The 72,089-nt window shown below is 32.3% G+C and overlaps 2 protein-coding genes and 1 non-coding gene across 3 annotated transcripts; 2 read left to right on the top strand and 1 right to left on the bottom strand.

Moving 5' to 3' along the window:
* Positions 1 to 6,817: 6,817 nt before the first annotated feature.
* LOC131176115 (small nucleolar RNA R71) lies at positions 6,818 to 6,924 on the top strand. Its single transcript, XR_009146243.1, has one exon. It is a non-coding gene; the product is annotated as a small nucleolar RNA R71 (small nucleolar RNA).
* Positions 6,925 to 35,351: 28,427 nt separating this feature from the next.
* LOC110655131 (lon protease homolog 2, peroxisomal) lies at positions 35,352 to 54,734 on the top strand. The gene is made up of 17 exons (XM_021811327.2): positions 35,352 to 35,638; positions 35,841 to 35,959; positions 36,044 to 36,152; positions 36,324 to 36,493; positions 36,944 to 37,035; positions 38,312 to 38,491; positions 38,595 to 38,678; positions 38,796 to 38,923; positions 40,857 to 41,058; positions 41,151 to 41,357; positions 42,153 to 42,283; positions 42,606 to 42,819; positions 43,629 to 43,928; positions 44,469 to 44,663; positions 45,204 to 45,449; positions 46,202 to 46,303; positions 54,170 to 54,734. The coding sequence occupies exons 1-17, from the start codon at positions 35,532 to 35,534 to the stop codon at positions 54,251 to 54,253; spliced, it is 2,670 nt and encodes an 889-aa protein (XP_021667019.2). The 5' UTR covers positions 35,352 to 35,531; the 3' UTR covers positions 54,254 to 54,734.
* Positions 54,735 to 58,593: 3,859 nt separating this feature from the next.
* LOC110655130 (ATP synthase subunit delta', mitochondrial) lies at positions 58,594 to 69,534 on the bottom strand. Its single transcript, XM_021811326.2, has 2 exons — positions 69,027 to 69,534; positions 58,594 to 59,310 (listed from the first exon to the last, which is right to left on the bottom strand). The coding sequence occupies exons 1-2, from the start codon at positions 69,498 to 69,500 to the stop codon at positions 58,966 to 58,968; spliced, it is 819 nt and encodes a 272-aa protein (XP_021667018.2). The 5' UTR covers positions 69,501 to 69,534; the 3' UTR covers positions 58,594 to 58,965.
* Between the last annotated feature and the right edge of the window lie 2,555 nt (positions 69,535 to 72,089).

Genomic DNA, 72,089 nt, shown 5'->3' with positions numbered 1-72,089 from the left:
TCAAACGTTCAAAAATTTTAAGGAAGCATAATATTTATTAAGCATGGTAAATTTTTGAACATAAAGCAAATAAAAGAGACCTATGGTTGCAAGTTAGGACTAGGGCATGTAATATATTATAATAAAGATTCTATCCTATAGTCCTAGCTCTAAAAGGCCGCTAGTGTTGATGATGGTGATGCTGGTGATCCTTGCTCCTCATCCTCCTCATTCAATTTGTCCATTAGTATGTCCAGCTTGTTGTGTGCTTCTTGGAGGCTGTCTTTGATAGCTCCCATCCTGCCGTATATTGTGGTCTCCATGTGTTGTAGGTATGCGAGGATTGGATCTGTTGGTGGTGGTGTGTTGGGGGGCACTTGAACGGGGGATTCTTCAAACATTCGCCCTTGCCCTTCTTCTTGAGGCTGTGAAGTCTCACCAGGTCCCTCCCTTGCCTCGTCTCTCCGAGGGATGGTGTTTCCTTTGGCATCTACCAAGTAGCATTTGTTGCCCACCTTCTTACATATCCCCATGGATATGGAGATAGTTTGATCAATTCTCGATGTTCCAGTAACAAAGCGCAATCTGTGATGTCCTGGAACAAAGCCGAAGTGGAGGGCAATGGTGGTGACAAGGCCTCCAAGCACAATGTGCCCGATAGATTGTTGGCAGAGCCATCGGAGATGGTTGCATAAGAAAAAGCCAGTGCTGCACCGTTGTCCAGTGACCATGCACGATAGGAAAAATAGCTCACTGGCGTTGACAATGCCGAGGCTATCGCCATGGCCCATTATGGTGTGACCGGTGAACCGATGCATGTATCGCAATGCTGGACTAGTGATGCCCATTGATTTGGATTTGTTGGAGTTGTAGGGCTCTGTGTTTGGTGCAATGGAATCCCAAAAGTTGATATTGTTGTACAGCATGCGGTTCCTTGGGATCTCTTGGTGGCCGGCACTATTAAAGCCGAAGATGGCGTTGAACTCATCCATATTCATTATCCGGTCTACACCAAGTAGGCGAAACTCAATTCTGGCCCTGTCCTCCTTATCGGTGGGCCATAGGTTAGCCTTGAAGCTACCCAAAAATTCTAGCGTTGTGTCTTTGTAAGCCGAAAATTAGAGTTGGGCAAAACTTGTCCACCCAATGCTGTCAAGTAGCCCATTGATTTCTTCTTGCAATCCGATTTGCTCTAAAAGAGGAAAATCCATGTATTTGGTGGAGAATATTTTTCGGGCATGAAGTCAGGTGCACATTGCTTTGTGGGCATCATCTCAAAATCCCCAAGGAATAGAGATTTCGGATTGTGGAGCGGGTTATGGCTATGGTTGCGGTGGAGGAGGTACTTGTTGAGATGGTTAGGGAGTGGCTACTCTTGTTCTTGAGCGTTGGGTTAGAGGCTGGGGTGGAAAAGGTCAGGAGCCATGGATGTGTTTTTAGGAAGGAGAAGAGTAGGATTTTGGTGAAGGGAGATGAGATTTGAGAGGTTTTTATAGGCTAGGAAGGGAGTAGATGAAGGGTTTTATATTTATGAAGGGTTTTAATGCTAGGGGTGCATTTAAAAAGCCGTTAGGACTCTTCGTTTCACACATTTGGGGCCCCAAGTGTCACGTCTACGATGAAATACACGGGTCGTGTATCACTACACGGGTCCCGACATGCAGTACCGTGTAAATTTCTGCCTGAAATTTTCAAAATCTGTCGTAATACACAGCCCGTGTAAATCAGCTCTGGGACTCGTGTAACGTTCTGTCTCTCGGGTTACCTTACTGGATATGTTACACGGCCCGTGTAAAATTCAATTAGCCCCGTGTAACCTTCTGTCTCTTAGTTATTCTACTAGAGACATTACACGGTCCGTGTAAAGTGGGATGTGGACTCTTGTAATGTTCTGTCTCCCGAAGGGTCGAGATTGCATGAAATTTATGGACTTCCAGAAAATTACACGGGGCGTGTACTACTAGTACACGACCCGTGTAATTTTCTAATTTTTAAAATCTTTGGCAAATGAAAAATTTTATCACTATAACATACGAAATGGATGCAAAGATTAACAATAGAGTTACTTCCCCGGTTTTGTTCAATTTTCCCTTTTGTGGTTTTGACTTGGTGATTTCCTTCCTCTCTTGATCTCTATTTCCCTTTTCAAAGATCCTACAAAATGAAATGCTAATGAGTACGAAACAAAAATTCAATATTAAAGAAAAAGAAAAGAAGAAAAGTTCAGAAAAATCTTGGGTTGCCTCCCAAAAAACGTTTGTTTATTGTCTTTAGCTGGACTTTGCTTGTTTATGATCTGTCAGTAGGAGGATTGAGAGTGTAATTTACTCCCGTTTCTATGGGTTCTTCCTGAAAGTAAGGCTTCAGCCTCTGCCCATTGACCTTAGGTTTCGCTCCATACCTCTACTGCTCCATGTGGGAAGACTTGGGTGATCTTGAAAGGTTCGGACCATCTTGATTTCAGCTTTCCCAGAAAGAGTTTCAATCGAGAGTTGAATAAGAGGACAAGATCTCCTTCTTTCATCTCTTTCCTTGCTATGCGCCTGTCATGCCATCTTTTAGTTTTATCCTTGAAGATTTTGGCATTTTCGTATGCATCCTGTCAAATTTCTTCCAACTCATTCAGTTGTAAAACCCTTTTCTCACCAGCAGCTTTGAGGTCAAAGTTTAAGATCTGAATTGCCCAGTAAGCTTTATGCTCAAGTTCAACAGGGATATGACATGATTTTTCATAAACCAGATGGAAGGGTATTATGCCAATTGGGGTTTTGTATGCAGTGCGGTATGCCCAAAGTGCATCATCTAACTTTATACACCAGTCCTTCCTGGATCTGCATTACGCTTTTCTCGAATGCCTTGATTCCTGTTTGAGATTTCTACTTGACTGCTAGTTTGAGGATGGTAAGGTGTGGCCACTTTGTGAGTCACTCCTTACTTTTTCAGTAGTGTTTCGAATTGTTGGTTGCAGAAGTGACTTCCTCCATCACTAATTATTGCTTGTGGTGTTTCAAATCTTATGAAAATATTTTTCTTAAGGAACCTTGTGACTACTCTAGCATCATTGGTTGGTGTCACAATTGCTTCTACCCATTTTGATACATAATCAACTCCAACCAAAATATACTTGTTTCCACGGGAAGAGGGAAATGGGCCCATGAAGTCTAGTCCCCATATATCGAACAATTCTATCTCAAGTATACCATGCAGTGGCATTTCATTTCTTCTTGAGCTATTACCTATTCTTTGGCATTGATCACAACCTAGCACAAAGGATCTTACATCCTTAAACAGATGTGGCCACTAAAACCTTGCTTGCAAAATTTTTGTTGTGGTTTTTGAGGTGATGAAATGTCCTCCATATAGTGATAAATGGCAGTGATAAATGACACTTTCCATATCTTCCTCTAGTATGCATCTTCTTATTAGCCCATCATTACATCTCTTATATAGTAGAGGTTCCTCCCATAAGTAATATTTCACATCATGTAGGAATTTCTTCCTTTGCTGATAAGTCATGTTTGGTGGCAGTATCCTGCATACAAGAAAGTTAACAAAATCAGCGTACCATGGATCCTTGGAGAATGCAAGTAATTGTTCATCAGGAAATGAATCATCAATTGGCAAATCTTCGAAGTCCTCCATGTATTCCAATTTTAGCCTAGAAAGATGGTCAGCTACTACATTTTCGAATCCTTTTTTGTCCTTTATTTCAAGGTCAAATTCTTGTAGGAGTAAAATCCATCGAATCAGCCTTGGTTTTACTTCTTTCTTGTTCAAAAGGTATCGGATTGCAGCATGATCTGTAAATACAATGACTTTTGACCCAATGAGGTAAGATCTGAACTTGTCCATTGCAAATACCACTGCTAGGAATTCCTTTTCTGTGGTGGCATAATTGATTTGTGCATCATCTAATATCTTACTAGCATAATAAATAGCATGGAGCTTTTTATCCTTTCTTTGCCCAAGCACTGATCCAACTGCAAAGTCGCTCGCATCATACATAACCTCGAATGGTAGCTCCCAATTCGGTGGCTGCATTATTGGTGCTGATATCAGGGCTTCTTTTATCCTGCTAAAGGAAACAAGGCAATTTTCATCAAAATCAAAGGGAACATCTTGGCTGAACAAGTTAGTAAGTGGCTTAGCTATTTTGAAAAAGTCCTTAATAAATCTTCTGTAGAATCCTGCATGTCCCAAAAAGCTTCGCACTCCCTTGACTGATGTTGGTGGTGGCATGTTTTCAATGATCTTAATTTTTGCCTTATCTACATCAATTCCTCTTTATGATATCAAATATCCCAAAACTATGCCTTCCCTTACCATGAAGTGGAATTTTTCCCAATTTAGGACCAGGTTTGATTCTTCACATCTTTGCAACACTTTAGATAAATTAGCTAGGCAATCATCAAAAGTAGTTCCATAGACAGAAAAATCATCCATAAAAATTTCCATGATATCTTCAATATAATCAGAAAAGATAGCCATCATGTCTTTGAAAGGTAGTAAGGGCATTACAAAGACCAAAAGACATTCTCCTATATGCAAATGTTCCATAGGGACAAGTGAATGTTGTCTTTTCTTGATCTTCTGGGTGAATAGGAATTTGAAACAATCCTGAATACCCATCTAGACAACAGAAATAGGAGTGTTTTGCCAATCTTTCTAACATTTGGTCAATAAAGGGGAGAGGAAAATGGTCTTTTCTGGTGGCACTGTTCAATTTTCTATAGTCTATGCACATTCGCCAACCAGTAACTACTCTAGTAGGGATTAGTTCATTGCTTGCATTTTGGATAACAGTTGTCCCACCTTTCTTAGGAACTACATGTACTGGACTAACCCATTTACTATCAGAGATTGGGTATATGATACCTGTATCTAGAAGTTTTAAAATTTCTTTCTTGACTACCTCTTTCATGTTTGGGTTAAGTCTTCTTTGGCGTTCGATTATGGGTTTACTATTTTCTTCCATATGTATCCTATGCATGCAAATCGAAGGGTTGATTCCCTTCAGGTCTTTTATCTTATACCCTATGGCTTTACTATGGATCCTAAGTTCTCTTAGCAATTTTTCTTCTTCTAATTTAGATAGGCTAGCATTGATTATAACAGGATATTTAGAATTTGAATCCAGAAATGCATAACTTAGTGAGGACAGGAGAGGTTTAAGCTCTACCTGTTTGGCGTTTTCTTGGAGCTTACCTTCGGTTTGTTCCTCCTTCAAATCCTCCATCTCAGAAGCGTTAGCTAATGGTAAGGGTGGATGAGCTACTAACTGTTGTGCACAGGCTGTTATTTCTGTATTTTCATCATCCACAGTGTGGTTGTGCACAATACATGCTTCAAGAGGATCTTTAGGATGTGTCTCATGAAATTCCTTTTCAACATGTTCGTCAATTGTGTCGACTTTGAAGCATTCATTAGGTTCAAATTTGTGTTTCATTGTGTCAAACAGGTTGAACTCCACTTCTTCTTCTCCTAATTTGAGAGTTAGTCGCCCATTTTTGACATCTATAATAGCTCCGGCAGTTGCTAAGAATGGTCTTCCCAAGATGATAGAAATTTTAACGTCTTCTTCTATCTCAAGGACAACAAAATCCATTGGAATGAAGAATTTGCCCACTTTAATCGGAATGTTCTCCAGTATTCCTATAAGATATTTAACGGATCTATCAGCCAATTGCAATGAGATTGTTGTAGGTTTCAGTTCCCTGATCTCAAGCTTTTTGCATATTGATAGAGGCATTAAATTGACGCTTGCCCTAAGATCATAAAGAGCTTTATCTATTTTCTTGTCACTAATGAGGCAAGGTATGGAGAAGCTTCCTGGATCTTTCAATTTTGGAGGCAGTTTATTTTGCAGTATGGCACTGCATTCCTCTGTTAGAGCTATTATTCCATAGTCTTCTAGCTTCCTCTTCTTTGATAGAATTTCCTTAAGAAATTTGGCATAGGATGGCATCTGAGAAAGTGCTTCAGTGAAAGGGATGTCGATGTAGAGCTTTTGTAAAAATTCCAAAAAATTCCCAAACTGCTTATCTAATTTGGCTTTCTAAAATCTCTAAGGAAAAGGTAGGGGAGGCTGGTATGGTTCTGGTAATTTCTTTGTCTTCCTCGCTTCCTCTTATTGTTGTGAGTAGCAAGTTGGTCCACTCTGGAAGTCAGCTGTTTAATTAATTTAGTTTGTTGTTGTTGAGCTACTAGGAGCCCTTCCATCATGGTTTCCATAGCCATTTTCGGTTCAGGTTGTTGGTGCTGGAGAGGTAGTGATAACTGTGCAAAGTTTTGACCTCTGTTTTGAAATCCAGGGGGTGCTGGTGGTTTGTACCCTTGTTGCTTGTTTATTGGTTGGTTCTGCTGATTGGACCATGAGAAATTTGGGTGGTTCCTCCATCCAGGGTTGTAAGTATTTGAATATGGATTGTTAGGCTGCCTCTGGTTGAAATTTCCTCCGTTATTCACATAGTTCATATGTTCTGAGGAGGGTTCATTGAAATTATTGTATTCTGAATTCATGTATCTCCCTCCATAGCTGTCTTCATGTTGACTGTTTGTACTAACTGTGTTGGCTTGCATCTTCTCGAGTTGTCTTGTGAGCTGATCAAATTGAGCATTTATCATGCTTAGGGCGTCTACTTCTAGTACACCTACAGTTTTTCTCGTATTTCCTCTTTCATTCGACCACTCATAGTTATGGTATGCCACCCTTTCTAAAAGTTCAAGTGCTTGTGGCACTGTTTTCTCTATTAGATCACCTTCTGCAGTTGAATCAACTATGCTCCTTGTAGAGGGTAGTAACCCATTATAGAAGTTTTGCACTAATAGCCAATCTTTTATACCATGATGTGGACATTCTCTTTGCAGATCTTTATATCTTTCCCATGCGTCATATAGTGATTCTCCTTCCTTTTGTCTGAAGGTGTTGAGCTTAAGTCTTAGTTTTGCAGTCTTTGCGGGTGGAAAGTACCTTGCTAGAAAAGCTTGAGAGAGATTCTCCCAATTAGTGAACGTTCCTGCTAGTTGAGAGAGTAACCACTTCCTTGCTCTATCTCGAAGGGACAATGGGAATGCTCTGAGTCTTATTGCTTGATCAGACACTCCATTCATCTTGAATGTATCACATAGGGCAAGAAAGCACTAGAGGTGATAGTGTGGGTTTTCTGTAGGCGAACCTGCAAACTGGGTTTGTTGAATCATTTGGAGCCATGCTGGTTTTAGTTCAAAATTGTTGGCTTCCACTGTGGGTTTAGTAACACTGGGCTGAAATCCTTTGACAGATGGAGCTCTGTAATCTCTTAAGAGTCTTGGTCTGTCATTGTTATCGCCCATGGTTGGAAATTCAGGATCTCCTTAACTGTGCTCTTGATGTTTGCTTTCTCTCCTGATGGCTTTCAGAGTTCTGTCTATTTTCGGATCACAGTCCAATATTTCTTCTTCTGGCCTTGTTATGGTTAGATACCAGATCGAGAACCTGAGAGAAAAGAAGAAAAATATAACCAGTAAAATAAAATTATATAATAAATATAATTACCTAAATCAACTAAATTGCCTATCGCTTGATATTACTAAAGCCAAAGAATCCCCGTCAACGGCGCCAAAAACTTGTTTGCCTGGTTTTACAACCCCACAAGTGCCCGGAACGCTAACAAGTAATAAAGTGATAAGTAGAATATCGTTCTCACGAGGACCTTTGTTTAGCAAGTATCAATCTACATAGTAATTTTCACTGTCTAGTCTACCAAATATTTAGGGAATGAAGTTTGTTAACTTTAAACACTAGAATAGTAAACTTAAAATGAAGTAATCTATTTTTTTGGAACAATTCTGGAATTAGGTTTTCACACTTGAATCGTATTAGGGATGTTATCTCGTTTATTTACTAAATTGAGGTTCGTTTTCTTTGATGGAAATTAGCCCTAAGTTATCTTATATCCTCTCTCAAGGCATCTAGGGTGTATTTTAATTAACTCAAACCCTACTTTCGTGGTGATCAAATTAATTAAAATCCTTTAAGACCTTTGACCAATTTTTAGGTTCCACAAAGGTATCAGCCAATATCTAGGTTAGATTTCCTAGGTTCAAGATCTTTATTTTCTAATATTAATCTTCACCTTTCAGTCCTTCAATCAACATCTACAATCATGTCTAAGTGGGTATCATCACATAGCATGCATTAGGATCACAAGAAATCAAATCAAGAAACGAATCTCAAATCCAGTAAATAAAACTTAATGTTCATCCATAATAATAATTACAAGCATTACTCTCCTAAATCCAGAATAAGGAAACTACTCACTCATGGTGAGTTCAACAAACATCATAATAAAAGGTAAAAACAATAAAAAGAAGATCATGTAAAAGAAATAAAGCAATAGAAATCTATCTAGAGAGATGAAATGAAGAAACTGAAGATAGTTGCAGCTTTGATCTTGTGGAACAGTCGCAGCCTTCAGCAACACTCCTGATGACAGTCGTCTTTTTTTCCGAAGAACCTTTCTTTTGACGTTTTCTTTGATATTTATATTGATAGCTCTAGGGTTAGGTTACTCTGAGTCCAAAGGGCCTTAGGAGTCTCGTTTTTATCCGAAAACAAGAGGGAAATTCGAGTTATAAAACTGGCTGCAGCTGTAGCACCCTCCCTGCAGCAACTCCGTACATTCTACTTTTCCGGTGACCAGTGTCAGTCCGGATAGCTAGAACATCCAGAAAAATATTTAAACTAAAGTGAGGAACTATAATTAACTCAAATATTAATAAGAAAAATTTAAGAAAAATTTTAAAAATAAAATACAACCAAGTTAAATAAGCCGGTGCCCTAGCGATGGGTAACCCAATGAAAAGTTACGGTTCTTGCAACTAGGAGCCCTAAACCTAGGGAAAAATTCATAAAATAATTTTTGGGACTTCAGAGAAGGGTCATTGAGGTTCCTAAGGCATTAGAATGCCAAGAAAATACTTAGAAAAATTTTTCAATCGGTACAGACAATTTTGGTCTGTTAAGCCAAACGGAGGGCATTTTGATCATTTCGCCTTCAGAGGTAATTTTTGGCCACTTGTCCAGTTAAGTAAATAATTATTATGACACAAAATATGAATAAATATTGCTAAAAATTAAATTGAAATTAAGTAGACAAGAAAAGGAAAGAAAATGAAAGAAATTGGAATTATGACATCATTATGATGTCATTAAACATCCTCCCACTCAATTAAACTTTGACACATGGCATTAACTTATTTAAAATGACTAAATGGGCAGAAAAAAAGAAAGAAAAAAATCAGTTCTTCTCCTTCCCCATTTCCAGCCATTTCCTCTCCTAGCACAAAACCACCATTAAAGCTTATATAAGCTTTCTAACTCACCAAATCTCACTTGAAACCCTAAGTCCACTTTAACAAAATTTGTCTATACAACTTAGCAAGGTGATTAGCTACCAAGAAAAGCCAAGATACTGAAGTTTGTGAAGGGAGAAAATTCTGCTCCAAGTTGTAAGTGACCATACTCTTGCTATTTTTGGTTTAATTCATGTTTAATGGCATGATATGTGTAGGAAATGTAAGAAAATGAAACAGACAAGTGTGTGTGTGCACCCTACAAGTTTAGGCAGCTAGGGCTTAGGGTTGGTGATTTTGCTTGATAGCAAAGTGTTGATGAGCAGCCCTTAGTGCTAAATGCATGATTGAACTTAGTTGTGTAAGTGAAATGCAAAGATTAGGCATGTATAAATATGGAAAAATATGGACACTTAACAACATTAGGGTTTACTCATGTGATGGTTCATTAACCTTTTAATGGTCAATTAGTGACTATTTGCATGTATATGATGAGGAAATGAAGTGAGTTGAGACTTGGCATTTGTGTATGGGTGAGCTGCCTTGGTTGACCTGCAGGACTGAGCATGAGTCCAGCAGGTTTGGGCAGTTATAAATGGAGTTATAGAGGTTCAATTGGTGTAAGGCTAATTGGACATAAAACTAAACACATAATGGCACAACTTTGATATGGAAACCTTGCCCAAAAAACTAAACCAAGTTGACCTAAAAATTGCCCTAATCCGGGTGACTTGCATTCTGCCTAGGCAAAATGACCAAATGACAATATTTATTCATTTGGTCATAACTCAGTGTAGAAAGGTCCCATTGACCTAAAATTTTACCAGCAGAAAGCTGAGATATAGACCTACAACTTTTATAAAGAAACCTAACCCAAATTTTGACCATAACATGTTCAAAAAGTAACCTGTAGTCACAGCATAAAACACTGTAGATTTGGTCAGTCCATAAAATCCGGAAAGTTTGCAATCCCGCCAGTTATGGTGTTAGGCCATAAATTTTTTTGAATCACTCCAAATGGAGTGATTTAAAAAAAGAAATGTAACTAGACACAATAAGGAACAACTTTCATGTTGACAACTTTGCCAAATTCCTACTGTAAAAATGACCAATGGAACAGTAAACACAAGGCTTAAAATCTAAAAATTTTGAATAACTAACACTAAGCTTAGAAATGGTATTGGCAGCCAATACCAACAACTTTAGAATGCAAAATGTGGTATGTTGGGAGTATTAGAATCAATGTACCTATTGTCTATACAAAAGTCAACATTTTAGTTGACTAATGAAATAAATAGTAACACCTTGTGCCTAATATTTATTACAGGTCATTAACTGTTATGTTATACACCGGGAGATACATATGTGACCGATGGTATGACGGCCCGAGGTACTTAATACCCAGTACCAGTTTACCCGTTTATCTAGTCCAGTCATCCAGTATAGGTTACTTGGGCAACAAAAAATGAAAGAGGATAAATTTAATGAAATAATGAATATAACAAGTACAAAACAAATAAGACTACAAATAATTATTAAAAAATAGTCTGCATAAGACATCTGAACATTTACTGCATTTTTATTTTTTGTTATTTCTTTTATTTTTATTATTGGCACCACTAAGCATTATTGCTTAGTGCGTTGCTTTTTGCCATGCGTAGATTCGAGAGAGACCGATAGAGAGCCCAGTAGACCACAGACTGGGTGAAATCATCTGTAACTCTGCATAGTATCCATGTCACCTCACCGACGTCAGTGTATTGGTAGGACACTAGGTTTCATTTTGGGTATTTTGTAATTAACTTTTACTTTCTCATATGTAATTGAAACTTATGTAATATATTTTGGTATTAATGTAAATAGTAGAAATTGTACTTATGAATAAAAAAGTGAATATTTATTTATGACTTTTACATGAATATCATATGAGATGAATGATTGAGAAATGGAAATGTTGTTGAAAAATATTAAGATTTTGTTGATGAAATGGAGTTTGGGATTGATTGAAAATTTTGGAAGTGTTTTTCACAGGTTCCGAAGAACTATTTCTCCATTTTCAGTCAGTACTCTGCCAGATTTTCTATAAAATTTGCGGAACCTCAAATAAATTTATGATTTCAATTAATGACTTAAATGAATTATACTTTACTTCATAACTATGAAAGAAATAAATTAGAAAGAATAAAAATGATTGAAATAAAATTGGGTGTTCTGGTACACTGTGTAACATATCTTACTCGGCTATACTGTAGACGGGTATGGGGCGTCACAGCAGCATAGTACACGGCCAGTGTGTTACTACACGGGTCCCACAGAGTAGGGTCGTGTAACTTGCTGGAGGAGTTTCGCGTGGTTTCGTTTTGGCACAAAAATTTACATGGGTCTATGCCAACTACACAAGCCTAATTACACGGGCCGTGTACTGTTGTTCCCATAAGTTTCTTCAAGCTTGCGTTCGGCAGAGACTTACACGGTCCCTGCAGATTAAACTGGTCTCATTACACCACCAGTATACTTGTGTTTCTCATCGATTCTCTTGGCTTTCTTCGGGCAGAGATTTACACGGGTCTGGGGCTTGGTTTACACGACCCGTGTACTTTGCATCAGCAACAATTCTCTGTCTCTTGACTCCTCCAAGCTTTTCTTGCACTCCTATACTTCTGTAGCTTCACCCAAACACCTGAAATAATGCAGAAAACATAGAATTAAGGGCTTTACAATAGAAATTATGAAAACTAATGAAATCAACTATTATACATGAAAATACTTGCCTAAATGCTATGAAATAGAATGCAAATGTGCTTAAAAACATCTATACAATTTAGGTGTATCAGTTTTCATAAATTAAGGACTGTTAACAAATCCTTTATGATGAAGTTAGCTTTTGGTCTTTTTACTAGAAAATAATGACCCCTGTGTCACACCTTACTCCTACATAAGGCATAACATGATTCCGTAGTATACCTAATGGATTACTGAACTTCGCCTACTGTTAACCTATTAAATATACTACAAGAGATTTTAAACCCTTTCCCTTTTAATTTAAAATGGTGGGTCATATTTCTTAATTATTAAAATCCTCAAATTGGAATTTATCTCGAAATCAAAATTATTGATTAATTTAAAATCTCCGCAATTTTTATAAAAATTTCAACAGAGTGTCGTCTATACTTTGAAAAAATAATTCTTCCAAAAACCTATAAAAGCACTTCCAATATATTTATCTCAACCCCAAACTCCAATATAGTTCAATTCAACTCAGTTTCAACAACACAATTCAAATTCAATTCAATACCATTCAAGCAATTTATAAAAACAAATCTCAAATAACTGAGTATTTCATAAATTGAAATAAGAGGTTTATATTACAACATTTTTATAGATCAAAATAATTTACAAACCTTATTATACAACTGCTCAAAACCAATTACAGTACATACATACAATTCATATATATTAAAATAAAAAATTCACAAGGGGTATAATTTTTATACTCGGCAAAATCGAAAAGTGCAGTCACTTCTAACCACAAGCAGCCTACTCTGCTGCTTTATCTGTATCTCTACTTGCGATAGCAATGAAAAGCCATCGCTGAGCCATTGTCTCAGTGGTGCACAATATTAAGAGAATGATAATTTAAATAGTAAATATAAATAAGTCACAAGTAAACCACTTGATGTGTTAACACACAAAATTATGCTTAATTTCAAAAGATAGTAAATTTCTTAAAGAAATCAAATTTCATTTCATAATTCACCAAACACTATTTTTTATGAGTCACATAGCTTTATCATGACACAAATATTCAATTCATCCCAATAGCCAAAGGCTAATGAGGAATACCATAGCTAGCTAGCAAAATATATGAGTACTCATCCTATTCGTCCTCAACTGACACACACCTCAACACTTCTGCCAGAGAGGAAATTCAAAACCAATTCGTCCCACTAGACAAGCTAGAGAGGAATTCAATCCAATATTCATGATTGTTGTGGTTTCAAACCATTTTGCAATTTTTACAAGCATTAAGTATCCATCAAATTGCATTCAAACTAATTTCCCAAGATTTAAACCAATAGCATACAAATTATGTCATTCAAAATTATTTTCAATATAAAGAAGGTCATAAATTTATTTCACATTTCAATCCAATCAAAATTTCAAATGAAAATCAAAAGAAAGTAACTGTTGTGCACAAACTTTTATGAGTCGCCTCTTGGCCTTGACTCACTTTCTCTTTGTCCTTCATCATATCTTTTTCTACTGAAACACATAATTTAAAATGTTTCAGTAATCATTTAAATTATTTCTAATAAGAAATTCCAACAATTAAATTTTGTAGACTTATTCTACCCACTACGTTTTATAAATTCGGGTCCTTTACATTTTTGTTTATGGAGGTACTCTTCATTAGACTATTCAAGTCAAAATGTTGACTTTTTTATTTTTAATAGGTATGTTAGTCCTAAATGCACTCACATACCATATTTTGAGTATCAAATTTGTTGGCATTGATTGCCACTCTAAATTCAAAGTTTCCTAGGAGAATTTGTAAATTTTTAGTTTTGGGTCACTCACTTCTACTATTCCATTGGACCTTCTACTGTAGAAATTTGGATAACTTTCATTCATCAAAGTTGTTCCTTAATGTCCTAACTTTAATTCCTTTTTTGAATCACTCCATTTAGAGTTTTTTAGCTCAAGTTATGGCCATTTAACTATAACTGGCCAGATTGACCAATTCCAAAATTCTGGCCAAAATTCTGACAGTTTTGTTAACTCAAGTTTGGATGGCAAATTGATTTGGTTATGGTCAAAATTTGGGATTGTGTTCTTCATGAAAGTTGTTCTACTCTGTCATAGCTTTCCAATGATATAAAAATCAGGTCATTTGGACCTGTCTACACCAAGTTATAACCATTTGAACAAGTACTGTTCATATGATCAGTTTTGTACAGGGGCAGTGTGCCTAATCCGGATTTAACCTAATTTTACACTAGCTTATGGTCATTTTCAGGGTAGGCTTTCTACATAAAAATTGTTGCATTATGTCTTAATTTTCATCTTTAATTGGCCTCACACTAATTGGAGTAAAAGAATTTCAATTTTGGTTCTTTAAGTGGACCATGGTTAGGCTGTCCAGATTGGGCAACACCACATTCACCATTTCAACCCAATTCTAACCATTCAACCACACTCCATTTCATACCAATTGACTATTTTAAACCTCAATTAAGTCATTTGGCAACAATTCTCAAAATCTCTAATTTTTCCCCTAATTTTCAATGGCCAAGAACCCTAATTTTGCAATTAGCTACATTTCATGAAATTAAAGTGTCCTAGACACATTTCCATACTCAATTAAACATGAATATCCCATTAACTCCAACAAATTTCACCAAACCCTAATCCTACATATGCTGGCTGAATTTCTTACATTAAAATTTATGTATAATTTTTGTGATTTCTAAAATTAAATCTTTATCTTCAAGCTTATATCTATGCATACAAAGCCTAATTAGCTTAAAAGAGAGCTTACCTCTTATGGAGCTCTTCTAAATTCTTATTTCTTCAAATTTTCTTCAAGTTTTCTCCTCCCACTCTTTTCCTTGAAGTTCAATTTAAAGTTTTCTATAATTTTTCTAATGGATTGAGGGTGAAATTTTGGGTTTAAGAAGTTTTCAAATAAGCTTCAATGGAGGAAAATTGAAGAAATGAGAGAGAGAGTGATGAGAGAAGTGGACCGATTAAGGTGATAATGAAGAAGAAAATATCTTTTTTATTTTAATTCTTATTTATACATAATTATCTCTAAAATTAATTAATGAGAAATTAAAATGATTTATTAAGTCATGATTACCTCACATTGATGATGTCATTAAAACTTTATTTAATTTCTTTTCTTTTCTTCTTTTCCATTACCTCTTCACTTTAAGTCAAATTTTCATAAACTTAATTTCATCCACTTTAATAGACATTTATGCCATGAGTCACCTCTAAGGGTGAATTGTCCAAATTGCCCCTCACCGATCTGATCTGATTTTCCAATAACACTGTATTTCTTCCTGAACACTGACCTAATTATTTGACCTCGTTGTCAATTCCTTTCTATGATTCTCTCATTTTTCCTAGCTTCGTAATTATCCCAAAGCCGGCGGTGTCACAATATCCCATACAAATTTAGGGTTTTAACTGACCTCGCAGTCACTTCCCGATTAGGTCATCCATTGCTGTGACATTGGCTCATTTAACCCTTTATCCTTTGTTTTTCTCATTTTAATTTTACCTTCATGTAATTGTTGTTAATTTTCATTCATAGCTTTTCTAGATGACTTAATTATGGTTTTACACCTTTGGTTTGTCCAGACCGACACCGGTCACTAGAACAATAAAATGTATAAGACTATACATATAGGGGTGTTACACTCTGGATTCGTGCTCTCCATTGTAAGTATATTGCTAGGGTTGTGGGTATTCCTTTGAGCCTTCATACTAATAGAGGTTCTCATCTTTGGAGAGCTATCTCTTCTATTGACATATTGTTTGTGGTAACTTACGTTGGCTTGTTAGGCATGGGGATTATATTCTTTTCTGCAAAGATGCTTGGATTCCAAGTTTACCGCCTCTTATTGAGTTCGTTATTGTAGCTTGTACAGTGAACTTCTTTGTGGATAATATAGGGAATTGGAACTGGTATCTTTTTAGTCATCTCGTTGATCATGGTGTAATCCTAAGTATTTCAGCCATTCTTCCCCCCTCTCTTGATACTGGGTATGATGTTTTAGTATGGTCTCTTTCTAAGAATGGAAAATTTTCTATCATATCTTTTGTTGGCTTGTTAGAAGCATGTGTGGTAATTCCCACAATCAAGATTGGAAACTTATTTAGCCTTGGAAGTGGCCTCAATGTATTTAAACCTTTCTTCGGATTGCTATGCATGGAAAAATTCTTACTAATTATCAGAGGAGTTGTAAAGGCATGACTAATGATCCTAGTTGTTTTTCTTATGGCTATGCTATAAAGGATGTTATTCATACTCTTAGAGATTGTGTTGTTGCTAAGCAAATTTAAATGGGTCTTATTGCCAGAGATAAGTGGAGCTCTTTCTTTTGTGATGGGGTTAAGGAGTGGATTTTAGCTAATTAACATTCGGATTTTAGTAGATTTGTTGAAGATTGGAGCCTTACTTTTGAAGTAGCTATGTGGTGGATTTGGAAGTGGCGGTGTAACACCCTCACTTTAGATAGTCTGTACATTCTATTGTACCGGTGTCGGTCCGGACAGTTAGAATATTTAGACTAGAGTAAGGATGTAACACCCCTCATCCGACTACAGTGTAACCGAGCGAGGTGTGCTACATTCGGTGCCGGAGCACCCTAACTTATCTTACATTATTTCTTTAAAAATTTTGTTCTCGTTATATTTAATATTGATTATTTTTTGACGGAGAAACTAACGGAGTTTCCTCTATTTTATTATCGTTTAACGTATTTTACTATTCATCTGCTTGAAATTTTCAATAATATTTTATAATAAAAATATCATTCATGCTCATCATATTCATCTCACTTTCAATTTTTGTAATTCACATACTCATTTGTATAATTCTATTCATACTCAATTCATATGTAAACATTCTCAAATTACATAAGCAAAATTTTCTAATTTCCTTAATTTACATAATTTACAAAATAATTACATAATTTCATAATTTACATGATCTACAAATTAATTACAATTCCATAATCTATATTTTAACATACAATTCATAGTTTACACTACAAATAATAACTAATTATAATGTACAAAATACATAATATGATCTATATGGGCCCTATCTACATGCATTGCTGAGGAGGTAACAACCTTGAACACTTTGCAGATCAGAACTCCAAAATCTCTGTTTGGTATTCGCTAGGCTTTAACTTCAGTACCTACGCGAGGAAACAAATCCATCGTGCTAAGCATTGCTGCTTAGTGGTGCAATAATATAGCAAGAAAATAATATACAAATAAAGGTAGAAATAAATCATAGTTCAAAAAATTTAGATTTATAATTAATTTAGTTTCTAATATTAACTGTCCTCTATCCTGCCATGTTCTTCTTTGGAGGTGCTCAGTTCAAAAGTTTGCATTAATAATGTACCAGATACGAATAATCTAAATTTTAAACTTATGCTTATATTCTTATGTAAGTCACATTTGTAATGTTATTTAAGTTATAATTCTTCTACTAGTCTTTTTATCACTTCCTTGATACTTTCTAAGTTGTTTACAATCATTTCGTAATATTTAAAATTTTTAGAACTAGTTTAATTTACTTCAGATCATTCTAAGGAACAAATTTTTGGAACTAATCTAATTTATTTTAGAACTTCTTCTCATTTATTTACTTTCTAGCATTTTTAATTGCTAATATTCATAACTTATTTTAATAAATTAGACTGCCTAAGTAACCTATGACAGGCTGACTAAACTGGATAACGGGTCGTTAGTACTAGACACCGCGGTGCCTCGGGTCGTCATACCATGAGACGCAGAACGTCAACCACGTATGCAGTCAGTATGGCTAAAAAGCCATGATAACACATAATCGAGCATTAAGCCATGAGTGCGGGCGTAAAAGCCATGAATACAGGCATAAAGCCATGAATATAGACATAAAGCCTTTTGCAGTACTACTAAAACAATATCTTATTGGCATGCCAATCTATCAAATCTGACACATGTGTCTAGGCAATACATGAGCACATAGTACCATTAGGAGTCTATATGTTTCATCATTTCATTATATTTTTTATTTATATTTTTATAGCATTCTAATTTTGTTTATAGTGGAAACATAATTTCTAAATTCACATTTCTAGGTAATTTATGCATTCATCGTAATATTCATACTAATTACAATTCACATTCATTTAATCTCATGTACCATTCACATTCAAAACATCTTTCCTTTCTCTCTTACTAGGAACTTAAATCTCAAATGACACTTTTATCACATTTATTCATTCAACAATCTATTCATGTAAAGTACATTTCATACTTCAAGTTGTATTGCTAATATATTATGAACTCCATTGATGTTGGGAGTATAAGTCTTAACAATCCATCTAGGTTAATTCCATTTCATATTCAAGTGGTATCACTCATGTTTTATTAGACCTACTAGTAATGGGAATACAAATCTTAATTATATATTCACATAACTTAAATGTTCATTAAGTCATTTAGGTAAATTACTATTTCTATTCCAAGTAATCTATGAACATTTCATGGATTCCAAATTTCATACCTTAATTTCTTTTACCAATTTAGTTCTTACACTTTGTGTCTTTGTACTACTATTTATATTACTATTCACTCAAATTGTTGACTTTTTAATGCATAATAAATTTATTGAACCTAAGTTCACCAAGATACCACATTTTGCATTTTATTTTTGTTGGTATTGATTTCCAATACCATTCCGAAGCTTATCTTATGTTATTCAAAATTTTCAGATTTCATACTCTAGGTTTACTATTCAATTGGTCATTTGTACAATAGGAATTTGACAAAATTGTCTTCATGAAAGTTGTTCCTTGTTGTGTCTAGTTACATTTCTTTTTTTGAATCACTCCATTTGGAGTTTTGTAGCTCAAGTTATAATTATTTTACCATAACTGACCGGATTGACCTGTACCCAGAATTTCTGGGCAATTTGGTTCTGCCAGATTTGGTGACCTAAGTTTGGTTGGCGTTATGCTCAGAATTTGGATTTGTATTCTTCATGAAAGTTGTAGGGCTATCTTCAGCTTTCTGCTGGTAAAATTTCAGATCAATTGAACTTTTTTACACTGAGTTATGACTATTTAAACAAATACTGTTCATTTGGTCATTTTCCAGGGATAGCATGTTGGTCACCCAGATTAGGGTAATTTTTAGGTCAACTTGTTTTGGTTTTCTGGGTAGGGTTTCTTCACCAAAGTTGTGCCATTATGTGTCTAGTTTCATGTCCAATTAGCCTTACACCAATTGAACCTATACAACTCCATTTATGGCTGCCCAAACCTACTGGACTCACAATCAGTCCTGCAGGTCACCAAGGGTAGCATGCCTAAACTCAACTCCATTATCCTTACTCACTTCAATTCCTCCTCACACACATTCAAATGGTCACTAATTGACCATTACAATGTTAATATACCATTACATGAGCAAACCCTAACTTCATGCCTCAAACCTTAGTTTTCAAATGTCCATTCATGCACATACATTAATTAAACATACTAATTCATTATCACTCTACATATACACTTCAAACACCATCTCTAATCCACTTTAATCCATCAAAATAATCATAACTACTTCCCCCCATATAGCTGCCAAAATTTGTAGAGGCCCAAACATGCACATATTTATTCAATTTTCTCAATTTCCTAGCATAAATAATGTTAATAGCACAAAATCTAAAGAAAAGGAGAAAAAATAGGCACTAACCCTTGTGTGAACAGAATTTTCCCTCATCCAATCTTAAATTTTCCTTCACTTTCTTCGCTTTTCTTGGCAGCCAAACAATTTTTCGAGAGGTGTAGACAAGTTTTAATGAAAGATGCTTAGGGTTTAGTAGTGAGAATTCATGGGAAATGAAAGAAAGAGATGAAACAACACTCATGGAGGTTGAGAGAAAAGTGTGCCAGCTGAATGGGGAAGATGAGTGCAGAATTGTTTTTTATTTTGTCTCATTTTTATTTAATTTTTATCCCTTTTAAGAGGCTTGTCAAGTTATGATTGGGTGGAGAGTGTTTAATGACATCATATGATGTCATAATTCCTAATTTCTTTCATTTTCTTTTCTTCTTTTCTCTACTCATTTTCAATTCAATTTTAAGCAATACTTATTCATATTTTAGATCATAATAATTATTTACTTAATTGGACAAGTCGGCCAAAAATCATCTCTAAAGACGAAATGACCAAAATGTCCTTCATTTGGCTTAACAGACTAAAATTATCTATACCGATTGAAAAAAAATTTTAAATATTATAGAAACCTCAATGACTCTTCTCTAGAGTCTCAAAAATTATTTTATGAATTTTCTCTCGGGTTTAGGGCTTCTAATTGCAAAGACCACAACTTCCCACTGGGTTATCCATCGCTAGGGCACCGGCTCATTTAACTTGATTTTATTTTATTTTTAAAATTTTTCCTAAATTTTTCTTATTAATATTTGAGTTAATTATGGTTCCTCACTTTAGTTTAAATATTTTTCCAGACGTTCTAGCTATCCGGACCGACATCAGTCACCGGAACAGTAGAATGTACGGAATTGCTACAGGGAGGATGTTACAGAGGAGTCATAAATAACTCAAATAATGGTAAGAAAAATCTAGGAAAAATTTTAGAAATAAAATACAATGAAGTTAAATGAGCCGGTGCCCCGGTGATGGGTGACCTAACGAGAAGTTGCGATGAAGATAGCTAGTAACCCAAGATGCCAGAGAAGAGTTACGGTGCCCTAGGTAGCATTAGAATGCTAAGAAAATACTTAAAAAAAATTTTAGATCGGTACAGACAATTTTAGTCTGTTAAGCAAAACAAATGGCTTTTTGGTCATTTCGTCTTCAGAGATGATTTTTGACCAACTTGTCCAATTAAGTAAATAAATTATATGACATAAAATATGAATAAAAATTGATGAAGTTTAAATTGAAAATGAGTAAAGAAGAAAAGAAAAGAAAATGAAGTAAATGGGACTTATGACATCTCCATGATGCAATTAAAAACTCTCTACCCAATCACAACTTGACAAACAAATTAAAAGGGATAAAAATGACATAAAAATGAGATAAACACAAAACATTTTCAGTAGCCTTCTTCTTCCCATGAGCCGAACCAAATAGAGAGAAAAGGAAGAGAGAGAGTTCCACCATTGATATCCTATTAAAGCTTCATTTCCAACTTGATTTCACCATAAAACCTCATCCCATCTTCATTAAAATTGACCCTTCCCACTAGTGTAAGACTTGGGCAGCAAAAAAAAAAAAAAAAGAGAAAAAGTGGAGTTTTTAAGCCTTGGGAATTGGCTAATTCAAGGTTAGTGCTACCTTCTTCCCTTTCTCTTCTTTAAACTTGAACTTGAGTAGGAAAATGGAAAGAAATTCAAGAGAAATTGAGAAATTATTCATGTTTAATTCAAGAGAAATTTTGGCCAGCTTATGATTTAAGGGAGTTAATGAATTTGAATGAAATAAATTGTGATTATTGGAGTTGTTTAGTGTGTATATATGATTAGAATGTTAGTTTTGCATGGGTTGTATGAAATGGACACTTTAAAATTAGGGTTTGAGGCATGAAGTTAGGGTTTTGTTCATGTGTTGTGGAATTGGAGTCCTAATGGTCAATTAGTGACCATTTGGCTATATTTGATGAGGAATTGAAGTGATTTATGCTAATAGAATTGAGGTTAGGTATGCTGCATTAGGTGACCTGCAGAGCTGGATGTGAGTTCAGCAGATTTAGGTAGCTGTAACTTGAGTGGTGTAGGTTCAATTGGTGCAAGGCTAATTAGACATGAAACTAGACACATAATGGCACAACTTTGATGAAAAAACCTTACCCAGAAAACAAATTTAGAATACCCTAAAAATTGACCAAATTCGGGTAACCAACCTACTAGTCCTAGAAATTGATCAAATGAACAGTGTTTGTTCAAATAGTCATAACTCAATATAGAAAAGTCTAGTTGACCTGAATTTTATATCAATGGAAAGTTTAGACAATTTAGGACAACTTTCACGAGAACACAACTCCAAATTCTGACTAGAACTTAATGAAATTACCCACTAAAATCAAGACACCAAAACTGCCAGAACACATTCTACCCAGAAATTCTGGGTAGTTACTAATCTGGCCAGCCTTGCTAAAATTAGCATATCTTGAGCTATAAAACTCCAAATAGAATGATTCAAAAAGGGAATTAAAAAAGACACATAAAGGAACAACTTTCATAAAGAAAGTTTTATCAAATTTTTACTGTAGCCAGGTCCAATGGAATAGTGAATTTGTACCTTAAATTCTAAAAATTTGAAATAAAACCTAGAAGGCTTTGAATTACAATTGGCAATCAATATCAACAAAAATAAAATACAAAATGTGGTATCTTGGTGAATTTAGGTTTAACAAATCTATTATGAATTAAAAAGTTAATCTTTGAAGGAAAATGGTCAAGTAAATAGTAACCCCAATGATATAGGAAATGGTATACTAAATTAGAAAAACTATTAGGATGGTTAATATAAATAATGTGATTAGTGAATTTAAATTCTTAAAGTTGAGTGACTCTAGAATTTAGTGAAATTTTAGTTAAATTTGAAATCCATGAAATGTTTATAGATTACTTGGAATATGAATGATAATTTATATACATAGTGTAATGAATAAATGAATATATAAATGAGACTTTAGTTTTCATTATTGGAGAAAGGATAAGGAAAAATGCTTTGAGTACAATTACGCATGAAAATAATTGTTATAAATTGTTATCAATATGAATGACATAATGAATGAATAAAAAGATGAATGCATAATTTAGGTAGAATTGTATTTTAGAAATTTATACTTCTGCTAGTAATAAAAATTAAAACGTTATAAATTATAATTGGAACATATAATGAAATAATGATAGTTATGAACCCTTAATGGTACTAATGTGCCCATGTATTGCCTAGACACGTGTGTTAGATTGGATAGATTGGCATACCAATAGGGTATTATTTTAGCAGTACTGCGTAAGGCTTTATGCCTGTATTCATGGCTTTATGCCGGCACTCATAGCTTTTATGCCCGATTATTTGTTATCATGGCTTTTAGCCATACTGATATGTTATCATGGCTTTTTAGCCATACTGACTGTATACGTGGTTAACGTACTGAGCTTACACGTCCCATGGTATGACGGCCCGAGACACTGCGGTGTCTAGTGCCAACGACCCGCTTATCCAGTTTAGTTAGCCTGTCATAGGTTACTTGGGCAGTGAAATTTATTAAGAATAATGTGAATTAAATGAATGAATAAGAAAGAAACTAGAATTAGTTTTAAAATTTTATTTATTATGCAATGATTCAAAATACCTAGAAAAAAATTAGTGAAATAATAAGAAGATTTGCAAAAGAAGTAGAACGTAAATAAATATTACAAATACGTCTCTCATAATAAATTAAGACTAAATTTAATATTATTAAATAGTTGAATATTATATATATCATTACTGTAAAGTTTATGTACTAAACATTTTCAAAGAAGGACAAATTAGGATGACCAAAAATTAATATTAGTAATCCCACACAAAATTAAATTAATTCTTGAGCATCCAAATATTGCTTCAGTTTTATCTTTATTGCATATTATTTTTTTTGTTATATTATCGCACCACTAAGCAGCAATGCTTAGCGCAATGAATTTGTTTTCTCACACAAATACTGAAGATAAAGTCCAGTGGATATTAGACTGAAATTTTGGAGTTCTGAATCTGCAGAGTGTTTAAGGTTTTCACCTCCTCAGCAATGCATGTAGATAGGGTTTACATTAGTCATTTTATGTATTTTGTATGGTATAAATATTTCTTATATTGTAATGTGAACTAGAAAATTATAATTAATATTTATGTATTGTAAATTAATAAATTGGTTAGTTCATATGTAATTAAATTTTATATCAAGTAAATTAATGAAGATTAAAAATTTTCACATATTAGTTAAGAATGAATGGGAATGTATGGAAATGAATATGAAATTGAATTATATAGAGGATATTCGAATTGATGAAATAATTATGATTAGTATAGATGAGATTTTATTATGAAAATATTGTTAAATTTTCAAGCAGGTAAATAGCGAGACACGCCAAACTGTATTAAAATAGGGAAAACTCCGTCGGTTTCTTCTTAGAAAAAAAAAATTGATATTAAAAAATAATGAGTTTAAAATGATTAAAAGAATAAAGTAAAATAAGTTAAGGTGCTACGGCACCGAGTGTAACATGCCTTATTCGCCTACAATGTAGACGGATAAGGGGTGTCACAGGCGGAATGGTTTTTATACTTAGTGGTGATAATCCTCCTATTAATCCCATATATATTATTATAGCTAAAGTTAAAGGAGTGCATAGTGCCATGCAGGGTTCATTGAATAATCTTACTTGGGCCATTTCTAAAATCCTAATTGGGTGGGTTTCTCTTCCTCATTATTGGATCAAGGTTACCTTTGATGGGAGTGTAATTCAAGGTAGGGGTGCTACTGGTGGATTGATTCGTGATTCCTTTAGCAACTAGATTTCGAGCTTTTGTTGTAATTTTGGCTTCTATAACGTCTTTTGTTTAGAGCTTTGGGTTAATCTTCATGGACTAAGGCTCGCCTGGTCTCTTGGCTTTCAACAAATTATCTTTGAAGTTGATAATGTGGCAACTTGCCAGGTTCTTTAGAATGTGGAGGATGTGCTCAATATCTATGGTTCTATATTGATGCTATTCGTCAGGTGTTGGAAAGGAACTAGCATGTCTCCTTCCATCATGTGTATCGTGACACTAACAGATGTGCAGACTTCATGGCTCATTATGCTCACCGCTCTTAGCTTGGTTCATCGGTCCTCAACCATCCCCCTTCTGGTCTCTTGCCTTTTCTTTGTAGTGATGCTTCAAGAGCTATTTTCCTGCATCTAGTAACAATTTCAGTTCTTGTCTTTCCCTTTTGTTTCCAAAAAATAAAAAATAAATAAAATATTGAGTTTTAGAGGAGAATTAATAGATTAAATCGAATCGAATCAATTTATTTTAATTTGATTCAATTTTATTATTTTCTTTCATATTAATTCAAAATCGATTGCGTGCTTATCTTTACTCATTGTGGCTTCCTACATTAGATTTTACTGCTGTCAAAACTTTCCTAGCGTAAAAAGGTAAGAAAAGGAAAAGTTTATATGAATTTCTAAATATATATATATATATATATGTATATATACATATATATATATACATATACACACACGTGTGTGTGACTGAATTATATTCATCACTATAATTTTAAGATTTTTTTTCTTATAAAAATCACATTATAATATTACGATATTTAAAACAAAAATTGTAAAGCATGCCCCGCTTTTTCTAATCAGACAATACCAAATGTCTGCTGATTAAACATTTGTCAGGCACCGCCATTACTTAACACATGCATACAATGTTTCAACGTCCTAGGCGGCCACAATTCCACTACAAAATGTCTTCAGTATTTTTTTTTTTATTTTATTTAAACTTTATAAAAAAAAAAATTATGAAAATTTTTTAAGTGCGATGGTGATAAAATTTTTAAATTTGAGGCTTAAAATTATTAATTAATTTAACTTAATTAATAAAAAAGAAATTTATCATTGAGATAACACTTATATAACACACTGTTAGAAACTTCTTTGTTGATATTTCAGGAATGTTTTTAATAAAAATTAAATCAATCTTTACATGTCTACACTCAATATTTATTTCACATTAAATTTTAAAAATAAAAAGATATTATTTAAAAAATATTATTTTAAGAAATAAATTAAAATTATCTTATTATTTTTTATTTTTTATAATTAAAATATATAATTTAATTTTAAATTAATTTCAATAATCTCTAATTAATATAACCAAAAGTAATTGTAACAATAATATTAATTTAGTATATTATGAGTTTTTTTAATGGTCCACATTTTTATGTATGGAATTTGAATTTCTCTTTCTATTTAATGTTTTAACATATTAAAATTATTTTCATAAAATTTTAAATTTTAAATCCCCTAATTCTTTATATTATAAAAATTTAATTATTCAATTATTAATTTAATAAAATAGGCCTTAATTATTCTTTCAAATAATTATAACTATTATACATTAAATTAAAAGAATGTTTGAATTAAGGAATTTGAAGATTTATAATTGCCAAACTTCATGAAATTATAAATTTTTAATTTTATATATGTGTTAAAATTTTTTATTTATTGAAAACTTAATAAGTTGAATGAGAATTGTGCATTAAAAATAAAATATAAATAAAAAAATAAAACTTGAAACTCATGAAAAATTAATCAGATTACATTCATTGATTGAATTATAATTTTTTTTAATATGAAAATTAAATATATGAAATTAAATTTTATTTTTAAGATTAATTTTTTTTTTGAAAATCTAATAAATTACTAAAAAAAACAACATTCTAAGATAATTTTCAAAATTTCTCTATAGGAAAGATTCTAATGGAGGAGAGATTTCAGAAAATTCATTAATTTTTTTTTCAAATTTCTTGCCAACCGAGAAATGAAAATTTCATTGTCCAAATACTCTAAAATATGTGGTGAAATATGTGTCCACAGCCAATTGGTTGAGCAGTAATGGAGTAAATCCGCCACGACTATACTGCAAACCACCACAGCCTTCCCTTCGCCATCCATTAAACGTGCCCTTTATCACAATTGGGTCCCACCTAAACTCAATGCCGATTGCCGACCTACCATCATGGCTAAACCCAACCCACTCACCCTCACATAAGCAGCCAACGTACTGTTCTTTTCTTTTGTCGGTTTTGCTTTTGAAAATATTTTTAACCTTTGGACGCGTCCACATTCATCTGGGACTTGACGCCTTATCCGACGGCTCATAACGTCATTGTCCCTCTTTTGGGAGAAATTTTATTATAAATTCGTTGTGCTACCGTTAAATGATGAATTTCCTCCATATATTTATCCAAGATTTTTTTTTTCGGTGGACTTATCCAAGATATTTAGTGTAACTAATTTTTAATTTTTTATTTAAATTATTTCAAAAGTATTCAATTTGTCTCAAAAATTAAAAATTTTAAACTAAAACATTTAATTTCTTAATTTAAATTGAAAATAAAAAAAAATTAATTTCTAAATTTATATATTAAATTTTTTATTTTTTCATTTATCTTAAAAATAAAAAGAAATTTAATTTCTTAATTTAATTTTATTTTTTTAACTAAATTAATCTTAAATTGAAATTTAAAGACTATTTTAAATAAAAATTTAAAATAAAATAAATTAAATATTCTTATATATAGGGAGAAAATTGAACATCATTAACATATGAGATGAAGGAGTGACAAATAAATAAAAATATAATTTAAAAAAAATAATTATTTCAAAAATATGAAAAATTTTTAGCTAAATTAAGAGAATTTTATATTTTTTTAGAAAAATATTAAAAATATTTTAAAATATAATCATAACAATTTTATTATAACAATTAATATAATAAATAAATTCTCCTATGTGAATGTGTTAATACACATGGAGGCTAATAGTATCATTTTATATTATAAAAGACCCTACAATACATCTTCACATTCTCATTTATATCCTATGTAGATAGCGTATTTGGTACGATTTTTAATGATAAATCTAATAAAATTAAAAATAAAATAATTTAATTTAATTCTGTTTAATTTATTAAATTTTCATAATATATATTTTATATTTTATACCGACTTAAACTAATTAAATTTCAAAAATAAATTTAATGTGAATCCAACTATAAAAATAACTCAACAATAAAATTAACACACATATATATATTTTTTATTTTTTAATTTTTTAACTCAATAACTGAGTTATAATTTACAGGCAATATTATTTTATTAATAAAAATATAGACTTTAAATTTTTATATTAATTAAAAAATATATTAAATATTTTTAATAACCAGTATCATCTCCTTTTTATAAATATATAATTTGTTCAATCATTTTCGTAGTAATTTAAGAAAGTATTTACCCTCCTCTCCCTTCTTTCTACCGTTCCCCCTATTAAGGAAAAAAAAAAAATTGGGGCTATTACCAATCATTTTCACTAAGGATATATTTAGTAGAAGTTAAAAAATTAAATTTTAAATATTATTGTTATAAATTTTAATATTTAATTATAATAATTATAGCTAAGATTTTTAAGATTAACATTCAATCCCTCATAATGTATAAATATTAAATATCTAAATAATATTAATGATGATTAAAAATTATTAAAATAATAATTACTCCTCCTTAATCTCATATTAAACACCTTTAATGGTTAACACATTTCCTTTTAATTTATTTTTCTCTGTTTATGGAGTTTTTTTTATGAGAGTTTTGTCCCCTCTCAATAAGAATTTTTTTTTTGTCTTTATATAAGAATGTTCTTTTCCTCCTTAATAGTAGAGGTTATTTAAATATCACAGTTAAATATAATTTTTTAAGATTGATCTATCATGTTACATGAATTAAAAAATTAATGTGCTTCTGCACGTGTTTAATAATAATTTTAATATATAAAAATAAGCACATTTTAAACAAAATATTTTTGTTGATTATAATAATTAACAAATCATAAATTTTTAATTTCAAATTTATTTAATTATTTCATTTTAAATTAAATTACCAATCCCTCCTAGATTAGTTCTATAAATTCATATGATTCAAGTACATTAGTAAAGGTATATTCATCAATTTTATAAAAATAATGTATAACATTTGATGAAGCGTACTATGGAATCATGAAAAGAGAAAAAATGATCATGATAAAAATATATTAACACTATGATATATATTTATATTCATTAAAAAAACAATATTAGTTATATTTTTGATAAATTAAAAAATAATATAATAAATTTAATTATTGTGACACGTGTTTTGCTAATCAATTAATAAATAAAATAATTATTTAAATTATAAAAATTAAAGTAATAACAATAATAATGAAAATATATAATTAAAAAAATAATAAAAAAATTAAATATTTAATATAAATAATAATAATGATTAACTATAAAAAAAATAATATCTATAAGGTACCAATGTGACAGCATCAAAACTAAATATCAGCGTGCCACATGGCCACTCCAAAAAACAAATTTTACCATATATATATATATATATATAATTTGAACTTTTAAAATGCTAGAGCACCACCGATGATCAGTGGCGGAGCCAAAAAAACTTTTACCGGAGGTCAATTATAATATGTCAATAATAAATATACACACATGCGCATATATACAATAAGGTATAGGCTTATTGAAAAAAAAAATCTAAAATTTTAAGGTATTCGTAATTATAATCAAAATTTTATTTTGTATATATTATAATTGAATATTAATTAATTATCATAATTGTGTTAAGGGATTAAATTTAATTTAAAAAAAGTTAACGATTAATTACATTAATAATAATAATAATAATAATAATAATAATATTGATGACCATTAATTAAACAAAATTAACTATCAATTTATAGTATTATTTTTTTAAAATTAGTGTATATTACAATCTATGTAATTAATTAATAAAATAAAATAATTATTTTTATCATAATATTAATTATTATTTAATTATCATAATTGCTATTATCATCCAAAATAAAAGTAATTTAACTTAATACTATAATTATAGCTAAAATTTACAAAATATATAGCTCTATTTATTTAATTAAATTTGAATATTTTCAAGTTTATTTATCTACTGATCATCATGATAACACTTTTATATTTTTTTTTTCATTTATTTATTTTTATGAATGATGATATATTTAAATTACATATATTAACTACTTTTATTGAAAAATAAATTAAATATATAAATATTAAAAATAAAGTATTAAGGTGAGAATAACATAGTTACATTCTATAAATATTAATAATCAAATAATAAAAAATATTAAATAATATTAATAAAAAGTGAAATAATAAAATTTAAATTAAACATATAGGAAGTTAATTTTTATTGAAGTTTTGAATGTTAGATATATCATTATTATTAACATTATTATCTTAATTTTTATTATTTAAATTATTATTTTATTCAAAAATTGATTTTTTAAAATTAAAATATCCGCGATTAAATGCATTATTGAAAAAATTTTTATATTATTTTTTTTATAAATTTATTTATGTAAAAATATAATGTGTTAATTTATACTTCACTTTTATATTTTATTTTTAATTAATAAAAATTATTATGAAGTAATCTCTTGTTTTTGAACACTGCGTGTGTGCGTATCTATTTTTAACAAAAAAATGGAGACCTTAAGGGGTGAGCTTAATGAGTGTCCCCACGTGGCCTTAATTAAGGTTCGTGGTGTGTGGGTTGCCTAGGAACTGGTTATTTGGGATCTCACATCGATTGTGGAGTGTGCGTACGTAGTACTTATATGAGATGAGATGTCTTGATAAAATTGTTATGATTTTATTAAAATGTCGAGTTCTATCCCTCACACAATGTGTATATCTATGTTCGAAAAAAAAAATACAAACATTAGAAAGATGAGTGAAAAAAAAAAAAAAAAGCCTTGCCATATGAAACTAGGGAGGACGAAACCTTAGAACAAAGGTCTAGAGAGACCCTTACTATAAGAGAATGGTACGGTAATATTGATATTCTTTAATTTTAAAGTCTTAAATAATGTGAGTAATTTTTTTTGGATTTGGTTTTTAGACATTGATTATATGTTTTATATAAATCACATAGGATAATATATGAGCCACTAAAAAAATGTTAACAAGCATACACAAAAGACCTTAATTTTTTATATGATTGATGTGGTCTCACTTTCGTTAACTTACTTCTGTAATAAAATATTCCTAATTAAAAAGAAATGCATACAAAAATATATTATTATAATCATTATTTGTTAACAAATGCAAGGATAATGTGATGACATTATAGTTAATGTAATTAATTTAATGAAAATGAATTTTTATCCTTTAGGTTATATAAGTTAAATCACTTGTATATTTTTACAATAACTCTTAATTTGAATTCTAAAAATAATTATTCTTTGTGTTAATCTAGCTATGACAATGTTATTATAAAAAAAAAATCCATGTTAAATTTAAATTATAAAAGATTAAAATTACTTTTTTTAAACAAAAGAAATTAAAACTTGCATGTAATATTAGTTTGTCACGTTAATTTTTAACAACATCTTTACTTATGCATAGTTTTTAAAGGTTTATTATTATATCATAATTTTTATTTTATGATATTAAATTAATAATTAAATTAATAAAGTATGTTAATAATTATATTAGGTATAAAATATGAATTTTCATAAAAATATAGTTTAATTAAAGATATAATAATTTTCAAATCAATAAATACTTTTATTTATAAAATTAATTAAACAAATATTAAAATTAATACTTTAATTTAAATAATTAAATTTAATATTTATATACAAATTGTAAACAAAATAATAATAAATTATAAATTGTTTGATACACGTGCTTTAAAAATAAATTTAATAAAAAAAGCTTAAAGTATTATCATCTAACAATATTATAAGAAAAAAATATATGTATAATTAATTAATTGCTAAATATTCAACCTAAAAGTAAAAAATAATTATCAACACTTAAAATTTATTGATTAATATAATATAAAAGAAAAAAGTTCAACCCATGAAAAAATTGAAGTAATTTAAACAATATTGATAAAATTACTATGATTTATTAAGAGCTTGTGTTGTTCTTGATAAGGATACTGTATCTACTCATCTATAGACCCATTGAATTAAATGTGGTATAAGCTTTCACAAGACTTATTGAGAAAGATTCTCTCTAAATTATTTAAATTTTTTAAATCTCTAATAATTAATATTAGAATTGATCGTTCAACAAGGATGAGATGATGATCAATAATTCTCATAATATTCTAATACATAAATAGAAAAAACGAGAGATTCTTGATAGTCCAATAAAACTGAAGGTATTATTACAAAGAAGAGCAGATTTTCCATTACATCGATCTACAGTTTTTATTTCATATGTGTGCTGTTTTTTATAAAAATAAAAAAAAGGTAATTAAGAATGTTTAAAATTATATCCCATTCTTTTATTGAATTATTATTCAAATTATTTATCAACCAGCTGTTTGTCAGCATGGGCAAGTTATGGTCAAATATCTCCAATTAATCATTAGACCTTTTAATCAAATTTTTTTTAATTGAACATTCAATAATGTTGTACTGCTTTTCCAAATTCATAACCAATCTTTGACTTTTTGTTACCACATGGCCATACCTATATATAATAATTTATAATTCACACAGCATAGTTATTTTAAATTTAATTTTATATAAAAAAATTTAATAACTTTTAAATTAAATATCATATTAAAATTCATATATTTATTATCTTAATTATTCGTATATTTTAATTATTTTAATATAAATATATAATTTAAAACCATTAAATTTATTTTTTATATGAAAAAATTTTGTACTACTTACACTCTATTTTATATTTTTTTGCACAGGTTGGTTAGCTATATTTTCATATATAACATTAGAATATGATTACAAAAAGATGTGTAAAGACAGATTTGGTTGGATAAATTAATATATCTTAGGATCATAAAAAGAAGTGTAAAAAAAAGATTAGATTGGATAAATTAATATAACTTGGACAGCTCAGGATGTTGAGTAGATTTGGCACTGATATGTTTTTTTTTTTTTTTTTATGAAAATATAAAGATTTAATTGCTAATTACACTAGAACAGAAGACAATAAATGGATATATTTATAAGTTAAAAAATAAAAAATTAATTTTTAATTTTAATGTTTATAAATAATATTAATTAGTTAACAAAATATTTTGTTATATTACTTTTATTTAATTTTAAAATTACACCACTTATTTTATTAAATATTTTTTAAATAATTTTAATAATATATGTCCATTTTTTTTATTAAATATACCAATTACTTATCAATTACTCAAATATATCATTACGACTAAATATATAATTACTGAAAATTTTAAATTTTTATAAGTCTAAATGAGTCAAATATACTATTAAATTCAAAAGTCAAAGATATAATTTATATTATTTAAAATTAATTTATAAAAAATTAAATAGTTACTATTTCAAATTAAAAAAAGAAAGTAACTACAATTCACTATTATAATTTATAATATTATACAACACACGATATATATTTAATAAGCTGTAATATAACGTAATATAGTTAAATTTTTTATTAATTTAATAAAAAATTTAATTACATTATGACTTATCATATTAATTTTTATTAAATTAAAAAAAAATATAAAAAATGCTTAAAATTTTTTTGGATGGCTACTACTGATCGTCTGGAATGTATGTTAGACAAAGCAAAATTTAAGTTAAACGAAGAGCTAATTTTGGGGGGGAAAAATGAAGAGCTATTTTGTGCAAAATAAATTTTTAGGACTCAATTGACTTGAAGAAATGCAAGTAAATGGAAAGTGGGCCTATTTAGTTATAAAAATTTTAAACATGTGATAAAATATATTTAAAATTAAAATTTAAAAATAATTTTATTTTACTTTTTGTGAGTTATAAAAATTTATATGTAAAGAAATGCAAGTAAATGGAAGTGGGCCTATTTAGTTGTAAGCATTTTAAACATGTGATAAAAATACATTTAAAATTAAAAAATTAAAAATAATTTTTATTTTAATTTTTTCTTGTTTTATAAAATTTTATATGTAAAATTATATTGATTAAATTAAGAAATTTCATAATATTATTAATTTTATTTATATAATTTCATAAAAACAATCAAATTAATTTTAATTATTATTAAAAGTATAAAAGTTTGAATTATATAATAAAAAATTTATATTTAAAAAAACTAAAAAAATAAGGATGATAATTTATTTTTTTATATAATAATGACATAATATATTGAGTTACTTAAAAAAATAAATTTAAATTCAAAGATTTAGGCTCTATTTATTTTACAAAGAATAATTTTTAAATATTTCATAAAAATATTTTTTATTATTTAGCTAGAATAATTTTTAAATATTTCATAAAAATATTTTTTATTATTTAGTTATAATTTTAAATTAATGATACATGTTTATTTCATATATATATATAACTATATTTATATTTTAATAAAATTATTAAAATTTAAAAAATAAAAATTAAGTTTTTTTTTAAAAAATAAAAATATATTTTTAAATAATTTAATTTTTCTATCATAAAAATTTTTTATTGATTAATTTTTCTGAATACATTAAACGTAAAAAGTGTAAAAAGTATTTTTAATAAAAAAATAAAGTCTTAGAATAAATAAAATTAGCGATTTCATACTTTTAATTTTTTCACTTTCTTGTTTTATAAAGAAATGCAAGTAAATGAAAGTGCCTATTTAGTTGTAAATATTTTAAACATGTGATAAAAATATATTTAAAATTAAAAAATTAAAAATAATTTTTATTTTACTTTTTTTGTGGTTTATAAAATTTTATATGTAAAATTATATTGATTAAATTAAGAAATTACATAATATTATTAATTTTATTTATATAATTTCATAAAAACAATCAAATTAATTTTAATTATTATTAAAAGTATAAAAGTTTGAATTATATAATAAGAAATTTAGATTTAAAAAAACTAAAAAAATAAGGATGGTAATTTATTTTTTTATATAATAATGACATAATATATTGGATTACAATAATTTAAAAAAAATAAATTTAAATTCAAAGATTTAGGCTCTATTTATTTTATAAAGAATAATTTTTAAATATTTTGTGAAAATATTTTTTATTATTTAATTATAATTTTAAATTAATGATATATATTTATTTTATATATGTATATAATATTTATATTTTAATAAAATTATTAAAATTTTAAAAATAAAAATTAATTAAAAAAATAAAAATAATTTTTCTTAAAAATATTTAATTTTTTCTATCATAAAATTTTTTTATTGATTAATTTTTTTAAATACATTAAACGTGAAAATTGTAAAAAATATTTTTAATAAAATAAATAAAGCCTAAGAATAAATAAAATTAGCGATTTCAACTTAAGATACTTTTAATTTTTCTCTTTCTTGTTTTATTGGTTTAATTGGCATAGGCACAATGATTTAAATAAAAGTAACTAAAAGGAAAAATATGGAAGATTTAAAATGGAGCATTTCCACGTACACATATGTTCTATGTCAGCTGTTTCGCTCTGGAAGATAAAAAAGACAAAACCAAACAAGCCCCAACACATGATGTCTTTTACTCCTCTCTTCTCCTCCTCTCTTCTTTCTCCTCTAAACTAAATAAGCAGATAAATTTATAACAGAGGCCCCTTTCTCTCTCTCTCGCGTCCTCTTTGTTTATGTTTGTTTTGGTTGAAACTTGAAGTTGCAGAGCTATGGCGGAATCGGTAGAGCTGCCGAGTCGGTTGGCGATCCTCCCATTCAGAAACAAGGTCCTTTTGCCTGGGGCTATTATTCGGATTCGTTGCACTTCTCCGAACAGGTTTCTCTGGTTCCTGAGTTTAGTTTAATCAATGGATGAGATTGATTTCTTTCATTTTCTTTTTTTTTTTTCTGAATTTTGAAGTTTATGTTTATGATTTTGGTTTTGTTAGCTGGATGATGGTTGATGATTAATTAGCTGTGAGTTGCGCGTTTCTGTTTGGAATACTAATGAAAATGGTGCGTTTTTTACTGGTTTATAGTGTGAAATTGGTGGAACAAGAGCTATGGCAGCGGGAGGAGAAGGGTTTGATAGGCATTTTGCCTGTTAGGGATGCAGCGGCGGAGGAGACTGCATCTGTGGGCCCCATGTTAACTCAAGGTAATCATTTCCTTTTTCTTCTGCTCTGCTTCCGTGTGCCTTTGAATATAAGATCATTTTTTAAAAAAAAATTATCATGATTAGGTGTTGGAAGTGATTCTGGGGATAGAAGCTCCAAAATTCAAGTTGGTAACTCTGATAATCTTAAACTTGATGGCAAAAATCAGCAGGAAGTTATTCGTTGGCATAACAGGTTTGCTCTTAATTAAAATCTTTTACTATGATGTTGCTTTTGACGGATAGTCTTTGTTTTGGCAGACATTTCTCATTTTTTCCTTCCATATACTGTTTTGGGAAAAAGGGAAAAACTTCGTTCTATCTTTTGGCTCAGATTTGTGCTTCTGTTTTGTTTTTGATTTCTAAGGGGAGTGGCGGCTCGGGCTCTGCATTTGTCGAGAGGAGTGGAGAAACCCAGTGGAAGAGTGACGTACATAGTTGTTCTTGAAGGTTTGTGCAGATTCAGTGTCCAAGAGCTTAGCAAAAGAGGGATGTATCACACTGCACGAATATCTTCCCTTGAGATGACAAAGGCTGGTTAGTTTTGAATGAAATTCTTTCCTCTGTACACATATTGGTGTTACTTCTTCAGTCTAAGATTTTCATGGTTCATGTATTCATTTTAAAAGATTAAAAACAATTTTGAATTTCTAACATCAAAACACTAAATTCATAGTCAAATACTCAATCTGTTCCAGTTCTAGTTTCAGTTCTACTTCAGTTTCGATTTTGGTTCGATTTCAGTTTGGGTCATGATTCTTGCAACTAAAAAGTAAAGCATTCTTGGATTCATTTTAAAAGAGTTAAAACAATATTGAATGTCCAACATCAAAACACCAATAAAATTAATAGTCAAATACTCAATTCTGATATTGGTACTATGAATTTTCTTGAATTTCTTGACTGCATCATGATTGAGCACCAATGAAGTTAATAAGTTCATCAATTGGTGTGCTTAGTTGTTTCTTTTTGTCTCATCTTAACTAGAGATGGAGCAAGTGGAGCAAGATCCTGATTTTATATCACTGTCTCGCCAGTTTAAAGCAACTGCCATGGAACTTATTTCAGTTCTTGAACAGGTTATTCTTCTGCTAAATTTTTGAGAAATAAAATTGTGGAAATGTCCATCTCTCTCTTCCTCTCTCTCTCTCTCTCTCTCTCTCTCTCTTATGTATTCACATTATGTCAGTAACTATGTCATTGTAAGAAATGCTTGCTGGAAACTTGATCTGGAAACAGTTTTATACAAGCCTGGTAATTTTATAATAATATTTATTATGTTTGTTTGATCCTGTTCGTTACAAACACGTGCACTCTCTCTCTCTCTCTCTCTCTCTCTCTCTCTCTCTCTCTCTCTCTCTCTCTGAGATAGAGAGGGAGGTATTCCACCTTAAGTCTTGTTGCATGCTTGTATGGCTTGTCCTGTGCACTGTAGATAGTAATATTGGATACGTTGACATATTGTTCGCCATTATTGGTATTTTATTTCATTGCTAGAGGCAATAGTGATTGTTGCATTGACTTTCTTGCATATGCATTATGGTAATTTGAATTAATGAGGCATCTTTCATTGTCTTTTTTCGTTATCGATAAGTTTTAAAGTCAGTGTAATCAAGATACAGATGCAACATAGTTGGTTTCTAAATTTTTTTGTTTCTGTGCTCTTTAAGTTGATTGGGATTGCCTTGTGATTACTCTTATAATATTTCTTGAGATTTATGTTTAATTTGGTGTCCAGGGATTTCATTTGTAGCATGAGTACTGACATGACTATTATTAGAGATTTTTCTCATTATACTTAAGAGGTTTTTTGTATTTTGTTAATTGTACATTATTAATTGTACAACTACTGTAGTTGTGGTTCCATAAATTTGGCAAATCTCTAAGCTATCATTTCCTTACATTGAGGGGGAATTTAAACAAAGTTCCCTTGCAACCTAAAATATTGGGAGCAGGGGAGCCAATGCCTTTGGAATTTGGACAGCTTAGAAGTATGTGATATACGTATCATATTTAAGCTTATTTTTGTATTATATAGCAAATACTATGGTATTAACCCTATTTTATTTTATTTTATTTTTTTCAAATCCTTTTGACAAAATGAATGTAATTGCCATCATTGACTTGCTTAGTTTGGGAATATTGATATGCATGTAAACATAGAATGTATAACACAGTGCTACTGGAGCCACATTTTTCTAGTGAGTATTCACTTTTATTGATTGGTGAATGGAATGAAGGTTATAGAGGATTTTCTTTTTAATTCTATTACTAAAGAAATGTTATCTTATTCTCAGTGTGTTTGATATTATGTTATCACTCTGTCAATAATTATTGTTTCATTTATCCTCATAGAAGCAAAAAACTAGTGGAAGGACAAAAGTTCTTTTGGAAACAGTCCCAGTTCACAAATTGGCGGATATTTTTGTTGCTAGCTTTGAGATGAATTTTGAAGAGCAGCTATGTATGTTGGATTCAGTTGATCTGAAAGTAAGGCTTTCAAAAGCTACAGAGCTAGTTGATAGGCATTTACAGGTGATTATTTATGTTATTTAACATTTTTGGTGTGTTTATTTCTAATCAACTTGATGCTTTTTTCTGGCCTTTATAGAGTCATGTTAATTTCTACCTGTGACAGTCAATACGTGTAGCAGAGAAGATTTCACAAAAGGTTGAGGGACAATTATCAAAATCACAGAAAGAGTTTCTTCTGCGCCAGCAGGTTTGTGTCAACTGCAGTCTGTTTTTGCTAAATTGTTGCTTATGTGGTATTCTTTTATAAATTTACCTACTTAACTTATTCCAGTTTTTGTGCTAATCCATTTGAAACATGTTTTAGATGAGAGCTATAAAAGAGGAGCTTGGTGACAATGATGATGATGAAGATGATGTGGCTGCATTAGAAAGAAAGATGCAAAGTGCAGGAATGCCTTCAAATATCTGGAAGCATGCCCAGAGGGAGTTAAGGTATATATTTTTTTGGGAAGATGGGAATAGAGGATGATGGTCATCTTTGGTTAAATAATAAAAAGTATCTAGCCATGGGTTTTAGGCGACTGAATATTGATGTGAACTACTATTATTTTTGGAAGGCATTTTTTGGAGAAATGTCAGTCACATGATTCGGGTCAAATTTCTTTAATTCTGAAATGAGTCTCATGGATGATGAAGGTGTTAAACCCCTGATGTACAAACTTTCCATAGCTTTTTCATGGTAAGATTGTGCAAACTATGGCACTTGAGAGCTGTCTCATGTTTTTTCCCTCAGTGTGTTCTGTATCAAATCTATCTGACTGTGGTTGGACAACCCAGCTCTTATTAGGACTGGGCCCTTGCATGGTACCCAGTTAGACCGTATTCTACCATTCTCATTTGGAAATTCTAGGCCACTGAGCTTCTTATCTTTGAATGGTATGTCATAAGAGTTCTGATCCTAATTTTGTGTTGAGAGTCATCTATGATATGTTGCAGTCTTCAATCTCTAGTTGTTTTTTGGGGGGTATTACTGGATGTTCCTCTAAAGAGGAGTGACCAAATTGGGCTTAATTTTGATGGGATTTCAAACTCAGGGGCTTTCTGATCAGTATATTTTGGTCAGACATTTTGGCATTCAGGAGAGTGTTTCTGATTTTAAAGAACTAGCATTAATAGCTCTTTTGTATTTTGGAGCTTTCTTGCTATCTTCTCTTTTCTTTTCATTGTCAATAAGTGGACCCCTTCTCTCCCTTTATGTTTATTCTGCTTTGATGTCTCATTAAGAGAAATAGAAGAGAGAGAAAAAAATGGAACACTTTCTGTTAGGTTATTGAGAAGCTGCTTTGATTTTTTTAAGAAGCTTTATAGCGTGCCCATTAAGCTAGGTTCTGATAGTTATAACTTTTAGTAACCACCTGTGTGAGTATTTTTTTATGAAATGTGGTCACTGTTAATTGCCAATTCTGTCTTCTGATTTTTTTGGGGGAAGCGTGATTTATTTAAACCAGTTTCAATCTGATGCAACATTGTGAAGGTGAAGAAGTCTCAAAGCAAGGCAGAAATTGGTCATCCTAATTTAGAAAGCTATCACCTCTTTCCGATTTGTGCGTAGCACAGTAATGCTAGTTTGAAGGTTCCAACCCCTGCCCTCACCCACAACTAGTTTTAGTTGAGCTTATTTTCAATTGGACCATTAGGTGGAAAGTTCTAGTTAAGAAATCTGAATAGAAGTATCAAACAAAGCAGCACAATGGCTTTTGGCGAATGCACCATCAATTAGAATTTCACTAAATGCTCCATTTGTTTCTTGGAAAATATTTTTCTTGGAAAATATTTTCCATTGTTGCTGTGCATAGAAAAATTGGTCCATTGAAAATGTGTTCTCGGTCAAAGGGAAACCTTAGCCAATTTTTAGCGATGGCAAGTCACTGGACTGCGATGAGTTCGTAAGAGGGAAAGAAATCTATAAGGTGACCCCTGAAGGTCACATACCCATTACTGTGCCATCCACCATCCACTGTCAACTGCTGTTGGCTGTCGTCAGTTGTTGTTGGCTGCTGCACTACTCTGGCAACTATCATGATTTAGCCTTTCTTCTGTTTAATTTCATATCCTATTTGATGGAAAATGAGAGAAGTTATTGCAATTTTCTGTTTTCACCTCAATACGTGATAGAAATTAATTTCCATTAATTTTCAATGCTACACCCAAACAGTGGAAAATAATTCATTTTTCCAGAGAACTTCTTCTAAAGAAAATATTTTCCATAGACAAGTTATTGTCCCACAAACAAATGTATTTATCAAACTTCAGTGTTGGTTTTCTTTGCACGTTGTGCTTTAATCAAGTGGACCTAAATTTTGTATTCTGGATATCTTGTGAAATTGCTCTGCTGATTATCTATCATATATATTTTGCATCTCAGGAGGCTTAAGAAAATGCAACCTCAGCAACCTGGATATAATAGTTCACGAGTTTACTTGGAGCTTCTTGCTGATCTGCCCTGGCAAAAGGCTAGTGAAGAAAATGATTTGGACCTAAAAGCTGCAAAAGAACGTCTTGACAGTGACCATTATGGCCTAGTCAAGGTCAAGCAACGAATTATCGAATATCTAGCTGTTCGCAAGGTTGATAGTTTCTACATGTTGGTTCCTGGAATGTACTTAATGCTTTAGGTTTCAACCAAATATTTATATTAATTGATATATTCATGTTGCAGCTTAAACCAGATGCAAGGGGCCCTGTCTTGTGCTTTGTTGGTCCTCCAGGAGTTGGGAAAACATCTCTGGCATCATCTATTGCTGCTGCACTTGGCAGAAAATTTGTTCGTATATCACTTGGTGGTGTTAAGGATGAGGCAGATATTAGAGGGCATAGGAGAACATACATTGGAAGCATGCCTGGGCGTCTTATTGATGGGTTAAAGGTAGAAAGTGTTTTCGTAGATAATTCTTTCCAATTCTTCCAATACATACTCCTTATATTTCTTGTTGCGTGTCATTCTGGAAGGCATGTGCATACACTTATTGCCCATATAATTCTGTTATGTTGTGTGTTATGTTATGTGTAAAGGAAATGAAGTAACAGTTTAATTGATTTCTTTTGTCAGTAGGAATTGCATTATCACTGAGCTCATACTCTGTTTGTGACTCTTCTTACGTTTTGACTTATTGAACTATTTAAATTTATCTAATTTACCACTCAACTTTTGTAGATAATGCCACTGGAATTAGTTCTTTAACTGTTATCACTTGTGATCTTACGTGTGTCTCTGGGGCTTGTCCCTCATGACACTTCTTCCTCGGAATGCGTGTTTGTGTTTACTTGCATCATTGATAATACTGTAAACTTATAATTACATGTACTTTCTGTGTTACTGGGCATGGTTATACAGTTTTTTTACCTGATGGTGGACATGTTGGCTCCCATGAAGGTGCATTAGAATTAGATTGTAGGTACCATATAAACCAGTCATCTGGATTTTTCTTCCTTTTTTTTTCCCCTGTGTAAGAATTGGTGGATCCTGATGCTATACCATCGGCAAATAGCTGTGCCTTTGGATGATGTAGATATTTTACAGACAGGGATTTGTTTATGATTGTTGTGCATATCATGATGATTCTCATTTTTAAGGGTGGTTTAATCATGTATGTTTACTTGAGTCATGAATGTATTTGTGGTTGAGTTAGACTCGTGACAATCTGTTTTTTTTGGCTTTCAGAGAGTAGGTGTTTGCAATCCAGTCATGCTGCTGGATGAGATTGACAAGACAGGTTCTGATGTGCGTGGGGATCCAGCTTCAGCTCTGCTGGAGGTTCTAGACCCTGAACAGAACAAGACATTCAATGATCAGTATCCTTCTTTCCTTTAGCATGTCGTTCAACAAATACTGGTTAGGATGAACGAGGCATATATTTTATTTCCTTTGCTGCTTTTTCCCCCTTTCTTTTAGCATAGGGAGATATATAGGAGTTACTTCATTTGGGTTGAGGAATGTTTTGAAATTATGGTGTGTGGTTAGATCTAAGATCCAATTGATATTATTTTTTAAAAATATTTGTAAACAGAGCTTCAGTCTTTGCACATGCTTTGCTTATTTGATTGAATTGCTGTTGTCACTTTTTAACAATATCATAATTGTACCAGTAGCTATTCCTTAATTGAAGTTCTATAGCTATTTGAATGTTCCGTTTGACCTTTCAAAGGTGATTTTTGTGGCTACTGCAAATAGGGCGCAGCCTATTCCTCCTCCACTCTTAGATAGGATGGAAGTCATTGAGCTCCCTGGATATACGCCTGAAGAAAAGCTTAGAATAGCCATGCGACATTTGATTCCACGAGTTTTGGATCAACATGGATTGAGTTCTGAATTCCTTCAAATTCCTGAGGTAGTTAATAATAACATAGGAGAGTTTATTATAAAAAATGTCATTTAATATTTTTTTATTGTTTCAATTTTCATAGTTAGTGACAACTTTACCCCTTGTCACCATGAGTCAAAACTCAAATTATTTGCTTGATAGGCCATTGTTCGAAGTTCTTAGTCGTATATATTGTTCTTCACGGATATTTCTTGTTGAAAGCAGTTGCTCAGTATTTTCAAATGTTCAAATCTGTGACATGAGGTGTTCATGCATTGTCTATCAATTTGATACCACTGTTTATTTTTATTTTTATTTGGCTTCAAGTTCCTGTTGGTATGACTTGAATATCCAAGTTTAAGTTGGGACTTATGACAATAGTGGTTTGTACATCTGCTGAATTTTAGAACCAGATCATCAATGTGTCTTTTTCTTCTATTAAACTCTTTGAGACCCCGAGTGCTTTTGGTATTTTGTAAGCTTGTCGTCCGGTTTTCTATTTCTTTCTAAGTAGTTCATCCAATCCTTGTATTTTTTTTTCCTTAAAAGTGTTTAAGAATGATTACAAGCAACAATTGCCAGTTTCTGCCATTATGACACTAGTCACACGAAAGCTGCAGACTGTCTGACTCATGTTTGACAATCTGGTTAATATTATTATTCCCAGGTCCAAATGCATTTCTTTCTTTCATTTTCTCTCTTCAGAGCCCATATATAAAATGAGAAAGAAAAGAAAGGTGCTTAATCGAAAACTCTTATTGGATGTGTTATTGTGTATGTTTTTTTATACATATTTTACAGGAATTTATATCCTGAATGGCTTTCCAATGTGGTAGGCTATGGTGAAACTTGTCATTCAGAGGTACACTAGGGAGGCTGGTGTCCGGAATCTGGAGAGGAACTTAGCTGCCTTGGCTCGTGCTGCTGCTGTAAGGGTTGCAGAGCAAGAACAAGCTGTTCCATTGAGCAAAGATATGCACCGTCTGGCATCTCCACTGTTGGAAAATAGACTTGCTGATGGAGCTGAAGTGGAAATGGAAGTCATTCCAATGAATGATAACAATCATGAGCTATCAAATTCATTCAGGGTTTCACCTTTGGTTGTAGATGAGGCAATGCTGGAGAAAGTACTAGGGGTAAATAATTCTGCTTATCGGCTCTTCCTTCCTCAACTGGATGGTTTATATTTGGGTTTCTTTAATCCTTGTGCGTGTTATTCAAGTGTTTCTTAATATTTTCTTGTCTGTTTAGCAATTAGCATTTGTTGGTTAACAATTGTACAATAGGGTGTTAAGCTTGTGTTGCTGGAACATTTGAAATGAAAAGTTTTATGGTTTTCATTCGAGTGAAAATTTGCTGCGGTAGATAATGTTTTTCTCTTCAAATTCAACACACTCCATTGAGGATGGCAACATGGATTGAGCTAAAAACCTAATAAGTGCACTAGTGGCGTCTAATGTCTGTTTTGCTGTGGTATATCATGCTATTGTGCGCAGTCTAGGACTTTTAGTTGATATGATCACACCTTTGGTGATTCTAATTGATGAATGGTCCTGATCACAGAACTAGCTTTTTTTAGCCCAAATGTTTTTGTTTCTCAATTACTTAAATAGTAAGTTGTGTTTGTCCTAATTCTGAACAGATCTAACATTCTTGTTCATTTGAATTTAATGCAGCCTCCAAGGTTTGATGATAAAGAAGCTGCAGAGCGTGTTTCAAATCCTGGTATATCAGTTGGTCTTGTTTGGACTACTTTTGGTGGAGAAGTTCAGTTTGTGGAAGCAACAGCTATGGTGGGAAAGGGTGAATTACATCTCACTGGGCAACTTGGTGATGTTATTAAAGAATCAGCACAAATTGCACTGACATGGGTAATTTATATCCTTGTCTCTCTCAGATCAATAATGCCAAGATAAATTGCTTTTAAATATTTATTGTGTATGATGGAATAATATTAAAAATTGCAACTGCATTTGCTTAGGCTACTCAAGAGGTTGCTTTTGCTAGTAAATTGTATGAGAAGATGGGTCAAATTTGCTTTATCTATTGCATCTCTCCCACTTTTCCTTTTCTATTCATTGTATCACGTTACTCTTTTTTATCCTATACTAGCTATTTTTTCTATTTCTTAAAAGGAAAGGGCAGTACTGTTTGCTGTTTAGTTGTTTTATATTCATTTCTTCAATACATCAACAGAAAATTTTCTATCAAAAGTGAAGATTTATCTCGAGTGTTTAAATTGCCTGTGACCCAATTAATGATTGCTCGTATCCTTTTAGTTCATGAGTTGGGCACCTGCAGCCATATGAAATATCTGATAACGAAATGTTCTCATGAAGTGAGTTGTCTGCTGAAAAGCGTACCATTTTCTACTTATGAAAGAAGTTTGAAAATCTCTTCTGAAATCGTAGGTACGAGCCAGGGCAACAGATCTTAAGTTAGCAGCTGCTCATGAAATTAATCTCCTTGAGGGCCGGGATATTCATATACATTTCCCTGCTGGGGCTGTACCCAAGGATGGGCCCTCAGCTGGTGTGACACTAGTAACTGCACTTGTTTCACTTTTCAGTCAGAGAAAAGTAAGAGCAGATACAGCAATGACCGGAGAGATGACTTTGAGGGGCCTTGTGCTTCCTGTTGGTGGTATTAAGGATAAGGTAATGTTCACCCTCATGCTTAGATAGTTTTGTTATCTACATCATACAGAGAGGAATTTAGCAATGGTGTATCTGTTGGCTTCAACTTAATTCATCATTATTCTATTTGGGGCAGAGTCATAAATTTACTCTGTTTTTGACCTCACAAGCTCCCTGATTTGTATGAATTTTAAGTGTTCAAATGTGTTTGTCTGTGCGTGTGAGTCTGTATTTTGTATATGTGGTTATGTGATGTTTGTGTTGGATTGAATTAGTGGCTATGGATTTGTCTTTAATATTACACTAAAATACCACCAAGCAATGGCCATATGGTACTGTCTTTCACTGAAGTTGTTAGGATTGATACCTTTTCTGCATACTGCATGATGACCACCCTCCAGCTAAGAAGTTGGGAATGTGAAAGATGAGGCTGTAGCAATTCTTTAACATCACAAGTTCGACTTCTAGTAAAACAGAATGTGTGAAACGAAAATTTTGGTCTTGTTTGGGTTTGCATTTGTCACAATAAATGAGGTGTATGCCTGAACTGATGGCCTTTAGTATTGTATTGGTTATTCTGTGGTCATTGTAATGGTGGTATGCTTAATCTATGAGCATATGCTGTGCTTTCTCAAATACTAATTTTTGGCCCTTCAGTGTGGAGGACCACTGTGTCTCAGCCGTGAAATTTAGCAGCTTAAATATCTTCATTGTTCCATATAAAATGGCATACTTATACTGGGAATGCGGATTCATATTCTGTTTTCTTGCAGATATTGGCAGCTCACCGTTATGGTATCCGGAGAGTAATATTACCAGAAAGAAATTTGAAGGATTTAGTGGAAGTACCAGCAGCTGTGCTTAGCAATCTGGAGGTGATTAACTTCTAATTGGGACTTAATGTTGGCCTATTTCGACCTATTTGGCTTCATATTATTAAAAATTTTTGATTGGGAACTTAGGTGATGTAGAACAAAGGGAAAGAACCAAGAAGAAGAGAAATCAAGGACCAATCCTTGGAAAAGAGAAATAATTCTCAAAATATTATTGATCTCATAGAAATTATCATAACAAAGCCTTCAAAATAATGAGAACCTCTATGTTTATATATAATGTTTGAATAACCATAATTAGGAATTGAGGATCCCAAGCTATTCAGGAATTGAAAAATCTCAATTTAATTAGGAACCTTAATCTAATTAGGGATACACTATTGTAAAAAAATCTCTAAAAGTTATTATTTTTTATATTTTTTCCTAAAGTAGGTACTCCTAAAATCTTTAGGACTATATTCTGCATCATTCCCCCTTGGTTGAAAAGAACTCGACTTCGTAGAGTTGACTTGCAAATAAGCATCCAAGAGAGAAGGATCTAAAGTTTGGAACTCCTCTTGTTGGATCCAAGTAGCATCAGAATTAGGACGGCCTTGCCACTTGACAAGAAATCTATGAAATCCACCTTGTGAGGAAGTAACGGACTCATCATCAAGCATAGTGTCAATGATATCTCTAGGCGGAGGAAGTGATGGCGACTTTGGCATAAGGTGACCTGCAGAAACACTATAAGGCAAAGTAGGAGGCTCAAAGGTGCTTCGATAAGGTGACAAGTCCTCTACATTAAAAACAGGACTAATATTAATACATTTAGGTAAGTCAAGTAAACACGCATTAGATCCAATTGTTTGCAAAATGGAGAAAAGGCCAAGGGCTCAAGCATGAAGTTTCTTTAGAGAATTTTTAGGAAATCTTTTAGGGCGAATACGAACCATGACATAATCACAAACATTGAATTCTTTATTCCTATGATGCGCATTAGAAGCAAGTTTGTAATTTTTATTACTTAAAGCAATCTTTCGCCTAATCTTAGCATGCAAATCATGAATATGTTGAGCAAAAGATATAGCAAGTTGTGAAACATAAATATCAGGTGGAAGAGGAACAAGGTCGACTGGAGTACGGGGAGAATAGCCGTAATCTCAAAAGTGCTTTTACCTGTGGAACGATTTAATGAATTGTTATAGGCAAACTCTACAATAGAAAGAACCAAATCCAATTACTTTGCTTTTCTCCTACAAGACACCTAAGCAAATCACCCAAGCTATGATTCATAACTTCAGTTTCACCATCTGTTTGAGGGTGAAAAGCTGAATAAAATTTCAATGTAGTGCCAAACAACTTCCAAAGCGTGTTCCAAAAGTAACTAACAAACTTGACATCCCTATCAGACACTATAGAAGAGGGTAAACCTAGCAATTTAATAACTTCCCTAAAAAACAGTGCAGCTACATGTGAAGCATCATATGTCTTGTTACATGGAATTAAATGTGCCATTTTAGAAAACCTATCCATTATTACTAAGATAGAATCATGCCCTTGAGTTGTTTTAGGTAACTCAAGAACAAAATCCATACTTACATCTTTCCAAGGGGTATGTGGAATAGGAAGAGGAGTGTCCAAACCAGTGTTATGTTTCTTAGCCTTAGCTAACTGACAAGTGTGATATTGTGAGACAATCCTAGCAACATCTCTCTTCAATGAAGGCCCATAGAACCTATCCTCAACAAGAGCAATGGTCTTATCTTTTTCAAAATGTTTTGTTAATCCACTTGCATGCAATTACCATACCAAAAATTCTCTAAGTGAAGTACGAGGAATGCACAATTTAGTAGCCTTGAATAAATAACCATCATGAATAACAAAATCAACAAAATCACGACGATTACCTATATTCACTTGAAAAATAAGACCAAAATCAGGACAAATATCATAATCACTTTTCATTCTATCAAATTGATGCGTGCTGAATGCGCTAATTAAATAAAATACTCTATTAGATTAATCAATTTGTAGCAAGAGCAAGTAGAGGCTAATCTCACAGAGAATGATTGACCAATCAACAGGGTGTACTCAAGCACTCACACACACTAACAATAAAAAAACAAGGAGTTTTGAATTTTATTAATTCTAAGGAAACTAAACTAAGCAAATTAAAGTAAAAGCTAAAAGTATGCAAATCACCAATGATCAAAGTGATAGAATGCAACTAAGAGAAATAACACAATATAGTAAATGGCTTAGTAGAAAGATATATATGCACCATGAAAATTAATTATCAATCATTGATAATAATGCAATAATTCATTCATTTGAATAAATTGGTTGTAGAAACCACTCAATTTTCCTATTTCTCCTTACTTATTAGATTAATTAAAGTAAGCGTCTAATTAACCCCTAACCAATTGAACCTTAGTCAAGTGCAAGATTTAGCTCAATGGTAGCTTTAACATACTAGAGAAATATTACCAATTCTAGATAACAATTACACAACAAGCGGTATAATCATTTAACCTAAACTATGAATCTCTAAGCAATATGATGAATTCACAAAGCATCACCTTTGCTACTGATGTAAATTTAATCAAGCAATTACGGGTTTAATCAACTATACTAGCATTAGACATACATGAATAATTAAGTAGTAGGCCTCCTAAATAATTAAAATGCCAGCTTTTCATGAATCACAAGAGAAACATAGATATTCAAGTGAAGAAAATAGTGATTTAATTGATAGCTCAAAATAGTCTCATGATAATTATTCCATAGTTTCAATAATCTTCTCTATTGAACAAGAAAACTACTCACTCATAGTAACAAAAGAAAACACAATTAAAATAACAAAAACAAAGAAGAACATGCTGCCTCTTTTTGAATGGAGTTTGAACAACTTGAATTTGATGTTGATGATGATGCTAACACACTCCAAAGGGATGTAGAAGTGCACCGCAAGCCAAAGAAGAAGAAGAAGAAATCACACTAGCAACTAGATCAAGTAATCGACACCTTTGAATGCGCATATAGGGAATTTGGCCACAATGAGTAGAAGGGAATTTATTAGCTCCAGATATGTATTTTGGACCCTTTTGTTAGAGAAAAATAAGTTAACTAAAACTCCAGATTTGATTTAGAAGTCATAATTGCATTATGACTTAATTCTCTCTCAAGAATCCTAGTTCAAGTAGGAAAACAAATTTAAAACAACTGTCTTTATATAGATTTGCTACTTGCACGACCTTGGAGACTTACACACCTCAATGTTATATATTTTGGGTCTTAAATGAGATAATTAAACCCACCAATTAAGTCCCTAACTCTTGATGTCACACAACTCAACATAAAAAGTTCGAACACACTCAATATGCGACTGTTAATGTAATATGGCTCAATTGTTCTCATTTTTCATGTGTCACCTCAAAATATGTTGATTAAGGTCCCTTTAAGCCCATAAGGTCAGATTTACACTCTAAATAGTGGATTACATACAAGCTCCATTAAGGCCATCTAAAGAAGCTAACCATGAGTTAATGTTCAAATTTGTTCATTTTTCACTAACCATTCATATAATCCTTCTTGGATTTTAAAAGCAGTTTTCCATTCATCACTTGGCCTAATCCTGATTTGATGATACCCACTACGCAAGTCAATTTTAGGAAACATACAAGATCTTGCAAACAAGTCCAACATATCCTGAAGTCTAGGAATTGGAAACCTATATTTAATAGTGATCTTGTTTATTGCTCTATTATTCACACATTTTCTAGGAACCATCTTTCTTAGGTGTCAAGAGTCCAGGAACAACACATGGATTAAGACTATGCCTACAAATCCCTTTGTCTAAAGATCTTCAACTTGCCTATTTAACTTAGCTCGTTCCATAGGGTTTATCCTATAATGAGGAAGATTAGGTAACTGTGATCTAGGAACTAAGTTAATAGCATGCTGAATGTCTCTCATTTGTGGTATCTCATTAGTAGAATGTCAGAAAACTCTTTTAACAAGTATTTTACCTCAAAGGAGGTGTCAGGTGCAGAATCACAAGGGACCTCTTTAGCTATGATAGCTAAGCAATGCTTTCCCTTCCTACTTTTTTAGAAGCCACATGATTCAAAATAGTAATTTTCTTTTAAACCATAAGTGAAGACTTAGGCTTTGGCTTTGAAGATGAGTTCTTTTGGGAAGGTTTGACAGGTGTCGGGATAATTTTCTTTCCATTAAACTTGAATACATAGGTGTTGTCCTTACCATGGTTAAGCACATCATGATCATATAAAGCCAAGGGCGACCTAAAACAATTTAAGCAACATCCATAGGTAAAATATTACAATAAATTTCATCTTTATAATGAACCATTTGGATGGGAACAAGACATTTTTTAGTGACAGATAAAGTTGTGTTATTTACCCAAGCAACCCTAAAAGGTTTAGGATGTGGTTCTACCTTAAGGTTAAGTCTATTAATGGCTTTCTTAGCTACCACATTCATAGTACTGCCCCCATCAATTACCAACTTGCATGACCTATCCTCACTTTTAACAAAAGTATGAAAGATGTTAGTACGTTTTCAATAATCATCAACAATAGTTGACAAAACACAGCGAACATTAACATGCTCATCATCTATATTTAGCTCATCATCACCAGAACAATCAATAGGTCCTACAATTTCTTTCTCATAATCAGATGAGTGATGCTCACTTTCATGTTCATCCTCATATGATTGTTCTAAAGCTAGTGCATGGTGTGAACACTGAGATGCAATATGACCTTTATCATGACAATGAAAACATTTTATGGAAGAGCTATTAGCTTAAGACCTACTAGATGCAACAATAGAATGGGTATTAGCAGAACCATTTGCTTTGCCTATGCTTTTTCCTGTGCTATCCTTAGAATTGAAAGATGATTTTGACATAGTTTTAAACTGACTTGGACTTACAGATTGTGGAGAAGATTTAGGTTGATATGATCTAACTAAATGTGAAACAAATCTACGGGAGGTGGGGAATTAGTAATAACTCTCAATCTCTAAAGCCTTGTGATAGGCTTCCTCTGTTGTTTCAGGAGAATGCAATTCGAGTTCCTTTTGAATGTCAAGTCTTAATCCATGAATAAACCGATGGAGTACAAGGAAAGGGTTCTCAAATGAATCACAAAATAAATCACATCTAAGCAAAGTTTACTCAAATTTTTCCATGTATTCAGTAACACTAGAGGTTGATTGCTTAATATTCATCATCTCATGTACTATGTTATACTTATAGGTACATACTTCTCCTTCAACTTACTTTTCATGATAGCCCATTGAGTAATAGGAGGCTTATTCAAGCGTTTCATATTGCATCGAACACTTTGTCAATATTTTCTAGCAGTTCTAGTCAATTTTATTTTGGCAAAATGAACACGCTCCAAATCAGATATGTGAATAAAATCACAATACTCCTCTATCCCATCTAAACAATCAATGAAAAACATTACGATCCAATTTTTCATTATATTCAAGAGCAGTTAGTTTGACCTTCCTAGTGATATCAACATGTTCATTATTAGCATATCTAGGAGGTTGCCTATGGTTTCCATCAAAGAGTCTACCATGAGGATTAGGTTGCTTATGGTTCCTATCAAAGGCCTTACCATGAGGATCATAATACTCAAAATGAGGATTTTGTCTAAAATGAATGTTTGGTGGTGCATCAAGAGCATGCTTATCATAACTGATATGTGTCATTTTTTCAAAGTGCAAAGGCATATTGCCAACAGGATTAAATCTTACTTGTTTTGTTGCTATATTACTACCCCTATGAGATGCTTTTTGTGTGGCTGGTGTATAAGTTGCAGTAGGTGCAGACTCAACAGAATGAGGTGACCTTAGGTGTTGCTTAACAGACTCTTCTTCTATTTCAGTTTGTTTGCCCATAGCTTTCAGATGTTCAGCAATTTGTTCCACTTGTATTTTTTTTTTTTTAATTCAACAAATTTACGTTGATCATGTAATGTGGAATTAAGGGATGGGTGTGATTGTGAAGTAGAGGCATGGTGCTTATCTTTAGTCATAATGGATGCTAAGCAGACTAAAATTACTAAAATTAATGTAAATAACAAACTTAATGCAAACACACATTAATAAGAATATTAAACTCAATTTTAATGATTATGTCAAAGTTATGGGTGATTGTATTGGATGTATATGGCTTATAAGTAGAGAGATAAAATAAAAGGAATGGAACAGTTTAGGGCTAATGTTACATTGGTAAGGTGAGTTTATGAAGCAAAATCTTGGATCTAAAACACCTTACAAAACTATCCAATTTATGAATAATAATCAAGTTTCAAGTAAAGAAGCATACCTTATTGAGAATACAAAATTTAGCCTCAGATTCTTTTTTGCAAAAACGGATGCCAAAATCAGACTAAGAATGTCGAAATTAGTCAGGTCGCTTTCAATTTTTTGTTGACGTGGCAGTGATGGTTGATGTGGTGATGAGATGGCAAGCACTTTTGGTGATGTGGCACTTGATAGCTGATGTGGCAATGACATGATGATGAGGTGTTAGTGTTGATGTGGCACTTGATGGTTGATGTGGCGATGGTTTTCTGGGTTTCGGTTTCACGAGGTTTTTCTTTCTGTTTTTTTTTTTGAATAATCAGTAAACTTGGTAGAAATTTAAGCAAGGTAGAAGGGAATATGGGACCACACAGTGGAAGGTTGGGATTTTAGAAGGCAAGAACACAAGTTTAAAGGCTTGAAAGTTTGCGGAAGGTAAAGAAATTTGGATTGATTTTGGGTGCTGATACCAAAATTAATGCAGAACAAAGGGAAAGAACCAATAAGAAGAGAAATCAAAGATCAATTATTGAAAAAGAGAACTAATTCTCAAGACATTATTGATTTCATAAAAATTGTCATAACAAAGCCTCCAAAGTAATGAGAACCTTTAGGTCTATCTATAGTGTTTGAATAACCCTAATTAGGAATTGAGGATCCCAAACTATTTAGGAATTGAAGAATCCCAATTTAATTAGGAACCCTAATCTAATTAAGGATACACAATCATTAAAAAATCTCGGTAAGTTCTTATTTTCTATATGTTTTTTTTTAAGTAGGTACTCCTAAAATCTTTAAAAATATATTCTGTATCATTAGGCTTTGTTTATTTGTGAAAAATAACTTGTTTGTGGAAATTACTTTACATAAGAAAACATTTTTTGAGCAAATAATTTTTGTTTAGTTGCCATGCTTAAAAACAAATTATTTTGTGAAGTTTGGAGTGTGCCTAAAACTGGTAATTTTCTTTTAATTTATAATACTATAAAAATGTTTGGATTATAAAAGCTTCATTTTTCCAACATTTATTGTTGAATATGTGAAAAAGAAATGGTAAATTGTAGCGGCTACCAAGGATGACTATTGATGGTTGGTACTTGGTAAACTAAGTAGATATATGTTTGTTATCATGTTTCATAAGTTTATTCATATGTAGATATATGTTTGTTATCATGTCTTCATAAGTTTATTCATATGTTAATAATTTTATCAAAATTTAAAAAATGACTTTCTCTTTTGAGAAGAGGAAGTTGATGTCCTTGAAAATTCAGTCCCCTTTTCGAATTAGGAAAATATTTTTTATTGATTATTTTTTTTTAGCATTCTAAATGTTAGAAAATGAAAAAAAAAAAAATTCTCTAGAAAAAAATTTTCCGTGAAACAAATGCAGCCTTAATATTTAATTGAATTGTTAGCCACATTCTCTCCTAAAGAGAAGGTTCTGAGATCAATTCCTTCTCACGATTTTTGCCTTGCATGTTTCTGCGGCTCAATTTCTTTGATGTTCAAATGGGCTTTTGTTTGCACTATACGAACTGTATCATTGACCCCTACTTATTTTCCATATTCTTTAATTTTTTTCAGATTTTTCTAGCCAAGCGAATGGAAGATGTGTTGGAGCAGGCATTTGAAGGTGGTTGCCCGTGGAGACAACACTCAAAGTTATGACAATAATACCCTTTTTAGGGTTGGAATATTTATTGAATCTATGATTATGATGATGAGAGAGAGAGAGAGAGAGAAGAGTTCATCTGCTGCCTCCAGTGAGTGGGTATGTAAGCATTAACAAGTTCAACGGGTGGTGTCTTCAACATGAGGGACGAGTACGGTGCAAAGGGAACTAATCATTCTCGTCTGTCAATATTTCCAGCAGGATATATCTCCTCACTCCCCGCTGCCCTGAGGTAAATTCAAATAGTGTTTAATTTAATATTTAATTGAGAGGCAAAGCTTACCATTTGATTTATAGTGACTTATTTTTAATTTGTTATTGAGCTTCGAGAATCGTCTCTTAGGTCTATATTGTGTTTGTTTATGGCACTTGACTGTAAATATGGAAGGAACTACTCCATGCCAGAGTTCAGTTGATCAAGACGTTGAAATGATAACTGTTAAAAGTTTCAATTGATAGGTGCTTAAGCACTTTGTATGTGGTCTGCACTGGGTTAATTTCACCTGTAACTTCAATTGGAATTAATAATATCATTCAACTTTTAAAGTGTAACATAGTATAAAGCCCATGGACTAAATAATTAATTTCTCAAGATTTAAAGAGTAAAGTGTAATACATGATAAAAATCATGGACTAAATTATAAATCTCTCTAATAATAATACATCATTGTTAAGGTAGGTTTAGAGCGAGGAACCTATTTGTCTCCACCCAATAATTGATAGAGGGCAGCATGAAGTCAGGAAAAATTGGTCAAGCTCAGGACGAGTATTAATGTTGTCTATAGTTTCCGGGTCGATTAATGATTTTCCGTTTATTCTGCAATGAAGAAAGATGTGAGGTTGGTCGCCTGGGTAGTAAGGCTACTTCGACGCCCAAGTTAACAGATGCTATAGGAGAAAGTGAATACTGAAAATATGAAAGGAATAAAATGTATACATTGGCTATTAGCATGACTTCTATTTACAAGATAAGGGATAATTCCCTTTCATCATATTCGGGATCTTGTTAATTCACATTCAACTGCCTTCTTTCATATATTGTGGAAATTAGAGATTTGCGGTTTTAATTTCGGTTCGATTCTTTGTAAGAATCAGAATCATAATCGAATTTTGATTCTTTCATTTTTTAGAATTAAAAGAGAAATCAAATTTCGGTTTCGGTTTCGGTTTGGTTCTAAGTGTTTTCGGTTTTGATTCGGTTCTAGTCTCGATTCCACTCCTTGTTCGGTTCTTGTTTTAAATTTTGATTTAGTTCTCAGTTCATATACTTAAAATTGCAGCATTATTGTATTCCTTCTAAAAGAACAAAAAAAATTATATATTTTTAATATCAAAATATCAATAAAAATAATAGTACTAGTATTAAAATAATAATATCAATATTAATAAAGTAATATAAACATAATAACTTACTCAAGAAAAATAATAAAATCAAATAATTCTTATATAAAAATATAAGATAATGCAAAATGTCCATAATACTGACACTGAATGGGGATAGCTCAGTGGGCAAGCATTCTACTCAAATCCCTTTAGCATATGGTGCTTGGATTGTTATGCTATAAGGAGTTAGAGTTGTGTCTCTGCTAAAAGTTTAAATTTTTTGGCACGGTGGTAAGCGTTCGATCCTACAATTGGTATAGAGCTAAGGTCAATGGTTTAAATCCCTGGCAGGTACTGGGGCTGGTTTGTTAGCACTGAGTGGGGATAGCTCAGTGAACCAGTATTCTACTTAGATCTTTTAGACCCATGGCGCTAGGGCTGCTATACTATAAGAGGTTATAATTGTGCTTCTATTAAAAATTTAAACTTTTGGTATGGTGGTAAACGCTCGATTCTATACATAATAAGTTATATAATACTTTCATTCAAATTATAAAACAATAGCAAATCAACAAGTATAATGAGTTAAGATTAATTTAGCTAAGCCAAGAGTATAAAACTATGCAATTAGATTTTAAAGAAATTCTTTATTATATTTTTATTCAATTCTTTGAAGTTAAAATTTTATTGGACAATGTGTAATTTTTACTAAATTAAATTTTAATTCACAATACTAAGTATTAAAAATAAATTTAATTTTAATATAGTAGATGTTTATAAAAATTTTGTAGATTATAATTAAAACATTTTCAAATTAAAAAGAAGATAGCTAATGTAATCTTAAACTTAGTAAGTTCAATTATTAATATCGATTTTTAAATATTCTTTTGGCCTATTCTCCACTATAACTATAGACCTTACAAAATATTTGATTTGAATCGCACTATTGACATTTTCAGTGTGTCATAATTCAATTCTATGAAACAACACATACATAAATTAAGTTACTTTATAACATTTATCTTAATAAATATATTTTATTATCTTATACATATTTTTCAATTATATAATTTTTAACAAGAAATTGTACTTTACGATTAAAAGGTGATTTAATATGTTTATAATTAAAAATAATCAAAGTCAATATTAGATTACATATGTACACTTATAATTAATAACAAATTAAATTATATATATAACAATTTAATTGCATATAATCTATATAATTTTATTGAAACTTTATAATATATTTAAAATATATAAAAAATACATATGTATAAAATCGGTTCTTCGGTTCAGTTCTAGTTTAGTTCTTAATGAATAACCAGAGTCGAACTAAAACAGTAAAATAATTTCAGTTCGGTTCCTACAATAATGACTCCTTTTCGGTTTCGGTTTGCCTCAGTTCGATTCTTTAATTTGATTCGAATCCCTTAGAAACTGTGTATAGCCCTAACGAAAACACAACTCATTATCAAGCAACATTCTCGGCGGGACAATAGCGCACCCTATAGCATGTATCCGACTTATGAACTTCCTATGCCTTAACCGAACACCTTCTCTTTGTCTGAACACCTTGTGCCCTATTCAAACACCTCATGCTTTGCTTGAACACCGTGTTTTATCCGACACCTTACTTAGATATCCTTAATGGCGAAAATGAATGACATGCTTCTCAATAATCTAAAATGATGTGTATTCTTTTTGGCATTTGATGCACTTTTATCGATCGATCTGAATTTTGAGAGCCCCCAAAACTCGTATATATAAATGCTTTGTAAATGATAATAGTCATCTTTCCACTTCGTGCAATCATCGTTCTGCGACTCTGCTGTTTTTCTTCCACAAATACTCCCTACTCCGGTGATCTTCCGACGATAAAAAACAAGTAAATCCCCACTTTCTTTACGCTATTCATCATTTGTCTACTTTCTTTTTCTATCAAAATGAGTGGGAAAGAGATAAGAGAAACCTCAAAACCTTCCTCCATCGATTACTGTAACTCCGATGAGTCTGTAGGGGTAATGGTCACCAAAAATCGACTGTCGACAACTGAAAAAGAGTAAGCTGGGCCTAGTAATGAAGGTGGCAATGCCGTTGGTATCAGCTATGAAGGTGGCGCGGCACGTACCACAATAGCTTCAAAGAAAAATCCAAAAAGAATTGCTAGCATAGACAAGATTGCCTTTGAAATCAAACCAATCGTACTGCCCACACTCATGACCATCTACCATATCCTCGAATAGCCATATGAAGCGAAAGCTCGCAAAGATCACTTGGGAGCCAATCACCACTTTGAAGGGGGAGATCGAGTAATTATCTATGAAGAACAACTAAAGGCTGGGTTAAGGTTCTCGTTGGACCCACTCTACATCAAAGTACTCTAGTACTATTAACTCTCAATCACTCAACTCCATCCGAACTCCTAGCGTTTATTGGTAGGTTCCTGAGCAATGTGCCGAGCCAAGCAACTAACCGCCACCGAGAAAATGTTCGCCAGTTTATATTGCTTAAGCTCACTAAAAAATGAAGAGGCCTAGAAAAATGACTAGTTCTAGTTCTTTTAAGCAAAACTGAACTGTCAGCTGTTTGCAAATCTCTCTTCCTCCCTAAAGAATTGAAAAGGATGCTTCTATCCTCCGGAGCCAAGAGAGGACGAGTTGGGAAGGAATTCGTCGCAACCAGTATAAAACAATTGCCATCCCTAAGTAAAAGGGAGAGGGAATATATATATATATATATATATATATATATATATATATAGTGATTTATGAAAGGTACAAAATGATAATCTCTTTTTTTTTTTTTTTATTACTTAGAAAACAGCTATTGTTTTTTTAACAAAATAAAAGTTTGAGTAATATCATTGACACGAGCTATAAATAAAATTAACCTGAAGAAGAATAGCATACAGATTGCAATACTAGTTTTTCTTTGGGAAGAGATTAACAGAATGTCCTCAATCCAATACATTGAAGGCCTAGATTGCCATGCTCGCAGCCTGCAAAATGGCTACAGTGAAATTATGCAACATTAAGTTGCACATTTTTATTAATCACAAACAAAAAATGGCAAATACATGGCACCTGATTCAGATAAAGTCACTCCGAATAATCTGGATAAGTAACTAGATCATTTCAATTTTGTAGCCATGTAACATACTCTCATCAAAACAAGAAGCAATAACTAGCAACATCCCATGCCAAGGGATGTCTTGGTGAACAAAGTAAATGCATTGCTTTATTTACCTTTCTGACAAACAAGGCAAAGCGATAACAGGCCTATGCAGTTTACAGATTATGAAGAACCAAAAAAGATTAAAAAGCCAATGAAGCACAAAAGGGCATAAAGTGAAAAAGAACTGGAGGCATCATGCAGAGGACCCTTAGCCTGTGAGAGCAGAGTTGAGAGCACTGTGAACATCAACACCAATCTGGGCCTCAGCTTTCTCCAAGTCAGTTGTAGCTGTGCTCAGCTTCTGAGTGAACTCTGCAAGCCCCTTTTGAACTAAGCTTTGGTCAATTTGGTCGATTGGCACAGCCTCAATAGCAATTATATCAGCGACAGAGTTGGCGTGGATGAAAGCAAATCCACTGCTAAGAAAATATTTGGTCACATCATTTCCTTCATGCACTGATAAGACCCCAGGCTTCAATTCTGCAATTGTGGGTACGTGCCCTGGCAAAACACCCATTTGGCCAGTTGTCGCAGGTACAATGACCATGTCAACCTGAGAAAGTAGTGTGTAAATGATAAACATCATCACTCAATGTAAGACTGTCGACAAGAGAAACTGAATGGGTCTTGATCGTAATATCATATATTACTGCTGAATTCAAGAATTCCATAATATAATAACTGCTGAGCTCAAGAATTCCACCATTTTGTATCTAGAGTAGAGTTTTACGGATCAGGAACTATGTACTATCTTAATGAGAACCATAAGTAACTCGATATACCTATCTGATGATTTCTTACGCTGTGGCTCAAGCCAATTTGTTGAGCCAAAAAAAAAGCATTTCACAGATGTGGCATTAGTATCAAACAAAAGTTTCAATATGGCGCAAAATGATCTATAGATGGATGAAAGTTCTAAAAGATTAATTTCAACCCTTCACATCATCAAAGGTTTTCAATATTCTGTCATTATTTCTCTCAACTTTCTCAATATGGAAAATAATTTGATTAATATTTTCTTGTATCTTTTAAATTTTAGTTGTTACTTAAGAGCGGACAATGAATGGTAAGCTAATAAGAGTAGAGTCAGCAGAAAGCAGATGAGAGAAAAAAAACCATGAACACTTCATGCACCAATTTCATCCTTCAGTAGCATGCAAAAGCTTAGAAAGCTATACACCAAGACATATCATCCCTAATACAGAGCACGTACAAATGTATTAAGCAGTGGTCAAATGTTAAACAAGGCTTGGCCAAGAATTCAACTTTCATTCCACATCACTTAACAGCCCTTCACACAAGTCATGGCCACAGTAAAGCATATTTAACAGTACAAAAAAAGGGTAAATTACTTTTTCTTCTTTGCATTATGCCAAAATTAACAAATATGTCCCCCAATTTTAAAAAATCAATGATTTAGTCTCCATACTTTGATTCCATCAAACTAAAGGTCCCTTCGTCTAATTTTCCATTATTTGTCTAAGAAATGACCAAAATACCCTTAAAAATAATTAATTTTTTTCATCCTTGGATTATGTCAAAATTAACACGTACGTCCTCTCACTTTTCAAAAAATCAATGGTTTAGTCCTTGTATTTTGACTCCGTCAAACTGAAAAGAAATTACACTCTTTTCAAATATGGATGAAGGGACTTTTCAATTTGATGAAGTCAAAATACAGGGACTAAAACATTTATTTTGAAACTGAGGGACAAAATTGTTAATTTTGACATAATCCAGGGATGAAAAAGTATTTTACTCTAAAAAATTTGCGCAGCAAGGCCCAGACAGCAAAAGGTGCATAACATCAGGCATGAATTTTCTGGGAATGATTTTTTGCAGAGAGCAAGTAAATATAAGACAGTAAGACACAATGTTGTAGAACCTAGGTTCTCACACCCAAATCCTAGGTTCTCACACCCAAATACTTAATTTTAATTCCAAATCTAAATATGCCACTAAAGTTTGTACCTTATATAGAAAAATTAAAAATAGGAAATTGTTAAATAGCTTCCTAAAAGCCCTATAAAAATATAAACTTACTTATTAAATTTCCTACTAAAAGAAGAATAATAATTATTAAGATGCCCTTCTTTTAAGAAGGGTTCATATCACGTTTAGAACTTGGGCTATGCCTAAAGGGAGGAACACACACTGTAGCACATAACATTGTCTGTCCTCGTTTTCAGGAAGCACAGGTATGTTACTTTAAATATTTTCCTAAAATATCTTGTATGACTTTTACACTGAATTACCTCTGCTAAATGGTAGAATAATTAATGGCTAGTGCCAGTTATGAGCTATTCATTAGGTAAATTAATAATAATAATAATAATAATAATAACTCCCTGAACTTTTTGGTAGTATACACATTAGTCCTATTTGAAAATTAGCAAATTTTGTCTTTATAATAACATCACTGAACAGTGTATGATTTTGAGGAACTAAACTATTTTATAGCTCAGGAACTAAAGTGCAATTATATTTTAATATCTTAAGGACTAAAGTTTGGTTAGTTTAAAATGCTAGGTACTAAAGTGTAAAGAAAAATTTATAGTTTTACAACCAATGACTAAGTTTAGAGTTTTAAAAAACTAACTGTAGATTTGTTAGTAAATTACATGGAACAAAATGCTAATTTTGACACAGCAATAATCAAATTGCATATTATCACATTAGATGGGAGCATTACTGAGGATACCCTCCTCTATGGTACTTCCCTCATGCAAAGTGTTGCATACTATAGGAGGAAGTGTAAGAATAGGAGGGAAGTTGTAACTAATGTTATTATTAGTTGTAACTGGATTCTGTTAGAAAGTTGGCAGCTGTAGCTAACTCTTAGAGAAAAACTACTGCACAAGAGAGATATATATCTCAGTTGGTAGATCTTGTAATCTCATTCAAGAATCATCTGAAAATAATATTTCTCTATTTCCTCAATCTATTCCTCAACTCCTTTCTCTCTTTCTTCTAATTTCTCTCTATTTCTTTTGAATTCTCTATTAGGGTTTCACAACCCTAACATTTGGTATCAGAGCTATTGAGTCTAGGGATCAGTGGGAAATTGATCTTTGGAAGTCGGAACTATGACTAGATCAGTTGTAGCAAGTCCAGAGATGGTAAAGAATGCTGAGTTGGAAGAGCAAGTGAGAAACTAGCAAGATGTTTCTCGGAATTTGCAGGAGGTGGCTTCAATAATTGTTGGAGATCTGAAGGAATTCAAGGAAGATAAGATGAAGAAAACTGATAGCCAAAGTATCATCTTGGAAGAGTTACGAGCCTATATGATTGCTGAAAGGAATAAGGGGCCTTAGTAGTTCTGGTAAGGGGGAAATCATATCTAAAAATATTGGATCTCAGTCAATTTTGGGAAATGGCAAAGGATTACTTCCTAATCCTATGGGGATCTGGAATTTGTAGAATGGAGGTAATTCTAGTAACCTTGGAAACTTTTCTTTTATGGAGGGAATGCCACAGATGTTGCCTAAGATGGAGTTGGTTACTTTTGATGGGAAAGAACCTAGGGTTTGGTTGAGGAAGTGAGAAATATTTTGAGCTCTATAGGGTTCCAATTGATCAAAAGGTTCCTATTGCGAGCTTATTTCTTGTGGATAGGGCTAATGCATGGTTCCATAATTGGAATAGGTGTGGAGTACATTCTTGGGAGGAATTTGAGAAAGGAATTTGCAGTAGGTTTGGGGATGAAGGGTTAGTAAAGGTGGCAATTTGTGTCTTGTCATGTCTAAACGGGTTGCCTCTCGTTTTGACATGACACGATTATAATTGACCCAAACACGACACGATTATTAATCGTGTCATAAAATCCTAACCCAAAAAAAAACCCATTAATAAAACAGGTCACACGACACGACCCGTGTAGTCCGTTTTAAAAATAGGTCACCTAAACAGGTCACAAGACACGACAAGTGTAACTCGTTTAATGGCCCATTTATCAAACAATTCATATAAATAGGTTATACGACACGACCTGTGTAACGCATTTAATGACCCGTATTACTTGTTTACTTAAAAATTTTGAGATGATTGCAAGGGAGGGGACAGAATTTGCATTGGGACTATCTAATGCTCATATAATTAATAACCAACTGCACTATACTTTATATATGATCTTCTTCGTATGTATATATATGAATTATATCTATTAAATTATTATATAAATTAAATTAATGTTATATTAAAATAAATAAATAATTAATAATGCAGTAATTTATTTTATCAGTATATTCGTAAAAATTATTTTTTAATCTATACTAAAATTTTATTAAATTTAATCATTTTTTTAATTCTTAAAATAAATAAAATTTTGTTTCTAAATATTAACAATCTTCAAAAAATTTAGAATCACTATGTAGTTTTATTTTCTTAACCTCATATAATTTATTTATATATAAAATGAGTAGTTATAATGAAATCAATTATAATGTTTGAGTCTAAATTTTTTCTTTTTGATCACTACTTAATTTGTTTATATATATATATATATATATATATAAATCAAGAATTAAAATTTTCTTTTACTATAAAATGTTTGATAAAAATAAAAAAAAATTATAAATTTATATTAAGAGTTAAATTATATTTTTAATTATAAAAATGGATCAAAATAAAAAAGGTTAACTTGTTAACCTGATTAAATAAATGGGTTGTGTATCTTATCGGATTAAGCATGTTAACCCGATTAAACCTATATTTTTAGCGTTTCATAAACAAGGTGACCCATTTATGCCCTGAACCTGTTTATGCTAATCTCAAACCCTTTTAACTACGTGTAGAGTCGTGTCGGGTAATCGGATCTTATAAAAAATTGCCAGCTCTAGGTTAAAGGATTTAGTAAAGGGATTTATGAAACTCAAGCAGGAAGGATCTTTAGAAGAATATCAAGATGAATTTGAGGATTTTAGAACAAGAATGGAGAGTTTAATGCCTGAACTAGGTGAATCCTATTTTCTGTCTGCTTTTATAGGGGTTTTAAAGAATAAAATCAGGTTGGTTGTTAGAATGATGAAGCCCGTTTCCTTATCTCAGGCTATAGAAGTAGCTAACAAGTGTTGGAAGTCAATAAAAAACCTAAGAATACCAGTAATGTTTCCACGCCTTTTAGAAGCCAATCTACTGTCACTTCAATTCCATATCAAACCAATTACTCAAACCAGTATGTCAAACCATATCAAACCTATAAAATCCTCCAAGACCACCCAATCTTGACAAATCCAATCCGGCAACAATTAATACTCAGTCCAGTACCAACTTTCCCAAACCACCACCTGCTAAACCAACAAATTCTTCTTCAAACCCCGTTAAGAATCAACCACCATGTTATAGATATGGGGAAAAGTATTTTCCAGAGCATCAATGTAAGCATAAATCATTAAATGCAATATATGTTGGGGGGAAGTATGATGATGGGGGTGAAGAGGAGTGGTTTAAAGCTGGAATGGAGATGAAGGATTGGTGGAATATGGACGACAATGCTTTGTCAGTTCATGCACTGGAAGGTAGTCATGGCATTGATACCACAAGGATGTTGGGACTCCATAAAAACAGGCAGTTGATGATATTAATTGATAATGGCAATACCACTAATTTCCTTGATAAGAGAATAGCTAAAGAATTGAAATTGGAGTTTGTTCCAACACCATTCATTGCTATTAAAGCGGCTGATGGAAGGAAATTGGGCTGTAATTTGAAATGTCAACAATTTAGATGGAAAATGCAGGGTTATGAATTTACTTCCGATCCGAAAATCCTGGAGTTAAGGGGCTTTGATATGATTTTAGGAGTTGATTGGTTAAGAATTCATAATCCAGTTTTATTTGATTTTCAAGCTTCATCAATTATTATCACTTCAGAAGGGCAATCAGTGGTTTTGCAAGGAATAGGTGAGGGAAAGTTGCAATCTGGAATATGGTGTTCTAATGATCTACTCAATAGAAAAGGGAAGGATTTTCAATCTCCCTTATTTTTGTATCATGGATACTGAGCATTCTTTAATGTCTGCTACTTCAGATACTATTGTGGATGATTGAATACAAGAGTTATTATAGAAGTATCATGGTATTTTTGAAGAACCCAAGGGGTTGCCACCCTTTGGAAGTCACAATCATGCCATTCCATTGCAAAGTAATGCTCAACCTGTTAATATCAAACCCTATAGATACCCTCATTATCAGAAAACAGAGATTGAGAAGCTTGTAGCTGATATGCTTTCCTCTTCTATAATTCAACTAAGTACCAGCTCTTATTCTTCACCTGTTCTCTTGGTAAAGAAGAAAGATGGGAAATGGAGGTTTTGTATTGACTATAGAAGGTTAAATGACCTGACAGTAAAAGATAAGTTTTCAATTCCTATCATTGATGACTTGTAGATGAATTAAATGCGGTTGTTGGCTTTTCTAAGATAGATCTAAAGGTTGAGTATCATCAAATCATAATGAAAGTTGAAGATATTCCCAAGACTGCCTTTAGAACACACCATGGCCACTTTGAATTTAAAGTGATGCCTTTTAGGCTCATTAATGCCCTTGCCACTTTTTAGGCCTTGATGAATCACATTTTTCAGTCTTTCCAAAGGAAGTTTGTCTTGGTGTTTTTTAATGACATTTTGATTTATAGTAAAGACATGGAGAGTCATTTGAAACATTTGGAACAAGTTTTTGAAGTGTTGCAGGCCCAACAGCTTTTTACAAAGCAATCTAAATGTTTTTGTGGTCAGACTGAGATCAAGTATTTAGGGCACATCATTTCTAGGCAGGGAGTTGCTACATATCCAAAAAAAGTGGCTACAATGGTTACTTGGCCTGTCCCTACTTCAGTTAAAGACCTTAGAAGTTTCTTGGGTCTTACAGGCTATTATAGGAAGTTCATTAGAAACTATAGGGTTAACTGATCTTTTGAAGAAAGATTCATTTCATTGGACTGGGTTAGCATAGCTGGCATTTGGAAATTAAGAATATAAATGGCTGAAGCACCAGTGTTAGCCCTACCTAATTTCTCTAAAACATTTACTGTGGAGACAAATGCTAGTAGTTGGGGTATGGGGCCTGTATTGCAGTAGCAGAGACATCTTATTGCTTACATTTCTAAGGCCTTTGGTCCAGAAGTCAAGCTTTATCTGTTTATAAAAAAGAATTACTTGCAATTACTTTGTTGTGGGGAAGTGGACACATCATTTGGAACAAGGTCAATTATTTATTAAAACTGATCATGAGAGTATTAAATACTTGTTACATAAGAGGTTGCACACGAACCTTCAACAAAGAGGTATTTCAAAATTGTTGGGGTTGGATTATAAGATTTTGTATAGAGAGAGTGTTGATAATACAGTGGCAAATGCACTATCTAGAAGGCCTACAAGTCCTCATGCTTGTGCTATTCAGTCTATAGTAATTCCTACTTGGCTGCAGCAATTAGTGCATAGTTATGCAGGGGATGAAAAGGTAACAGTTGATTCAGCAGCTATCTTTGGATGCTAATGTCTCTTCTCTTTATAAATCGAAGAATGGGGTTCTATTTTACAAAGATAAGATGTATGTAGGGGCATCTACTTCATTAAGACAAATCTTGTTGCAATTTTATCATAATTCAGTTGTGGGAGGCCATTCAAGAATCAATGTTACTTATATGAGATTGAAGAGGTATTTTTTTTTTTTCGCCAGGGTCAAAGATGTGATGCAGTGGGTGAAGAGTTGTTATGTGTGTGCCAAATGTAAAGGGGAAACTTGTGCTTATCCTAGTTTGTTACAACCTCTCCCAATCCCTTCTCAAGCATGGCAAGAGATTTCAATGAATTTTATTGAAGGTCTACCTAAATCAAAAGGGAAAGATACAATTTTAGTGGTGGTTTGCAGATTGACCAAGGTGGGCCATTTTATTCCTCTGTCTCATCCATATTCAGCAGCTTGATTAGCACATCTTTTTATGGATACTGTGTTCAAGCTTCATGGAGTTCCTTAGATTATTACTTCTGATAGATATAAGGTTTTTACTAGTTTATTTTTGCAAGAATTATTCAAGTGTATGGGGGTTAAGCTAGCTTTTAGTTCAGCCTATCATCCACAATCTGATGGACAAACTGAGAGAGTTAATCAGTTTCTTGAACTCTATTTGAGGTGCATGGTTCACTTGAAACCATCCACTTGGACCACTTGGTCACAATTGGCAGAGTGGTGGTATAATTCTTCCTCTCATAGTGCCATTAAGATGTCTCCTTTTGAGGCACTTCATGGATATGTTCCACCATTTTTGCCTATGTGTTCAGTTGCTGGTGTGAAAGTAGGGGCTGTAGGTGAATATTTGCATGACAGGTTGCAATTCAGCTCCATTCATAAAGAAAACTTGAAGCAAGCTCAGAATAGAATGAAGCAACAAGCTGATAAGGGTAGGCCTGAAAGGGAGTTTTCAGTAGATGATTGGGTGTATCTCAAGTTACAACCTTATAGGCAGTTCTCAGTAGCTATAAGGCAAAACTTGAAACTTTCTGCTAAGTACTATGGGCCATTTCAAGTGTGTGTTAGAATTGGGAAAGTGGCTTACAAGTTAAAGTTGCCGTCTACCTCTACTATTCATCCTATTTTTCATGTTTCCTTATTCAACAGGAAATTAAGTGATGGTGAGGTTCCTATTACAGACCTGTTATCCAAGAAGATCAGTTTGTAGTCCTACCAGATAAGGTGTTGCATACAAGAGTGATTATTAGAGGTGATCAGAAAGTGGAACAACAGTTTATTAAATGGCTGCATTTGCCTGAAGAGGATGCTATTTGAGAGGATAAGAGTTCTATTAGTACTCAATTTCCAGATTCTTCCCTTTCTTGGGGACAAGAAAGTGCTACAAGAGGAGGTATTGTTACATACTATCAGAGGGAGTGTAAGAATAGGAGGGAAGGTATTGGTGGGAGAGTGAGTTAGGAAGTTGTAATTAATGTTGTTATTAGTTGTAACTGGATTCTGTTAAAGAGTTGGCAGCTGTAGCTAACTCTTAGAGAAATAACTGCCACACAAGAGATATATATCTCAGTTGGTAGATCTTGTAATCTAATTCAAGAATCATCTGAAAATAATATTTCTCTATTCTCTCAATCTATTCTTTAACTCCTTTCTCTCTTTCTTCTAATTTCTCTATTTCTTTTGAATTCTCTGTTAGGGTTTCACAACCTAAAACAGAGTTTCTCCTACAGGCTTTCTCAGCTTGAATTATAGACAGAGCATGCCATGAAAAGAAAAGGAACCAATTTTTATTTATATATTTTTAAAAAGTGTTGACTATATTTTTTTTACATGCTATATACATCTCAAAGCCATTTTACAATAAAGTAGAACACAAACTCAAAGTCTAACAATAATTTGTTGACTTTATTTGGTAAAGGATCACTATGTTCAATATATAAATTACTCATCTCAACATAAACCATATTCATAACTAGATTATGCTTTACAATCTATTCACTATTATCAATATGTTATATAAATTCCAATGGGTGCATAAGAGGCAATAAAAAAAAAAATTGAAAACAATCTAATTTACTCACCTCAAGCTACAATATCAGTAAAGCCTAAAAGAAATTACAATTATGAAGACAGTAAATCTATTTGGAAATAGCATTAAATGCTTAGAGAAACAACTCAATTTATGTCTCCGTCTGGATCATTAACCAAAAAAAAAAAAAAAAATCTGAAATACCCTATCGTTTATAATTCTAGACAAACCAAGATAAATTGAAAGCAGATACCATGTAATCAAGCTCTAAGATAGCATAGAAACACAATCTCCTACTTAGCTGCTGTGCTTAGCGCATAAGCTGTGAAAATGACCAGAAGCCCAGAACTATTACATCACATTTTCAAAACTCCAGCCAAATGAGCACTAATAGGATATCCATCTCTCTTTAATCAAATAATCATGAAGAGAGGATTGAAGATGTTAGATGAAGACATATCACCCAATAAAATGAGAAGAGGTTACCGGCTAACACAAATCCAACATGTGAAACTGAACAAAAAATCCCAAATGAAGAGAATCGTGAAAACCTTGATAACCAAAATCCAATCAAATCAATTCCCAGTAAATATTCACACCAATTTCGTTCCCCTTATTTTAGAACTTCAGTCAGATGAACAAAATACTAAAAAAATATCAACAGTAGCAAATTTCTGATAAGAAGAATCGGAATTCCTCAAACAAAATGCCATAGAATCCAAATCCAAGCAAAACCAGATAAGAAATTCAGAAAGCTCAAAAATAAAATCAAACCTCCTTGCTGGAGAGCTCAGATGCATAGGGAAGCACAAAATTGACAGTGAGCTTCGATGGAATGGTAGAGGGAGTAGAAGGACGAGGCTGCATAAAGGTCAATGGAGTCTTGGGCGGCTCCATGTTTGGTATTACCTTCTTCCATGATTCTACGAAGGTTGAATCGACGGTGGGCGTGGCTGGCACATCCGTCGAGAAGGCTCGAGCCATCATCTTTGGCTGTTGATTGATGGATCGAGCCAAGAGGCGTGATGCTTGCCGGAACATGGTTGTGATGGTGGTGGAGGAGGCGGCGGCGGCGTCGGCGTCGGCGGATTCGGAGATTGGAAGCGGAGGTGCGTCAGCGGGGGATAGCGGATGTTGTATGTTATTCTCCACCCTCTTCTGCCTATTTCTTCTTCGGATTGAATAAAATATTTTACATAAAATTATTATTATTATTATTATTATTTTATTAAAAGATAAATATATCATCTGCACAAATGGTCACGGAGCCTTAACATTTCTATCGTCAATGTTTAACATCTAACTTTATTAATTTTATAGCATGTTGATATCTACCATTTTAATTAGCAGGTCACATGGAACACACTTTGTTATCCAAGTGGCACCGCTAAAAGAAGATAACATAGAAAAAGGAAAAAAAATAAAAAAGCAAATAGGCACAAAATTGAATTCCTCCTGTTAAAATTGAGGACAAATACCTTCCACCTGACACGGTAGTTCTAGAGTTGATTAATTTTGATGTCATTTTAGGGTTGGATTGGCTCGTAGCTAATTATTCTACCTTGGACTATAGCGACAAGATAGCAAAATTCAAAGGATATGATGAGTCAAAGGTAATTTTTCAAAGAGATCAAGTATTAGTGCTGAAAGGAATGATTTCTGCTATGCAGGCTAAGAAAATGCTAAGAAAAGGATGTAGAAGCTTTCTAGCTCATGTTAAGAAAGTTATGAAAGGAGTTGGACCAAAGTCAATTCCAATTATAAGAAAGTTTCACTTGAAAAGGAGATTATTGATTTTTTATTAAAAGATAAATACATCATTTATACAAATGGTCAGTTAGCCCTTAACATTTTTATTGTCAACATTTAACACCTGACTTTATTAATTTTATAATATGTTAATATTTATAGTTCTAATCAGCAGGTCACGTGGAAACACACTTTGTTGTGCAAGTGGCACCGTTAAAAGAAGATAACATAGAAAAAGAAAAAAAAAATAAAAAAGCAAACAGTAACAAAATTGAATTCCTCTGGCCATAATTGAGGACAAATGCCTTTCAACTAACTTAGTAGTTCTAGAGTTGACCGATTTCGATGTCATTCTAGGGTTGGATTGGCTCTTAGCTAATTATGCTACCATAGACTATAGAGATAAGGTAGCAAAAGATGGGTCAAAGATAGTTTTTCAAGGAGATCAAGTATTAGTGTTGAAAGGGATGATTTATACTATGAAGGCTAGGAAAATGCTAAGAAAAGGATATAGAGGGTTCCTAGCTCATGTCAAGGAAGTCAATGTGAAAGGAGTTAGACCAAAGTCAATTCTAGTGGTGAGAAAGTTCCACTTGAAAAGGACATAGATTTTGAGATTAATCTAATACCTAGTACTAGGCCTATTTCTATCCCTCCCTACTGAATGGCTCTTACAGAAATAAAAGAGTTAAAGGAGTAGTTGTAGTGTAACACCCTCCCGGTAGCAACTCAGACATTTGTAGGTTAGAACGTCTAGAAAAATATTTAAACTAAAGTCAGGAACCATAATTAACTCAAATATTAATAAGAAAAATCTAGTAAGAATCTTAGAAATAAAATACAACCAAGTTAAATGAGCCGGTGCCCAAGCGATGGGTAACCAGAGGTAAGTTGCGGTTCTTGCAACTAGGAGCCCTAGACCCGGGGAAAAATTCATAAAATAATTTTTGGGACTCCAGAGAAGGGTCATTGAGGTTCCTATGGCATTAGAATGCCAAGAAAATATTTAGAAAAATTTTTTCAATCGGTATAGACAATTTTGACCCGTTAAGCCAAACGGAGGGCATTTTGGTCATTTCGCCTTCAGAGGTGATTTTTGGCCGACTTGTCCAGTTAAGTAAATAATTAATATTACATAAAATATGAAGAAACATTACTAAAAATTAAATTAAAATTGAGTAGTGATGAAAAGAAAAGAAAAATCAAAATAAAGTAAATTATGACATCTTGATGATGTCATTTAAAAGCTACAACCAATCACAATTAAACAACCAATTCATTAACTAATAAAAGGGATAAATGAAGACCAAAAAAATTAAAAAAACACAGCAGCCATCATCCTTCCCAAAAGCAGCCGAAACCCTTGCCTTGCCCAACCTCCATTGACAACTTCAACAAGCTCAATTTCCCTCCTCCCTTCACCATAAATTTTCCTACTTCTTTCACAAAAATTTATCCTTGCACCTTGCATAACCTTTTGGCAGCCATAAGAAGAAGAAATTCTACGGAAAATACAAGTCCAAGAAGTGCCACTTAAAGGTTAGTGCACATATATAACTTAAACTCTTTATTTTCCATGTTAGAGACTTGAAATAGGTAAAAATTTGTGAATTAAATGAACCAAATATATGTGTATATCCACCATGAATTTCGGTAGCCCTAAGGAAGGAACAATGATGGAGTGTTTTTGATGGTTTTAATGGACTTAGAATGAATTAGAGATTATGTTTAAGGTATATATACACATATATAATGAATGAAAGTGTTTAACTAGGTGTATGGGTGAATTGAAATGGAAATTAGGGTTTTGGGAGTGAAGAATTGGACTTGGCTTATGAAGTGATTAATGGACATTCTAATGGTCAATTAGTGACCATTTAAGGCAAGTTAATCATAATTTGAAGTGAACCAAAGTGTCACAAACCAAGTTGGTAGTAGTGACAATGAGTGATTCCAGCCCACTTAGACAGCCATAACTTTGGCTGTGTAGGTCTAATTGGTGTTTGGCCAATTGGACATGAAACTAGACTTATAATGGCACATTTTTGCTGAAGAAACCATACCCAAAAGACCAAATCAAGAGGACCA

The sequence above is a fragment of the Hevea brasiliensis genome, chromosome 18, assembly GCF_030052815.1.
Source record: "Hevea brasiliensis isolate MT/VB/25A 57/8 chromosome 18, ASM3005281v1, whole genome shotgun sequence".
NCBI classification, from domain to species: domain Eukaryota; kingdom Viridiplantae; phylum Streptophyta; class Magnoliopsida; order Malpighiales; family Euphorbiaceae; genus Hevea; species Hevea brasiliensis.
Note: the sequence above shows the minus strand (reverse complement) of the source record. Positions and strands in the feature narration are given on the sequence as shown.

Bases quoted from the DNA above. Each gene is read 5' to 3' on its own strand.
- LOC110655131 (XM_021811327.2), top strand. From the start codon at position 35,532: ATGGCGGAATCGGTAGAGCTGCCGAGTCGGTTGGCGATCCTCCCATTC. The intron at 36,494-36,943 runs GTTAGTTTTGAA...CATCTTAACTAG, and splicing joins CCTTGAGATGACAAAGGCTG to AGATGGAGCAAGTGGAGCAA. The intron at 38,679-38,795 runs GTTTGTGTCAAC...AACATGTTTTAG, and splicing joins AGTTTCTTCTGCGCCAGCAG to ATGAGAGCTATAAAAGAGGA.
- LOC110655130 (XM_021811326.2), bottom strand. From the start codon at position 69,500: ATGATATATTTATCTTTTAATAAAATAATAATAATAATAATAATAATT. The intron at 59,311-69,026 runs GTTTGATTTTAT...CTACTTTCTCAG, and splicing joins CTGAGCTCTCCAGCAAGGAG to GTTGACATGGTCATTGTACC.